A 64,890-nucleotide genomic window follows, 5' to 3' on the forward strand; every position below is an offset into this window, starting at 1 on the left:
TAGAGATTGAGATGGGTGGACTTACCAAGAGCAAAAACCATAATGGTCTCAGAGAGTAACTAAATTGAGGGTGGAAATTTCCCTTTTAGGATTTTAGACCACCTGAGACAAACAGCTTCTTGAGGAAAAAGATGGGCACACATGGAAACGCTCTTTGTTACATGCTGGTTTGCTGTGAGAGCGCAGACTTGGAAGTTGTGCAAAGGTGGCCCTTCTGGTGTCAGAAGAGCTTGTTAGAGCCTGTAAACTTCTCATAATCCTATTTGTACTCAGCACTTCCTACTTCTCATGTCCTTCCTTTTCTACAGGAACAAATTTAACTTGTCTTTTGAAATCTCATTACCACAAGATTTCTCCTTCCTGTATCAGCCAGGCCTTTCTGGTTGACAAAGAGAGAAAAGAAGTTGTAATGAAAAGCAGGATTATTAAACTGGAAGTTGTTTACACGCAGACTGGTATACCCAAGAGTATGCACTGCAAGTTCCCTGGCTGCTGCTGTACCATCAGGCTCCATATGTGCTGATTGCCCAGATTTTTGGGCTAGTAAGAGATCAGATACAGTCTGGCAGGCGATGAAATGCATTGAGAGCAAAAGGAAGTGGTGAGGTGGGCACAGATAAAACTGTAGCAATGCTAATGCAGTAAAAGAAGCAAAATAAGCTTAAAAACACATGCATCACAGTGTGTAGAAAGCTTAGCTTCAGTCCAGCAGAATGCTATTCTGGTTAATTCATGCAATCATTTTGCTCTTACTTTGTCATGCCAGCTACTAATAACAGAAAGGCTCGAAGTACTTTTTTATGCCTCTGACAAAAGATACTGAAAATAAGTGCAACAAGGGACCCTTCAAGAAGGGATCCTGCTAGCTGACACTCCAGAAATTCCCTCTTATCTTAAGCAAATATATCAGCTATACTGCAGATATTTATCTGACAGCGTTATGTGAGACATATGCGTGACATGGAAGGAAAACATGAGCTCAAGTGTTTTCTGCAGAAAGGACTGTCATGCATAACTGATGGTATTTTTCTGCAACTAGCTCGTGTGCCTTAGTTTGCTGTCCTTTCTGTACACTGAGAATGATATCTAAGGAGGCTGATAATGGGAACATGAAATCAAATAATATAAAACAATTTGATTCCTCAAAAGAATTATGCAGGAAATTTTGGTTCCTTCCAGCCTGACACAACTTATTATTTATAAGGCCAAAAGCTGCTTCCAGGAAGAACTGGAGAAGAGTACGCTTTCAATAACCTAAGAATTATTCTCAGACTGACTGAAACCCATAAGAGGTCAGAGATCATGATGTGAGCAAGGGCAGTCTGCTTTTCTAAGACGAAATGGGAGTTAACTGTGCTGGAAAGAACTCACCAAAAAAGAGGAGAAACATGCACATAGAAATTCTCAGATTTTTTTTCAAAGTAGATATATAAAGTAACTGTTTTCTACTAATTAGCACTGAAGTTAAGCCTGTTTGTTTACCAAAAACTGTAAAGCCAAAAACTGATAGAAAGAACACACTTTCTGTTATATGGATTCAAATTTATTATTATATATACTTTCAATTAAATCAACAAGTACTTGTTTCGAAAAGAAGTGAGACTATTATTCCTACAGTATACACAGATTGTAGACATTCTCTTTGCTAATTGGAAATCAATAGGTTCTTACTCGTGCATTTAGCCTCCGGTGGCTTTATGATTTCCACAGGATATTTGACAACCAACGAACAATTTATGATTTGGTATTATGCTGGTGTGTAATGTTTCCATATGGAAAAGATGGAAAGATCTGATCTGTGAAATTCTTCAGGGCTTGCCTTTTATAAAACCCTTGCATCAAGAAAAATAATGTTCAAAATATGATACTACTTAATTAAGTATGTGCCAGTGAAAATAAATTACATACACAAAGAGGTACTGAGGCAGAATGTCTATTAAGTGATAGCAAAAGCAAGTAACACTATCTTGGCTCATCTTGAAACCATTAAAACTGTAGTGAGCAATATTTTTCAGAAGAGGTCATGTAGATTACTCCAACTCTAAGAAAAAGATTAATCTCTTCAATAAATCATCCTGAAGTTAATTATTTCCAACTGACTTAAAAGATCTATGCTGAAGCAGCAGTTTTTAGTTGCATTTTAAGTGATTCATTCCTTTATACAGTCATTAAATGCATATACGATCAGTTTCTTAGGTGATCAAAATATCAACCAGTGAACGTTTTTGAGTTTATTAGAAGGTCTATACAGGGTGGGCACTTGTCAGTTTGCCCACCAAGGCTTCAGCAAGTATCAAATGAAGTCAACAGTTCATGATCTGTTATGCTAACTGCAGTTTGCAGCATTCTGAATAAATTTGGAGCAGAGCTAGCTTCAGATTTCAAGGTGGTTTTTTTCCCAGGAAATTAAGTTTCAGGGTGAATATAAAAATTTTATCCTTGAAATGAATAGTTGTGACTATTCATTGGGCTGGCTTGTCAGAACTTTTTATAATATCACACAATCTCTCTTAACAGGGAAATCTCTTCCCGTTTTTAAGTTTCACAACAGGATTTGCAATCAGTAGACTGAGACACCTTTTTAGTTTATTATGGGACAGTAAGTGTCAAAGCTGGGGCGGAAAAGGGTTAAAAACTGCCTTTTAGATGGGTATAAATTTGCACCATGTGAAAATAGCATGAAAAATGACTTGCAGTGCATGAACCCAAGGTTTAAAGTATAAATCCTTTTGAAGAACTGCCTAGTTAGATACCGGCTATATGGATATTCTGAGACAGGACAATAAATAGAATGGACTTCTGGTCTGATTCATTTCAGCTTCCCACTTTCACACCGTAAGCTGCAGGAATGTGTATGAAGGCATTGGTGGAACTACATCTGTGAGCACCACAAGTTACAAAGAGACCATGAGAAACCACACTGAAGATGAAAATAGCAGAAGACTGATCAGAGTTAGGGAGTGACAAGGCATGACCAACCAGAAGAGGACTCTTTATCCTAGGAAACTGATGACTTAGGGAGACAATATGACAGAGGGCTAAAAAAAATGTCATGTCAGGGAGAAGTGGATGAGGAATGATTATTCTTTTCCTACACAAGGAATAGTGGTTGTCAAATAAAATTATGTGGCAGACTGAAAACAAAAAGGGAAATGAAGCCCTTTAGCATAATATAGATAAGCCTTAGAATTCACTGCTGCTAGATGTTGAAGATAGCAAAAGTTCACAGGTGTTTGAAAAGTAACTACATAAAGTCATGGACTAGAAATCCACCAGGAATTATCAGATACAAGGATAAAGCTACTGGCTTAGAATCTGAGAATGGGAATAGGAAATACCATTACCTTATCGCTTTACATTTATGTGCCTCTACATTCTTCCTTTACTTCTCCCTTTCTTCCCTAAACTTCCTTATTGGTCATTTCCAGAAAGACAATACTGGGCTAGGTGAATCTTTTACCTGGCCTGACACACTTATTTCTGGAAGCCCTATGTTCAACTCACATTTCTCCTCATTTGCTTTTCTGCTGAAGTACACACACAATTGAACAGTTAAGAACTTGACATTTCAGAAGGTAAAAAGAACAGTATGCCCTTCCCTGTCACAACATATTTGGAACTTTCTCCAAACTGAGGGTTTCAGCTGTAAAAATCTGAACAATTGAAAAAGATGTGGACAGATGAAAAATTGAAATATGTCAATGGCTGCTTTAATCTTTCAATAACACAAATCCAGTCAAAAATCCTGGATGTCCTTAACCAAGGGCTAGGCATGGCCAGGTAAACTCTACAGTGCCTCTTAGTCCTATGGCTCCTAATTAGGTCATTGTCAGCCTTACCTACTTCTACCCTGGTCTATGTTCAGTCTCTGTTGGGATCATACTTCACTTTGCTAAGCCCTGGAATATCGGTGGGTAAACATTGCTCTGGGGTGCAGGGCTCTGGAATGCATTACATTTAGCAGCAGTTAAAGCCTGAGGGACACTGCTGGAAATGTTGGCTTCACTAATGCTGTCAAGAGTGAAGGGGAAGGCAATTAGGCTAAACCTAACACCACACAAAAGTCACAGGGTAGTGACATTACTGACAATTAAAGGAGAGAAAACAGGACTATGAGAGTAAAAATACCCCAGAAAGTCAAGCTCTTTGTCTACCTATACTACAGAATTGTTCTGCTGTGATAAAGTCAGAATAAATTCTGATTTTCACTGCTCCAGTAAGTGTTTATATATTTACAAAGAAATAACTGTGTTAGTTTTCTTCCTGGTTATGCACCCACATCTTATAATGAAAATAACAGATTATAATGTCTTTGTTGTACTATATTGTTCTATAACTGAGAATTAGATTGTGTTTCATTGTAAGTATTTTCAAAATATACAGATAATTACAGCTTTTACTAACACCACTGAGGCAAATGTGAATTCCCTGGTGGGGTTTTAAGTCTCATCTCAGCATATTTGATGTAGAACAAACATCAAAAACTACTCTAGTATTTTTTGTTGATGCTTTCCTGAATAAATTCTATTAAAAATATAGATTCTTTTGCTCTTTCATGCAGAAATTATAGTGAGAACTATTTTAATATTAAAATGACTCATTGAGATGTCAAGGATTAAATTAGAAATATCAACTACCTATCTTTTTCTCATTTCCTTGCAGTTGGTCATAACAATCTGCAGAGAATATATGTGAAGTAAGTAATCTCTACTTCCTCCATTCCTGGGTTATGATACAATTTGGCAGATTTTTAGCTTAGTTGCAAAAACCAATGCTGGGCCATACACATTCAGATTGATATGTGGTCCCCAGCAACCACAGGGCAACAATACAAAAAAAAATTGGTAATTTTCTTCAATAAGTGAAAGAAAACTGCATGCATTATGGAAATGAGAATTTAGTGCTTTATTTGACTGATGAAGGACAGGTCCAGTTCCTTTTCAGCTACTACACAAAGATATTCTACCATATCAAACAATATCTAAAGTAGACATTTTTGAGTTGAAAAGGCAAATGAAACAGAAAGGGGAGAACTAAAGTCTGCAGTAAAATATTGTCTCTAAGGGAAGACTATTTTTTTTCCTTCCACGCAAACACTTGAATAATTACTCATCAGTTCTCCAAACTGGAAATTTGCAAAAAGCTGTTGAGCATGGCTTTCAGTAGTATAAAGAGCAAAAGCCCTTCAGGGTTTCAATTACATCTTTGCAAGAGCTGGAAAAAATGTAAACATGCAGATTGTTCCAATATATGAAAACACCTTCTTTTACTACTTATTTTTCAAATGGAATAAAGTAGCAGTGACAACCACTGGAAAGTTTTAGATAAATAAAAGACGCTCTGAACTGGGAAAAATACTGTGTTATCAGGTAGCTGCAGCTTTGCTGGGTGAGCTAATTATTCATGTAGAGACATTTTCTAAATATGTCATTTCAGACAGTAATGGCTTCTAATTCTAGAAAGCCATTTGCCTAGAGCAGTAGCTGCTATGGCTCTAACTTAGCAACAAACCCAGTGCAACCTCCACTATTTTAGCTGAACAAAGGCACTTGGCTCTCACCAAGTATCTCTGTGTCACTAGCACATTTTTATATGCTTCACATGTAGAGCTCTTAACCATAGAATGGCTGGCTTAGAACACTATTAGGTTGATATCAACTTACCCTCCCTGCCCTGGTAGCAACATTTGCAACAGAAACAGGCCAGAACTAACAACTGCTATAAAAACATGCCTGGTTTACAGGTAAGTTCAGTCCATGCTCAGCTTTGCAGCTCCTGCATACCTGTGTGTTATTCATTCTTATACCATTGCATGCCTTAATACTTCAGCAGCATATGTTATTCAAGGAAGTCTTTGCAATCTACTGTTCACAAAAGCACCTTTCTTTAAGCTCAGGTTAACTTCCTCTGAACCTACAGTGGATTTTAAACCTAGGCTTCAGAATAAGCATGTCTGCACACATTTCCTACATGGAGGTGAATGCAACCCTAAGTTAAAGTGAAGCAAAAAGGATAAAGATGGCATTCTGTGGAAACTCCTTCTCTGAACTCTGTTACCAAAGTCCATCCTCTTTGCCCCTGTCCCATACCAAAAGAGAGCCTTTTGAAGACAGGGGTGACATCTGTTTTCTTTCAGTCCTCAGGCACCTCTCCTGACCACCATGAGCTTTCAAAGATGATTGTGAGCAGTCCTAGTCACGGTGTGCACCAGCTCTCTCAGCACTTGTGGATGCATCCCACAAGGGCCCATGGACTTGTGGATGTCAAGTTTGCTTAGGTGTTCTCTAACCCTATCCTCTTTGACCAAGGGAAAGCCTTCCAACACTCCTTTACCCTGGTCTCCTAGGTCAGAATTCCTGAGGGCTGGTCTTGCCAGTGAAGACTGATGCAAAGAAGGTATTCAGTAACTCTGCCTTCTCTGCATCCTCTGTTAACAGGGTTTCCCTTCCATCTAGTAATGGGCTCACATTATGCTTAGTTTTCTTTTTGTTATTATTGCATTTGAAAAAGCCCTTTTTGTTGTCCTTGACATCCTTGGCCAGATTTAATTCCAGGTGGACTTGGCCTTCCTTGTCTCATTTCTACTTACTCTGACAACGTCTCTATATTAATTCTAAGTGCCCTGACCCTGCTTCCATCTCTTGTGTATTTCCTATTTACACTTGAGTAATGACAGGAGCTCTTTGTTCATCCACACAGGTCTCTTGCCCCCTTTGACCAATTTCTTGCTCATTGGGATGCATTGTTCTTGAGCCTGGAGGAAGTGATCCTTGAATATTAACCAGCTCTCTTGGACACCCCTTCTCTGCAGGCCTGTTCTTATGGGATTCCTCCAAGATCCTTGAAGAGGCTAAAGTTAGCTCTCCTGGAGTCCATGGTTGCAATCTTACTCTCTGTCCTGCTTCCTCCTCTCCCAGTACTGAACTCCACAATCTCATGGTCATGGTCCACCTGTTATGACCCGCCCCAGGAAAAGGGGAGGGGGGGAGGGGTAAAAACCCAGGTTTTTATCAGTAATTCCCTTGGGGTGGATTGGAGTGAAAAGACACTGAATAATAGGTGTCTGAAAACATATATTGGTAAGGTTTATTTTAACAATTTTGTACCAACAGGTATGCTAGCATTTTGGGTGTTGTCATATAACAATGTGACATAGAGATAACCTTTGTGGGGGGAGAAAATGCATAGGGGAGAGAAAGACAGGATAAGAGTAAGGGAGAGTAAGGAAAAAGAAAAGATGAGAGTGGAAAAAAACATATATAGTCACCACCCACAGGGTCCAGCGATGACACTTGGTAGTTGCCACTTCCATGTCTGTCAATTGAAGTGGTGGCCTTGATCTGCTGGGGGTGAAGGAGGGAAGCCCCCACACTCCAAGAAGTTATGAGTTATTATGTCCATGGTCAGTGTCACGGGCCATGCCTCGAGCCTCCAACCTCTCCTGGGCCTGCGCAGAGTTTCTGTGTCTGGCCTGGTTCCTGCCTTTCGAGACTGGCAGAGGGGGGAGATGGGCTTTGATGGGCCATCAGAGGTCCTGCCTTTTCAGGGCTTGACACCTTCAGCACTGGAGGGAGGGATGGGCCCAACTGCCCATCAGAGGTACAATGCAAAGGTCAAAATCCTGCAAGAGTCTCCTAAAATGCATAAATCATCAACCATTTCAGTCTCTGACACCACCATAGCCAAGGCTGCCCCCAACTTCATATCTACAGCAAGGCCTTCCCTAAGTTTGCTAGTATGAGGTGAAGAGGCACACCATTCCTTGTGGGATCTTACACTGCCCGTGACAGGAAGTTGTCATCGATGCTTTCCAGAAACCTCCTGGACTGCTTGTGTTTCCCTGTGTAGCTTCTCCTTGCAGATGTCAGGGTGGTTGAACTCTCCCAGAAGAACCAGTGCCTGTGACTTTGAGACTGCTTCCAGATGCCTTTAGAAGGCCTCATCCACTTCCTCCTCCTGCTCAGGTGGCCCTTAGCAAACATCCACAACTGTGTCACCCTTACTAGTCTACTCTTTTATCCTAATCCATAAGCTCTTTCTTTTATATAAAAAACCCACCAGTATTGTGTAGGTTTTTCTACGTATGAAAACCAGAAGAACATTCAAAATGCATTTCTTCTAGCAACCTTCCCTGAAGGGAAATCAGGAAAGCATAATGCTTTTGCATAGACACTTCAAGTGTACTTATTAAAGTGCCTTATTAAACTCACAAGCATAATGCTTTGCCACATATTTAAAAATGGGTTTCTGACACAGTAGTCTGAGATGCTCCATGGGCTTTACTGAGATTCTTATGATTTTATAAATCTAAAATTATTGTCCTGTGTTTATGAAAAGTTTGTGGGATACATACTTCATGTTGGGGGAAAACATTCAGTATTAGGCAATTGCTATTCCAAAAGAGAGATGCTCTGACAGCAGGAAGATTTTCTTGCTTTACTGAAACCAAGTTATTCAGAACTTCCTCTTCTGTTATTCTATATAAAGTGAACGACTTGCTGATATCAGCCAGTAACTCTTTTATTCCCCTTTCTGCTATAGAAATTAAGATTTAAAGTAATTTCACATTGTCTAAGGATACTAATTTAAAGAAACATTTCTTCCTCTAATTTTCTGTAACTTAATTCTACAAATTAAAAAGTGGGCAGAACATTGAGATATTTAAGAGACTGTCAAGGGAAAAATGGAGAGGACAACTGTATGGGTTCTAGTGAGGGAATTATAGACAAAATCATATTTAAAGCTACAATGGGGCCTTCTCTTGAGGAGTAACCTGATGAACACAAAGTAAGAGAAAAGCTACTACAACATATTACTTTTAACATTAAAAGTTTGTTATTTATCCAGGCAGTATCAGCCTTCATACAGCATGGGTTGGGGTGGACAAGCAAAGTGTGCAGCCTCTAGGAGCTAAGAGATTGGCACCAATGACACTCTTACCTGGCCACATGCCTCTACCACAGCTGCGGTTCTGTGTTGTCCCTCTGATTTCCATAGCAGTTCATACATACTGGAAGCAGGGCCTCAAAAAAAACAAATACCAATTTCAGCGAGTGCAAGTCCAGGTAAGAACAAAGGAATGAGTTGTGTGCCACTCCAAAATGCATATCAGCAATGTTTTAGGTGACTCTGTAAATGGAGTTTAGGAATAACATAAATAACAGAATATAATGAAGAAGCAACTGTGTCAAAACAGTGCAAGGAAAGATCTGAGAAAATACTCTTCAGGTATATCCTCTAGATATTCTCTAGACTTGTACCACAGTAGATAGAATGAGATGAAACAGTGAAAACACAAAGTAACACAGTGGAATAAATTCCCACTAGCTGCATATCAGGACACTCGTAAAAATACTATACTTCTAAATCCTAGGTTACAGGTTCACCAAATAAATGTAAATGTAAAGTCCTGAATGTAAAAGAGAGAATACTGGGTTTTTTTCTAAATTGTCATTAGCATTTTGTAGTGACAGCACCTTTGTTGAGATCAGCAGGAGTTACAGTACATTCTGTACATACTGTAACAGGATCCAGATAGTTGCTATTAAAAAGTCATAGATATAAAGTCTAAAATGGAAAGAGAAGGCTATCATGATTTGTATAAATCAAAAGCTATAAATTCCAAGTACTGTACTAATTCCATTGTATAAATTTAATAAGTTAAAGAAAAAGAACACAAGGAAAGTAGTAGTCAGCATGATTAAAAATGAAATTATTTAATTTTATTTGGAACAATGTGAAAAATTGTGTGTATTTCTAAACTAGATGGAATTTGTAGGCTTGTTCAGGAAAAGTATAAATATTTTGCTCTTTTTGTCTGTTGAGAATACTGACCAATTTCTCTTCTGAGACTAATCCAAAAAATATGAGCAACAAGTATTTTTTTCAATTGGGTCTGGCCAATTTACATCTGGTATCTTTACAAGCCTGTGTTATTACTAAAGCAGCCTTCTCAGAAATTCTCAGATTCCTGGGAAGCTCCAAAGGACTGGAAAAAAATATAGACTGTTTGAAGACTGTGGTTAAAAAAAAAAGAAAAATTGAGTAATTTAGGAACTTTAGGCCTGCCAACCTGACAATCTATCCTTAGCCATCCATTTATCTAGTTGAAAACTACTTATCCAATGTAATAACTAGTGGAAATGATACTGAACATTTTTGCGTCACAGTAATGTCCATCAAGACTGATGTGTAGAAAATAGATCCACTTGTACTAGTTTTTGCTTTGCTCTTTAGTTGTTAGAAGTTAAAATGTGGCATAATGTTTAATAAGAAAACATCTTATGCGCTGACATGCATTTTGACTGATAACTGGGACAGCATTCAGGGAACAGAATGCAGGTGCTCACAGTCATGGTTTACTGAACATAAACTCCAGTGATGCTTAAATCCCTTGGTCTGCCAATGCAAACCTTGGACAAATGAACGGAAAGAAACAGAGGATAGGACAATTTTACTTTGCTTTGGTGCATTCCCTTACTAGAATGAACAGTATCTGAAATCAGAAGTTCTAAAGATGTTGATAAATTGATGAGCATTTAGAGAAGAGACAGAAAATTACTAAAGAACTGAAAAACATGCCTTACTGACAGACCACAGGAGCTCACTGTGTTTAGTTATCAGGCTATTTCTCCTAGCAGTAGTAAGTTATTATGCTGTCAGCCAGTTCAGGGAGCTGATCTGGCTGAAAGCTGACCTGCCTTTTCCTGTTTGCTTATTTAAGGTTTTCATCTGCACCAGGTCCCTGAACTGGTCCACCCCATGGCCACATAAGCAGTGCCAAAACAAAACTGGTTACAGGGACAAGTGGCAGGGAACTGAAGGACAAGACAGGACAGTTCATCCCAGATCTAGACCAACTGAACTGCATCTGTACATATCCTCCTACAGAAGGTTCTCTACAGCCTCATGTTGTAAGTGAAAAAGACATTACAGACTCTTCTGGGTGGAAGCCAAAGCTGGTGACATTCACATCAGAATAATTAATCAGGCATTGTGATGTCTTCTTTTGCACAAGCATTATCGTCCATGAGATTAGATGACAGTCTAGGAGATTTCACTGCCTGATATATAGACATTGCTGGGGCAAGCCCTATGCTGAACAGCAGACCACCTGATCTGGATGTTTCTTTCTGTCCTCAAACCCTAGGAGGCGATGTGTTGAAAAACATCCAATCTGGTAATCGTCAAGCTGAAATTCTTCTTCCAGAAACAGAAACGTTATGGCATTTGTATACATAGACTCTTCCTCTAACATTTTCTAAAGAAATTGGACTGTTTGGGCCAGTTACCCACAGCTGAGTGCTCTTCAGCCTCTAACATGACACAAACAAGTCCAAGTGGATAAATATGCTAATAAAAAGTAATAAAGCCATTGCTCTCACCTACAACAAAAATTTGCCTTTACCCAGTGTTTTTGTAGTTTATTCAGCACTTTTCATGGTTTATTTAGACGACAAAATTTTGAAGAAATGTAAAACTTTTTAACTGGAAATAAGCTATTAGACAGTCTACTGGAAACAGCTAAATCTTTCCCATATTCCAACCATACCTTGAGACAGCAGATAAAGTGCAGACTGTGAAAGCAAACCCTGGAAATAAGTGGGTCAGAAGTCTAGTGGAGAAGTGCCAGTTTGTGGTTGTTTGGCTACACAGAGCTTGCCAGAATACAAATGCTGCCCCTTTGTTCAGACAAGGCACCAGCAGCAAGACCATGCTGGCTCAGGGACTGCTGACCTACCTTGGTCATGGCCAGGAAGGAAACAAGGCAGAAGGGGCAGCTGTGGTCAGGGCCAGTGGGTCATCCTGGGGCCTGGGACCCAGCGGCCCACCCAGCTTGGTTCTGACTGCACCAGGGACCATGACAGGAAGGGATTGCCATGGAGCACTTGTGAGTTACTGCAAGACCTCCTAGTGCTTGCAGCTTTCTGAAATACTCATGCCTTGAGCTGTCAGCTATAGGAAGATGTGGAAGTGACTTTTATAACGTGGGGAAAATTAGGAGTGTTTGTACAAATATGGGAAAAAAATGCATAATCTGGATCCTTTACTAAAAAAGAAAAAAAAAAAGTAAAAAAAAAAAAAAAGTCACATTCCTGGAAGAGTCTCTGCCCTTTTAGAGGGAAAAAACTTTAACTTCAGGCTTCTAATAATCACAGACTTTGCTGTAATATCAGGAGAGAGATTGTCACTTAGCTATTTGGAAAATCTGAGTCAAAACCAAACTACATCCAAATCTACAGAAGTCTACATAGTTATGAATATATACTTTGCTAAAGGACCACTTAAAAATTGTGAGTGTGACCCTAAAGTTCTGCCATGACCAGAAAAACAGGTAAAACTGAAGTAGTAACATTTTAGGTTATTTCAGTTAACTATGAAACCAAAAAGAAAGGTTGTTCCCATCACACCAGCACTGCATTCCCTGTTGAAGATGGTGGGAGAGGACTGGAGGAAAGGGCTTTTTCTTCATTTTACTTTTTTTTTTTAATAACAGCCTGCTCCTTAATAAATTAACTAATGTTCTGACTTTACCCCAAAATTACAAATGAAAAACATAGATCACGTGCTCTTTATCAATGGAGCTTTTCTCTTAATTGCAGTCTTACCCTCTTTGGCTGAACTTCAGTGAATTAACACTTACTTAAATTTTAGTTTGAGAAAATTGTTTAGCTGCAAAAGCTAATTCAGAGGTGATATGGAGCTGGGCATTCTAACCTTAGTGACGCTATGATTCCTATAAGCTCCTATATGAACTTCCCCACCTTTCTCACTATGTTGAATTAAAAAGGATGATAAAATATTAACCCACATCTGTCCATCTCCCTAAGCAAGGTGTACTGCTAACATTGTCATTTCCCAGCAGCTAAACACTGAGCTTTTTTGAAGGAGGAAAAAAAAAACCCACAAACATTTCTTTCAGTCAGATGATATCAAATAAAACCTAGAACAAACAAATGTCATCAAGGACTATAGCTTTTTGGGGCAGGTTGGGTTTGCAAGCTAGGAGTAATGTGTGAGTGTATTACTTGAATTATAGAGAAAAATATCTTTGATTTCTTTTGATACCAAGAAATTCCCCCAAAATGCATGAGGCTGCTCCCATTTTGTGCAAGGATTTTTCCTAGCTCTTATTTCCTCACAAGGAAATAGACTTGCTTCAAATCCCTGACTCACTGTTGCCAACAACTTTGATGGAAGTATCAAATGCTCCAGTGTGTGCTAAAAAACTTGTAGAGCAAGGAATGTCTAACAGAATTTAATTTTATTCCAGTTTGAACACGGTGGAGACTGGAATGGGGAGGAAATGTGATAATTTGACCAACCATGGCTTTGACTGTCTCAGCAGTTGCGCTGTGTATTTCCAACAGACAACTTGCAATATTGGTATTACTACTTCAGCAGTCATACATAAAAGTTTTGTTTGGCAGCAGGGGAAAAACACATGCAGCTCACTTTAATGAAAAACAAAATTAGCATTCAGTTTCATAAAACTAAATGCTAGTACTTTCTAAATAAATAACACACTAGCACTAATATTTCAGTAAAACTATACTGAAGATTTCCTACAATAAAAAAAAAAAACAACCCTGAGGCAAATCTAGTCTTCAGAAAATATTTTCCTACACATTTTGATCCATTTCTGCCAGCCAAAAGTGCAGAAATCCCAAAAGCTCCATATTCATAACAAAAAACTTCTCCAGCAAAGTTACCAACAGGTTTAAGATAAGCAGTCAAGAAGGGCTGGTATAACAAGGCTCAAGGCTGCTCTAGCTACACTTAGAAATGCTGCAGAAATTTGGAGTCTGTAAGTCTTTTTAAGACATTCTAGTGCACCCATTTCCTTGACTTCAGTGGCCACTGTCACAAAAGTGTGTGACTGCTTGCCTCCTCAGTCTACAGGGATTTAGTACAATTGGACTATATAGACAGTGCCAGGCATTAATTACAGTATTCTGTTAGCCTTGTTTCCTAAGGAAATACGGCTCATACACCTGCACTGTCCATTTGAGTGGACATCTGTCCCCCTTAACAACCTCTGACTTGATGGGTAACTTCAAATACAATCAGAAGAACTGAAAAACCTCACAGCTGTTACATTCTTACAAATTTGATGAATACTGCTGGCTGGGTAAAGGAAAGAAAGGAAAAAACCTGTAGTTCACTGAAGGAGGAAACTAAAATTCAGCCATAACCTTCAGCCTAACAGAAGGTGGCTCTGTCAAGGAGTGTACCATCTTTTTCCATGTAAAAGTGAAATAAAATGGGTGGGGGTGAACAGAGTAGTTGAAGTGGTAGTACAAAGCAAATGAGACCTAAGTCTTCAGAAAGGCTGACTCAAAGTATTGTTCCTCACGGAACAATCTCCCTTCTTGTATTATTGCATGATAACAAAGCTCTCAAATACTATCAAGCTGTCAAATAAAAGAGTTAACTAAACTTCCTTCAGCTGGTTCCTCTGCATTATAACCATGCTAGCCAAGAAAAAATGCACTTCACACATGTGGATTATACTAACAATTCACTACTAATTTTCTATGAACCTGACCACAGGTTTGTAATAGTTTGCTAGAGATCACAGGGTAGCTAATAAGAATTTCTAGATGCATTTATCTCAAATCATGTATTACCTTAGCTATTAATGCTTCTTTCATTAAATGACCACTATATTCCATGTTATTATTCTCTGGCTTCATTAAAAAAATCAACATTTTACTTCAGCATGACTCAGTGCCATTCAAATTACACTGCTTAATCACTAAGTCTTCCTGAGGACTGACTGACCAGTACTACAAGAATTTTCTGTGATGCTTAAAAGGAAATTGTGCAGTCTGAGCATTATACATTTCTGGTTTTCTTGCCACCAGTGTTACTAGAGATCCCTATTCACATAATTTTCTTTGCTCTGTGTTTCTGCGTTACATATCAGTTTGGAGTCTTTGCTGAAATTATGAATATGATACTGTGGAACAACATCTTTACCGAGAATAAAAAGGACAGCATAAACCACGCAACTGAGTTAATATTTAAAGAACAAAATTTAATTTGGTATGCAACTTTTTCCTAGGAGGATCTTTATTTTCAATGCTATACATGGGAAAATAAGAATGAATAAGTGGCTCATTATCTACATGTATAAAAATATAAACATCCTAATCAAGCATAGGCAAAGTCACCCTTCATGATATGCATCACTGAAAAGACCTATGCTTTAACTTCTAATTAAAAGAAAGACTGCCTTTGTAGGGGGCTTAACAGCACTTATAAATGCTACTGCATTCCTCCATAAGTACATGAACTGTGAACAACCACTACAAAATATATATGGGACTCCAGTATTGTGCCTTTATAGATTTTTGTCCTTTTTCATGCCAACAAGTTAGCAGAGTCACCGTGTTTATCCGTTCTTTGAGCTTTCAATACAAGAGACCAGCAAAACTCAGTGACTTTGCCTTGGGCATTTTTCCTTTTAAAAAATTTACAGAGATTACTAAGTAATGTTTCAGAAAAATATCATTTTCTGTGGCAAACCACCAAATGACTATTACATTTATGGCACCATCATTTTTAGTCTACTGATGATACTGATAATGAGTTACAGTAAACAAAGGGCCCCATTTTTTAACACTAATAATAACACTTAAAGTTTTTAGCACAAACACAAAGATTAAAAAAAATCATCTGTTTATATTACATCCATTTTTACTTAAAATATGAGAATTTTTGGGTCATCTGCCAGCAAATGGATAGGCAATCATTAATCAAAATACAGGCAATCTTTGTTTTAGAGATGCATTCAGCCACCTGGAAGTTTAGTTACAATTCACATTCAAGCAAGTATGCCATCAATTTCAATTCTACAAGCTGATGATACTCATATTCAGTTTTTCCATAGAAACAGGTATAAGAAACCAGTAAAACATTACCATATTATGTACATTACATAATGTGTAAATGCTAAGCTAGATATATTATGAAATTCTGTAGCGCTAAAATGATTAAAAAACTAAATGATTCATGTAAAATGTTTATATACTGTATATATATGTACATTAAATCACAAGCTATTCATAGCTCCTATGATGGATTTAGTAAGATACCAGATTCTTAAAAAAAGAAAGATATCTAGAGCGAATTTGAACACTTTACTGAAAACTGATTTTATACAAAATCTTAAAAAACGTACTTCAGAGTTACTTAACAGAAACTAGAAAAAGACAGTCGTTATTCTTGAGAATGGCACTGTAAAGACCTAGTAGCTGTGATCAATGTCCTTTCACTTGTGGTATGAGTAAGTTAAGCACAAAGAAATCATCTCAGAGTAAGGCATAGGACAAATAGGCTTCACTCCCATCTTCAGGTGTATTGGCCTCTCACTATATCTTATTGCTCATCTAATTTGGCAGGTATACATTTCTTTGCTTTTAAAAATACTCCATAATACAACTATCTACAATTGGACAGTACCCAGTGCTTTCATACGCACATCTTCAATTTAATCATATCAATAAACAACCTTGCTAATATTAAAAAAAGCCATGGTGATGAAAATTTTTTCAGTTTTATGCAGTTGTGCACATGCTTAATGAAAGACCAAGGGGTGAATGCAGAGACTGAGTACTGAAACTTGATAGGAATGTAGCTATAGCTCTTTTCAAAGGAATTAAGGTTTTAAAAAAAAACCCCTACTATGAAATTCTTTGGTTAGAATATAAATGCTAGCAGTATTTCTAAATTTGGAGTTAGAACAATTTATTATTCAAGAGTTTTAAAAACACAACTTCAAGCCTTTAATATGTACCACTAAATTCTTCGACACTTCACATATATTTAGGCTATTTTTCCGTGATGGTCTGAACAGACAATACAGATTCTTAAATCAAGTTTAGGTTTTTAAAGGAAAGTGCTTTTGTACTCCAGATTTCAAGAATTTATTAAAAAGAGCTGGTCCATCTTCCCTACCGTAAAACCTGCTGCTCAGATGATCTGTTCCAAAGCAGACTGTGACTGCTTCCTCCGCGAGAGACTGCTAGACAGCAGTAACAAAATATAGCTCAAAGGGGGTAATTTCCCCTGAAGAAAGTTGGCACCATTCTTGTCTTTCTAAGGACAGGGCTCCATCCTGTCCTAAGAAGCACTAAGTTTCTCTAGGAAGAGGAACATAGCAGTGTCAGTGGTAGTACTGCCATGAAACTAAGAAACTGGTTCTTTAAGAAGTGATGTTGTCCTCAATTCTGTTGGCTTGAGAGTTTTACAGCACTAACATGACAAAAAATAATAAGCAAGGTGCTCTTGATTACATTTATAATGTACATCTGCATCAATTCAAGGTATGAGATTTCAGCTTCCCAGGAAGCAGGTCCTACTTTTACTCTGGCAAGCCTGGCTTCATCTCACTCCCATCATTTTGAGGGTATTTAAGGAAATATGCATTGAGACTTCTGTGCATATTATAGACAGCAACTGCAAAAGAATTATAAGGATTTCAGACCACCCATGAAAGTTACGATTCACAAGCACTATAATTTTGCAAAGTGTCGTTGTTTTACCTCTCAATGGAATAAACACGTCTCTGAGGACACTTTATAGTTTGAACGGTTGGTTATCCAGCAAACTTGTCCTTTCACATCAGCCTTACATACTTGCTGCACAGGCCCTGGTCCAGTTTAACAGCTTGGGGAGAGGAGTTCAGAGATACAGGGAGCAGAGAGGGGAGATGGAAGCAATCAGTTGTGAAGGGCCACATACATGCCTCCTCCAGAATTACTCATCTCTACAGATAAAGTATGAGCCAGTGCAAACCCCTCAGAGTCAGGCATCACTTCTGTGTGACAGTCCTTCACAGACAGACATGACTTTGGTGGGGGGGGGGGGTTAAAATGGACCATTTTGGGTCTGCCCAACGAGGGTCTTGGGATGAGAAGAGACAGCCATTTGTCATGCCATCTCCAACAGAAGTTGCTTTTCAGCAACTCAGATCAGTTTCTCAGCCCCTAACTGGATGGTTTTTAAAACACCCCACCCTGCCAGAGCTATACCTCAGCTCTGTGCGTGGTGAGGGGCAGGGACTAGGCACACCTGCACACTTTCGTGGGACGGGTACTTGTCTACTCCCACTATGTCTCTCCTTCCTCGCTACCAACACAGGTACTGGGGGATGTGGGAGGGAGGATGATGGTGCGAGCCGGGCTATGGTGACTGATTAGGGACGTGGTGGCCAAGCAGGGACATTGCAGCCGAGGCACAATACAGTGACCTCCCGCCCCTAGGGCCGTCAGGAGGTGCTGCAAGAGGGGCGAGGGCTGCGCTGGGGCTGACCCGCCTTGCGCGTGAAGGCAGACACCGGGGTGAGGAAAGCACAGAGGGACACGGGCCCCCTCCACATCCTCCTCCTTCCGGCATGGGAGGGGACCTTGGGTGCGAGGGTGTGCAGGGGCCGCTGCCTTGTCCCCACGCCACGGGCTGGGCGGATGCTCAGTCCCGGCAGAAGACATACTCGGTGTAGCTGGTCCAGATCTTGTCATCGGCAGGACCACCCTGCTCGGGGGCGAAGGCGCAGGTGCCAGTAGAGGAGCAGGCGGCCATGCGGAAGCCGGCCTCGGAGAGCCGGTCGAAGGCTTGCTCGAGGAAGTTGAACTTGAGGTAGTAGCGGGCAGTGTAGCGCTCGGGAGGGCGGTCAGGGTCGCGGCTCTCGTTCAGCGTCTCCCCGAAGACCTCCTTGGCCAGGGCCGTCTTGCCGCAGACAGTGATGCGGGCCACCCGCCGGAACTTGGCGTCGGCCTGTGCCTCTCGCCCGATGGTGTAGGAGCCCCGGTAGCCGATGGTGATGTAGCCCGAGCGCCGCCCGCCCGCCCCGTCCAGCGACTGCGAGGGCGTGAGCAGCGGCCCGCCCGAGGGGCTGCGACTGGCGGTAGGCGACGGGGCGGACGCCACGGCCCCGCCGCTTCCTTCCAGGGGCTCGGCCTCCAGGTAGCCGAGGAGCGGCGGCGGCGGCTCTTCGGCGCAGATGGAGCCGTCGCGGTGCAGGGCGGCGGGGCGGGCGGCGGCGGCCCGAGTCTGCGCCAGGCGGCGAGCCAGGTCGGGCAGCTGGAAGTATTCGGCCTCCCGCTGGAGGCGGCTGCGCTCAGGGAAGTGCTCGGGCAGCACCAGCTGCAGGTCCCGCAGGTAGTCCAGGATGTAGCGGAAGAGGAAGCCGTCGCGGTCGAGGAAGAAGCGGCCCTTGCTGTCCCGGGGCAGCTCGCTGGGCTGCTGCTGCGAGAACATGCGCCAGAGCAGCGAGTCGCGCACCGAGACCACGGTGCAGCGCCGCGTCACGTACACCTGCCCGCCCACGTTCAGCTCCACGATCTCCGGGAAGGACGACCAGCCGCCCGTGGCCGCTGCCACCGCCCCGCTCCCCGGCGCCCCGCTCCCCGCAGCCGGCGAAACGCCGCCGCCGTTGGGCAGCCCGCGGGCGCTGTCCGCCAGGGCCATACCGGAGGGAGCCCGCCGCCGGCGGGGAGCCCACGCCCTTCCTCCTCCTGCTTTTCCTCCGGCCGCCTGGGCTACGGCAGGGCTGTCGCCCTCGAAGGAGCGCGCAGCCCTCCGCTGCTGCCCGCCGGAGTCTCCCGCCCCGTCTGCCGCCGGAGCCGCTCTGCCGCTGCGTTCCCCGCTGCCGGACGAGCTCCTCTGTCGGGCTGCGAATGAAGAGCCCCGGCGGCGGCGGCGGAGCCGTGTTTATGTATCGCGGCCGCACCTCGCGGGAGGCGTGGGAGGCTGGCGGGAGGCAGAGCCGAGCGCACGGGGAGGGGAAGGGGACGGCCCTGCATTGACGCAGGGTCCCCCCTCGTCGTCGTCCACCCCCCCCGCTCACACCCCTGGCCCAGGGCTCTTTCCCCGTTTGCGGGGGGACCCTTTCCGCGCACGGTGCGCGGCCGCCGGGCTTCCCTGGCCGTGGAGGAGCACCGCGGTGCACGGCCAGCGGAGATAAAACCTTGGGTGGGCCGCCTCCCTCCCTGCCTCCCCTAACCCCCCCCCGAGCTCGCTCCTCGGCTTCTCCGAGGCGTCTTGTCTTTTCGCAGGCAAGAAAATCCCTCTGTTCGCCCCGGGTAGCTGGAGCGGGGAAGCGGCGGGACTGCTGCCCCGCTGAAGGAGCTGTGCTGTGCCCCTGCTAATCTTTCTAAGGCTTGTCCAAACCCTCGCCAAGTGAGACCCCCGACGAGGTAACCATGTACCCTCTGTCCTGTCGGCTTTGCAGGGGAAAACGCGAGCGTGCGTTGCTGCCCGCGCTCGCCTCACCCGGGTCCCCGGCCCGTTTCTGGCTTGCAGGACACCCGCGTCACTACGCAGATTTTTAATGCCCATAAGGGCTCCGTGAAAACCTCCCGCCGATCCGTATTCTCGGAGGGAGACTCGGCGGGTCGCACCGTCGGATGGCAGCAAGAGCGGCGTTCTAGGGGTGCCCCACCGCTGGGAACCGGCTCCCGCCGGCCAGAGGAATCCGGGGCGCGGGGCACCCCGGAGCGGATGGGGTCCCCTGCAGCTGCCTGACAAGCGGCACTTTACCATGAGAGCCAGGCTCCTCGTGTCTGTGTGGATATCTGTATAATTGGGTGCCCTTACAGCTCAGATTTAATTTCGATTAATTAGGATACATCAAGATCTGCGTGAAGCATAAGCACCTATTTAACATGCGTTGGTAGAAAGCATTCCAATTATGTTTCAGGCTTTTGCCTGAATTTAATCTACATTTCTGTGTCTCTTTGCAAGCAGTAGTAAAGAGCTGCTGTCTTGATGTACGCAGTTGCACTCCCCTGGGAGTTCCAGTGTGCTTTCTTCCTGGAGAGAACAGCTGAAAGGACAGGAAGGTCTGAGGAGTATGAAGACAATGGTCGATGCTTTCCTTTTGTGGGGGTGAACGAAGCCCTCTATGGGCTACCCCATTGCAATCGTCCATGAAGTAGAAATCAAAAGATGCAGAGGGAGGGGGTAGAAGTCCTTCAAAACTTGAGAAATCGGAAAGGAAGGAAAGGCAAGTTAGTTCTCAAGAAGCAAGCTAAGTTTGCGCAAGACAAGAAAAAGAGGAAGAAAAGGAATTGAGAAATATAAGTTTTGAAAAGGGAGTAGATAATAAAGAAGAACGATGTGTCGAGGGAGAACGGATGGGGATACTGTAGTCTAAGGATGGAGACGGGTGGTCTTGGAACACTGGACGCTGAGAAGTTACAGGAGTTTCGTCTCAACAAGACTAAGAATATGGTAACAAATGTATGGAACATTATGTTTTCCACGTGAGAAAGCCAGCTGCCATTACTTTGAACACCAAGTATTTTCATTTGTGGGAGCAAAATGGCAAAGTAGGTTAATCTGATGTTTTGCTGACATTTTGTTACAGGAGCTTGTTTCTCCTTTTTTTCTTTCTTTTTTTTTTTTTTTTGAGAGGAGTAGGAGAGAGGTTAAAACAGTTCTGAAAGATCAGGGAAAAATAAAATGAGCCTGAATGAAGTTGTTTTGCTACCTATTTAAACATCTGAGTTTATTGATGTAGGGAAAAAAAATTAAAATAGCGTGACTGATCTGCTGGCACACAGGGAATCTTTGTTTTCTTCCCATGTACTATTTTAGGGTCAATTCACCAGACTAAAAGCACATGAAATTTGCACATGGTGGTTTGCTGGTGACAGTTTTATGGAGTTACTTTTACTTCTTGGTCTCTTAACGTGGCATCTCCCTCCACATCACCCTGCTCCTGGCCATACTTAGCAAGAAACCACCTCAAGAGCCTCCCACAGATTAGTATTTTAAACTGCGCTTCCCTAGTGTGGGCTCTCTATCGAGAGCACTGTGATTAAACCGTGCACCCAGAAGATGAGATCATATAATGTGCAGGCGCTTATTCATTGCAGAATTTGCAGTGGAAGATTTTGTACCTAGCAGCAGGTGAGTCTTAACAAATGCTCCCATATAAAAAAATGGAATGTTTAATTCATCTGTTAATTACATTTAATTTTTCTGGCATTGGGTGAGTGTTAAAGTAGGTTAACCAAAAAAAAAAAGCGCCAACATATTTATTGGACTTCAACTTTCTGTTTGCCTTGAGCTTTGTTAGATTTGAGACAAGACTTCGTAAGACCTGAGCTTAATGGGTCTTCCAGCTCCTGTTTTCAGAAGCTTCAGAAGCATAACGAGTAAGTTATGCTCCTTCTTCAGACACTGGCTCTCCAGAGCTTTACTTCCACTGCCTATCATCTAGTGGCAGGCCAGGTGAGAAGGACCCACCATGCCCCTGTGCAGCACTACATGACGTCCAAAGCCATGCACATTATAGGGGTGGGGGGAGAGACCACTGTCACAAGCCCTTTGTTTGGCCCACTGCCCCGAATCTTTCTTTAGGGGTGCAAACCAGTCTATCTCACTGCACTGTTCTCTGTGTCAATATGTAGCTGACTCTGGACTCCCCTTCAGAAAGGGATCAAGGAGCCTTGTCATAGGAAGATACTCTTCATAGAGCCTGTTCAACACCCCTGGACAGAGACCCAGCTTGCAGTGTTTGTCTCTGAGATGTCATTTTTTAGGCTTAAAAACATGCCCAGCACTGAAATATCTGTTTTGAAGCCATGTCTCTTCAGAGGAATTATATTCCATGGGCATCTCGCTGCTGCTTTATGCTTTGTCTGGCTGGAAGGCTTTGGTTATTGTAACTTCTTTCATCAACAGATTTTTTCCTCTTTTCACAAAATGTTCATCTAGTTTCTTCTCCATTTCCTACCACTTTTCATTTGACTATGTTTGCCTCAGGAGAATTGGACTTCATCTGTGGATATTACAATGGGTAAATATATCAACAATTTTTTACTTATGTGTCAGTCACTGAGTTGCATAACACAGTCATAATCTCAGTGGTTTATTCTTACTTTGTGTGGGAGACAGTGAAATATTAGTATATGTAACATTGACGACTGCCACAGAATGCCTCCAGAGGCATACACCCCCTGTAAAGGGCATTAAATATTAAATATGGTCTATTGGACAGGCAAGGCTTTATGACAATGAATGTGTGGTTGAATTTCTTTGTGCAGTACTGTGACATTTCTGAGCAATAGCTCCTTCAGATAAGACAGTCACATTTCAATGTTTGTTAGCTACCTACCAGAACTAGATATGGGCACGCTATCAACAGCTTTTCTTTTAATATTTTGAGAAGTTTGGACTGGTTTTTGGGGGTATTGGTTTGGTTGGGGGGGGAGTTGATTGGTTGGTTGGGGGCTTTTGTTTGTTTGTTGGGGGGGACGGGGAGGCTTTTGTTGTTTCAGTGTTTACAAAGAGGTTTCCTTCGCGATGGGCTCCTATTTTGCATTTTGGGAAGTGCACTCACGGGTGGTCCAGGTTTATTCAGGGAGGACAGTTTCCTTCACAAACCATAGAGGAAGGGTACCACCTAGTGGGAGTAAATCCACATTGCAATTAAGGGCTCCTAAGTATTGCCGGAACGACCCAAGATACATGATAAAGAGAAAACTATACTTTTTTGGTTAAAAAAAAAAAAGGTGGATTTAAACTGTTATACTAGTATATTCAACTTCTTGAGAAACTTCACAGAGCAAGAACACATTTTACCCCGTTCTGAACTAAAGCGTTGGGGTTTTATTTCTTCTTGCCATCTGCATTGTGTGAAATGGTATAATATCGCTTAGAAAATGCCTAGTTATGTATTGACTGAGTTATCTGAATTGTAATATTGAATGCAGTGAAATATTTAACCTTCTGCATAAAATCATCAAAAGTTGTTAGTGATCTAAACTGAACTAGAGGTTCAAATATGCTAATTTAAACTTCACAATCTTGCTTAGAGGATGCAGGAAAAAGAGTCTGGTAGTCCCACAGCAGAGTTTATTGCCTAAGAGTTGGGAATCCTTCACATTTTTGGGACTTATGTTCTCTTCAAAATGTGTGAAGTTCCATAGGTTTGACTTTGATGGTCAATGGGTGGCTATTACGTGAAACCGTTCCCATTTTTGAGTCATTGTTCAGAGTGAAATTTATCAGCCTCAGTGTTATACTCAAGTCATAGCAAGGAATATTTCCAAAAAATTGAATTGTGCATTATTCAACCCAAAGACAGAAGAACTCAACTACTTCAAAAGCGAGTACTCTCCTTCTGCAAATTCAGTATCGCTGTATATAGCTGGACAACACAAATGCACACATTTGTAGATCTCCATATTTCATATGAGTTGTCATGAATGTTACCTGTGAAGTTATATCTGATAATATCTGCTCATAGAGCTTGTTTTGTCTGTGTGTTTGCCTATACAGTTGAATATGTTTGGCTGGAACTGCATGTTCTAGGAAATCCAGTTGCTATGAAAATCCACATGCTCAAGCCTGAAAGATACAACCTGTATTATTCTGATTTTTCAGTAAGGAACCTCAGAAGATCATCAAGTGCTCAAGCACTTTCCTCCTGCCAGAGGGCTACAGACATTGCTTTGGATAATTTTATGAGGGCAGTGCTCTGCAGAGTCTGGAGGAGTGGGAGGGAGGAAGTAAGGGAGGGAAGGAGAGACAGCCATTAGCTGTGTGTTCTATGTCCTTGGCCGATACAGAGCTACAGAGTGTGACTAAGAAACATAATCAAGTGAGCAATTAGTGAAGCTCGGAGCTGTGTTAATTTCCTTCAAGGACCTTTGCAAAAATTGGAAGACAAAAGGTACCCTCTCAATGTCATGGAGACATGCAGGTAGTTTCTGCCTCAATAAAGAGGAGCACTGAAGGGGGCACCTTCTACACACATCCCATGGGTCGTTGAATTTGGAGGACACAAGAAAAGAGGCTATGCACCTTATGTCAGATGGAGAAATAAGTCCCAGCTTCTTCTTTTCAGATGATATCTAGGCAAATGTGATGCACGATCTACTGTGTTTTGATTAATTATCAGGAAGTTACAGCTTTGTCCAATACCAAAGAAGCAGAGGACAGATATGTCATTTTATGCATGTTGTGGTGTGGTATTTTACATGCATGATGTGTGAAGTTTTTCTCCTATGCTCAATTACTCATAACCCCTATGGAGTGGCTTTAAATCAGAGTTATTTTTTGTGAACCTGGGCTCTCTGAAATTAATCTTCCATATGTCTGTGAAACATTTCATTCACGTCTTCAAATCTTCCCTCAGTGATTTTCCTATCTGTGAATAAATAGCATTCTGACCGAGCTTCTACCACAGCAACGACTAGAAAGACAATCAGACCTCTGCAAATGTGAGTGGAAACTACACTGATTTTTACATTAACCATTAGCATGGGTCAACAGCCTTAAGCTGTCTCCTGGAATTGACAGTAGGAGGATTCAGCAAAGGAGCTCTTCTAAGAGGGAAAATGTAACTCATTATCTAGCTAATTAGGATATAAAACCCAACCTCTACTCCCACTTCTTACCAGCCTGCCTTTCTGTAGGGTCAGTCAGGCTTCAGGATAGGTTTTAGTGAGATAAAACCACATTTTTGGGTGCCTTTTGGATACATTCAAAAGATGAGAGCGCAGGTCTGCAGAGGAGCAAGTTAAGGGTTCTCCCTAAGTCTGTTTTTCTGAGAGGCTAATCACAAGGGTGGCATCATTCATTGGGAGGAATTCTATCCAGGAGGAAATGCTTTTTAATAAAATTTTCAAAATTTACAGGTCTTACTTATACCCTTCTTTTACAAAAATGTGTTTAACAAAGGAATTCAAAATTACTGAAATAATTATTATTGAACAGAGTGATTCTTCAAAGGTAAAGTAGTTAATAATGACATTGGTGATTGTGTCCTTCAGATTTATGTATTCACTTTAGTTGTGATTATTGGAGGTATACTGTTTACTAATCTAGCATGTTTCAAAATCATAACTGTGGTCAGTGAACAGTAATTAATGCATTTACTTTTGCTTTCTGTCACTGTGTAACAATGCAAGCTGTGCTTAGCCAATGTTAACTCTTCAAGATAGATGAAAATAAACAAATGAAATGCAATTATTCATTTCAACAGACTCAGAAACTGAACGTACTGCCTTGTTCTCTTTGCATCTTTTTCTGTTGAAAACTATTTAAAATTTCTCTTTAATGAAAGAATTTTCTTTTTAATAAAAGAAATATCACAATCCTTACCAGGGTGCTTGCAGCATCTGCAAGAGTATTAAGAGAGTGCAAGCCCACAGCAGGCACTCTAGTACAGATAAGTTGGCAACTGATTTTTTTACTACCTTAGTCACCTTGCTTGAGTGCCTAAGAAAACTATGTTTGCACTAGTTTGGTTTTTTTCTCTACCGAGATCTAAGTTTGTATCCTCAATGGCAGAACTGATCTTGTCGCTGTCAAATCCTGCTTGTTTCACAGCTCATGTAAACCAGCAAGTGGTATTACACTATCAAGAAATGAATGGTGTCACAAGGCTTGTTTAGTGTTTCATAGGCCCCTGCTTGCTCATGTCCCCTCGCAGTATCAGTCCTGGAGGATGCTTAGAGTACAGTAGAGGTGGTTCCAGCCTTCTAGTGTGTTCTGCAGTTAAGTATCTGTCCACCAGACTTCATCATCTCTGGACATGGACTGAAATGAAATTATAAAGTCTCATTAGAGACTGGCTGTTCACCTTAACACCTAGAAGATTAAAACCAAGAGAACCCTTATCATTAGGTTACTCAAACTTATTTCTCCTTCTTTGGCCTCAGAGCACAGACTGTCCTACATGGTAAGTGCAGCTCGGCAAGCTCTGAGCTGCTCCAGATACCCTGGAAAATATCCATTCTGTCAAGACCTTGCCAAAGTACATGTTGCCAATGGCTATAACTAGAGTTCATGCCAGTGGGGACATCTGTGAGTGAAGGCTGTAATTAGATACTCTTAGTTCCTGCGGGCAGTGTGTCTCAGCGGTTCGACCTGTGCCAAAAGAGATGCTGGACCTCCTATTCACTGATACCCTTTCTGAACTGCTACGTAAACTAATGTCATGGAGAATACATTTCTTTTCAATTACTTGGCAGGGGAAGTGATTTGCTGCTAAACTGGCAAAAACATCTGCATAGGGAGTGAGATAGCAGACAGCCCTCTGCTAGGGCCAAAGCTGAGTTTGCCAGAACATTTTCTTCAGCCTTTATATTCACAGTGTTTCCAGAACTACTTCCACCCATTACCCACTGCATAGCCCAACCTGATTTTCACTTCAGACTGAGCCAAGCTTGAAGAAACTTGGAATCAACTTAATCAGGCATAGCTGATGTTTCCCAGCTTGCTGATGTGTTGTGCTAATGAGATGTTATTGCCCAAAGTAATGCAAAGCAGCTGTTTCTTACCTGTAAAGAGAAACAGAGTTGCCGCAGTTCATTTGGTGGTGAGTTTGGCTGGAAAGGATACTAAGCAAGTTTGCAGATGATACAAAACTTGAAGGAGCTGTTGACTTCTTGGAAGGCAGAGAGACCTCAACAAATTAGAGAACTGGACAATCACTAACCATGTGAAGTTCAATAAGGGTAAGTGCCAGAGAGGGAATGGCCTGAAGTTGTAGCAGGGGAGGTTTAGGTTGGATGTTAGAAAGAGGTTCTTCACCCAGAGGGTGGTTGGCAGTGGAACAGGCTCCCCAGGGAAGTGGTCACAGCACCAAGCCTAACAGAGTTCAAGAAACATTTGGACAATACTCTCAGGCACATGATGTGACTCTTGGGGATGGTCCTATGTAGGGCCAGGAGTTGCGCTCGATGATCCTTGTGGGTCCTTTCCAACTCAGCATATTCTGTGATTCTGTGAGAAGCCTGTCTTCCTGCTTAGAAAAGTTGACTTCATGTATTTTGCTCTTGGCCTCTTGGAGAGGCCCAAATAGGATTCAATTAATGTGTCTATAAAATTCTGAATGTGCTTTCCTGTTCCAAGTGTTTACAGAGAGGGATTACTACTCTGCTTTGTAGGGATTTCCTATAAAATATCATCTGTCTACAATAGCTGGGAGTTTCAGTCATGGATATAAATACAAATAATTATCACTAAAAGTGAACTTATCAGCAGAATAAACGTTCGAGAGACTTTTTGGAATATTTAAGAGATATATGGAATGAAGAGTGCTAATGTTTAGATTTAATGAAGTTTTAATGAAGCAAATGTCTGAATTTACAGAAAATCACACCCACTTATTCCATCAACCTACACATTCTCTAAACCTTTGAGAATATAGGAATTAGATTTTTTAAAAGCTCTCCTCTCTATGTATACTGCAAGCTGTTGAAAAAAAAATATTATTTGTTAATTGCTCATGAACTAAGTACAGGAATTATCTTTCCTGTGTCAGCAACAAGACAACAGAAGAAGTATATGCCATAAAGTTTTGCTAGTTTGGAAAGAGTTTTGCCCATGCAAAGGAAATTGTTTTTTCTTTTCACCTTTTAATTTTTCATGTGTATTGTGTATGTACAGTTCTTGCCAAAGTGCCCTTCTCAGAAAATGGAAAGCTTTCTTCATTATCATTTGTATTTTTTAACTGAATGCCATGAGTCTAGATTGTATCAGAACTGAGTCCCTTAAATAAAATCCTTTCAAATAAAACAAGGAGAAAAAAATCTGTTCAACTCAAGGAGGTTAAATCACATAGAAATAGGTTGAGATTATAGGATGGATCTTAGTGAAGGGGAAGCTTATCTGAGAAGCAGGAGATAAGCATAAAGCCTGCAGTCATAGTGACAAAAAAAGGCTTCTGGAATAAGAAAAGATTTCTTTGTAAGTCAAGACATTGTCTGTGACTGACAATCTGAAAGAGGAAAAAAATTAAAGCTGCCAAGTATAAGGATTTTTAAGAGGGAAGAGGAGAAAGGAAAAAATGAAATACATAGTTAAGGAAAAGCAAAATAACTACAGAATTATTATTTCTGTATTTTACCAGCCCTCAAGTCCATCTTTTCAGTGTTTTAGAGGAGTGCAATAGCTACATAGCCATGTACTTAATACTGTGTATAATACCAATATATCTATATATATAGTACTAACAATAAATGTGGTTATTCAAACCTCTTTGATAGTGGAGTGACTTAAAAATACTCATTGGTAGCCTACCCAGATGACCTTTCTTAATCTCTCAGCCTCTGTACCCAAGTCAAGGCTGATGTGGCTCTCCCCTTGATTTCTGGTGGACAAAGATGATGTTTGGATCACCACCAGCTGGCAACAGGAGGACATGTACTAGTAGGGAATGTTCTGATTACTTTCTTCCAGAAAAATCTACCTTCCTCCTCTTACTGTGCTGTTGCTTTTTTCCATCATCCAGGGTGAATATATTCAACACACTTCTTTGGGGTTTTTCGCTTTGTAGTAGAAAGAGAATGTCTGTGTGAAGCCAGAGAAGGTACTTATGTACAACCCTAAGAGTTGGCATCTCTGCAGGTACAAGAGGCCAGATTATCAACAGTGCCAAATTAACTACAAGTCATGGATCCAGAGCAGGGGTCAAGAGTAAGATGGACTAGAGGAGCAGATGAATTGAATGGTAGCTATATGACGAAAAATATTTGTAACTATGTTTGTATTGGTAATCATATTATCCACAGGAGCTATTCAGAAGTGAGCTGGGTACATTCCAGCAATATGTATTTGATATACAAGTTGGGAAACATCAAGATAATCTCATCTCTACGTATTATAGTGACTGACATGCTGTAAACTGACTGTGTAACAATTGCCCAAGTAGTTTTCTCCTGCTTCATGTAATTTATTCTTCTGCACAAACCTTTTTTAGGTTTTTGAGGAAAAATGGTTTTGCTGATATTGTGCTTTCCCTGTGAAGAATAAAATTTTGTTTCCAAATCTCAGCTGGGTATTGTCAGTAAGCTTATTGAGCATTTAAACCTTACAGATCACACCATCTTAAGCTAGCACCTGGTTTGTTCTGTTCACTGGTCCTGCATCTTATTTTGAGTGTCCTTGTAGGATTTAAACAATTCCTCTGCTATATAGTATTCAGCTTACTCAGAGCACAAATAAGAACATTTATGACACTATAAAGATTCTTGGTTGAAGACACAAAGCTAATTAGCCATCTTAGCCACACAACTTCCACTTACATCAGTTGGAGCTGTTTGGCTAAATCTTGGACTAAGTGATCATTGTAGGTCCCATCCAACTGAAATATTCTATTTTCCTCATCTTTGAGTGTCTCAAACCTTGTTATTATGCAAATCACAAATCCACCCACACTTCTTCTGGCAAATTGCTGCACAGGAAAGCATAACTAATTTAATTCATTAATCCCTGCCCCTGAAGCACAAACATCTATCACCTGAGCTAGTTAGACAGTAGGTAGTTTTGTGCTATTTCAAGCTGCTGTATCAGTGAGAAACAATATATTGGTAAATGCACAGGAAGCCTGAATGTGTTTTGTCTGCTAACACTGTGTGAATAAGCTAATGTGCACAACTTTACTCCATGTAACTTTTTTCTTCTACTTTCCATTCTTGCTAAGTTTGAACTTCATAGTGGCTTACTACTCCCAGTTGTATTCAGATGATTTCTTGATTTCTTTATTATTGTAGTTAGTAGTAGTATTTTCTGTGTCGTGTTTTAACTAGTCTGGGAGTGTCACGTTCAATGTTTGTGTTAAGATTCATAGTAATTTTCCTTAGAAAGGACTGAGTATGTCCGCAGTGCTTTGGCTGGGTAAACCTCCTAGCCTGATGCATCCAAATGAGGACCCAGTTAAATATGCCTCAGCTAGGAATGCCAGGCACCTGGCTGTCCAGGAGGTAATGCTGTGTTACTTCTTTTCTTACAGCTGAGAATCATATCTGGCTGGGGAAATATTCTGTTGCTCCACTCTTGTTCAAGCTGCAAGTGCTAGAAGCTAACCTGCTTGAATTTGCACTGCAGGAGGAAAGAATACATTGGAATGCATTTGTTTCAGTCAGCTCTTTTTTGACATCCCAAAGAGTTTCCTGGCATAAATAAAAATTTATAAAGGCAGCAGTACAGTAGGGTTCAGGTTGAGGGCTTTGAATGATTTATGAGCAAGGACTCTAATAGGGAAGAAGAATGGGCTTACAAAGCAGCGTTAATACACCTTAGGTAGTGAAGCAGTAGACAGCTTGACTTGATAAGCAAGGATGATCCTGATTCAAAGCATCCCAAAACAAAATATAAGCAGGTGTTAATGCCATACTGTGTGCCAAGTGCTGTTTTTAACATAAAAACCAGTTGGCTTTAGAATCTAGCACAAAGAAGTGATGATGTTCCAAAAGCCAGGAAGCAAATCTTTCCCAGTGAAATCCACATGCAAATGTAAATATAGAAGTTGAAATTTTGGCCTCTCTCAACTTGGTGGCAAAATTCCCTGCAGTTTTTCCCATGTAAGACTCAGGCTAATAATTTCAGCTGTATAGGACAGGTGATGCAGAAAAAGTGTAAATACATGTACTCTAACTTTTAGATCATGCATTTCATTTGAATGTAGTTTTCTTCCATATTATTCTTTCCATTATCACTCTTGTCCGTTGTCCATAATGCCTTTCTTTAAGGACAGTATTATTAATATAAAACCTTAGTCTAGTAAGAGGCTAATTACCTGTGATTTCAGTAAGTAAACTTTTTACACCGAACTATTATTAATTTATTATTTTTTTAAACATTTACTTTTACAATAATTGTATTTTCACAGCACATAGTAGCTCTTACCACCCACACTTCAAGAGCTGGACTCAATGATCCTTGAGGGTCCCTTTCCATTCATTCCATTCTGTGATTCTAAAACAAAGCTTTGATGCCCTTGGTGAAGCATGAGAGCCATGTTGGGAGCAGCAGGTGGCAGTGCTGTCTCTGCTCTCTGTTTTTAAAGCACTGCAGTACCACAGCTGGAAGAAGCCATTTCATGAAGAATGTTTAATAATTCAGGTTCCTGCAAACAGAGGCACTCCTGCTTATGGGCAGTAGGCCAACTAGCCTCATCAGGGTGGTGTGAACTTACCCTCCAGACTCTTTTTCCATGTGAAATTCCTCCAAGTCATATATATACCATTTGCTCCAGTGCATGTAGCCAGAAGTATAGTATAGGTATATAGCAAGCAGTACAAGTGACTTTTCAATGCTTTTATTTTTAACACAAATTTATTTACATGAAAGTGATTGAAGGGTATATCTTTACTGATTTTGTTGGCATATTCACTGGCAGGCACAGTTGCCACCTAGCTCTTCTAAAGGTTATCTGCAGTAAATAGAGTAGCAGTGTCAAAGACTGGAGCAAACACTACTATTGCAGTAAGGCTTCAGCACATAACTAGAAGTCCATCAGGAAGCCAGTAGATGGGACACCAGACCATGCCTACGTCTGCAAGCTCTGCTTGCAGTCCATGGATCTGAGGTCATGTGAGACTGGCTGGCTTGTGCCAATGTGCTAGAGGCTCAGGAGTAGGTTATCTTGCCGACAGAGCCAACTGAAGTGGTCCAAGACCCAAAACACATGATTAAAGTTTAGGCAATGTAGATAACCAGGGGTCCAAAACCAGTGCTCACTAAGTTATGCTCTGCTGTTTATCAGTACAGGTATGCCAAATAGGACATCTGCTGCCTGCAGGGAGTTAGAGCAGGACTGGAGGAGGAGCAGAGACATAGGGACAGACACTGCCTTAGCTTATTTGAGAGTGATGGGGAAAGGAATGATGTGTTGCAAACACATGATGAGAGTAAGACACAAGGCTAGGCTTTTGTGATGAGTGTGATTAAGTGCCATTATCCTTTCTTTTTTTTAATCCTCTTTTCTTCTCCCTGTATTTTGAACAACCAAGACAAAAGCAGAACCAATAAAAACAAGAAATGTCATCTGTGAGGTCCCTGTTATCCCAAGAGCACTCACATAAAGAATGAATTAGGCCTCTGGAGTTCACAGGAAATAATATAAAAGGCATAACTATAAACTGAGAAAATAAGTGAAGTTGTTTTTTTTTTTTTTTGAAAGAATGAGATGTGAATCACTGAGGTCAACAGCTTCAAGACATGTTTAACTAGATGTCTGCATAATCACCAAAGTATTTCTGTCAGCTTCATTATTACATAAATATGGATCTGGTTTTATCTTTAATTTGAACTCCTCAAACAGGACATCTGAGTTATCTGATGGGCAGTATATTTGATGTACTGTCACCAAAATAAAGAAAATCCTTGGCCTTTTTTTGTTACACCCTGAAAAGACATACCAGTCAAACTGGAAGTTCCCCTCTGAGATTAATTCTAAAATTTATTCCTGTTAGTAAGGATGTCTTATGAAATACTTTTTTCAGAAGGGATTTGGAGAAGAAGTGGTGTTTTGGTGAATCATCTGAGGAAGTCATTCCTTTGTGAGGACACATGGAAGTGGGAGAAGGAAATGAGCAGAAGATGTTGACCCAAGGATCACTGCCAGGACTGAGAAAGGGGAGGTTATTTGTGCATCATCCTGCTTTGGACTCAGATGTGCTGCATCTGGTAATGGGATAAACTGGCAGTATCAGCACAGATCAGCATTAAGTGAGGGAAATTAAATTAAGTGAACACATACACACAGAGGCCTGGAGAAATTGCAGAACAATCTTCAGATTTTTTTTTTAGTATTTTCAGAGAATAACAGAATACTTAAGGTTGGAAAAGACCTCTAAGATCATTGAGTCCAATTGTTAACAAGATTTTGTTCTTTCCTATTCTGTGTGTTAATTATTACTACCCTTATTATATTCCTTACTTGCAACCATGTACTACACTGCTGAATCAGGATCACAATGGCTTTAAAAATGTGTGACTAAAAAAAAAAATTCAGAAAAAAAAATATGTAAAGCTCAGCGGAGGGAAATACGGGAGAGTCCCGTCTGAAGTAGAGGAACTATTTATTTTATGATGTGCCTGCAAACTACCTCATTCTCACAGGCACGTGGAAAGAAGAAGCTAATGTTAAAGGGCAGACTGAGGAACAAGTGAAAAAATAAACTATGGTACATGTCACAAGAGGTTGTCAGTGCAGCCTTCTGACTAGTTAGCTCACAGAGGCAGCGCGGTCTTTTGATGCTTCCTCTCCCTCTTTAATCAGTCCCTTTAGAACAAGTAGATCTTAGCTTCAAAGGCAGCAGGGCTTGTCAAAGAAGAAAGCTGCCCACTCCTCAAACCATGGATGGCAGCTTTATGTCCCACAGTGGTGGTTCCCGTGGGAAACTGCACAGCACTGGCAGGGTGGGTGTGATTACACAGCACCTCCTGTGCTCAGATGTCTTTGAAGGGCTTATGGGATCTCCTTGTATTAATATCGATCCTCTCCATTTGACAGGATTTCCAAAGACAGGAAAAGATACTCTCTAAAGCATACTTCTTAGCTTGATCCCTCACTGTAAAGTCTAGATGAATCCACAGGCTTGCTGCATTTGAATTGGTTTTGTCTAGTTCTTTAGATAATAAGGTTTTCTTAATTAAAGTGATTGACATATTTTCCTAATAAATGCCTGTAATTTTTTTTTTTCTATTCTACCTACAAGACTTTTCCCAGAACTTACCTGCAGTAAAGTGAGTAGAGAGTTTTGTATAGGAAAGCTAAGAAAGCTGCAATGTTTAGTTTGTCCACAAAACACTTTGTTAGAGAACATCATTAATAATGACATTTGTTGACTGGGGAGAGAGAAGGTTAGGTGAATTTCAGTATGTTCCAAATCCAATTTATTGATTCTGCAGCCTGTCATTTCTGGAAAAGTTCCCCTCCTCCCCCCCAAAAAAAATCCTTAAAGCAGCACATCTTGTTTCTTTGTTTTAACTCCAATTTTCCAATTTCACACGACTGCAATTTAAATGTGAACATCACTGATATTTCAACAAAAAATTGTCGTTTGTTATACTTTTCTTCTGATATATTACAGAAATTGTATATCTCAGTGTACATACTTCCCAGTTGGTGACTCTCCTGGATTTCCATCGTGCTTCAGCAACTACTTGCAAGTGCTGCAATCCTATTTGCAGTCTGAACTATAAGCCTGTGAATCACCTCTGATGTATGACTTATAGGCTTATTTTCACAGTGTTTTAGAGACCAGCTATGCCAATCTAAGAAGTTTTCCAGAATGCAAAGCAGATCATGAGTGGTGTGTCTGATAACACGTCCATGAACAATGTGTTCACAGATGCTTCTCTGGTCTTCAACAAAATATGTGTCAAACAGCAGTATTAGAATCTGACACTATTCTTGTTAAAGCCATATTTCCATGAGCTTTGAGTTCAGTTAGAGCTGACTCAGGCAGGATAGGTGAACTTGGTAAATCATGAAGTCAGAAAAAAGGAGGGATGGAATTAATCCCAAGAGACCATCCTCCAATCCATGTCTGCACTGAGGCAGGATAAGAAATCTTGGACTAATCCTGGCAGACATCAGTGTAATACACTGATAATGATTCCAGTGAAGGAAATTCCACAATATGCTTATGTACAATATTTTAATATTTCAGTACCCTTCCTGTTACAAAGAGTTTTTATCACATAAACCAAGAATTTTGGATAAATACTTACCAGATTCCCTTTTTTTTTTCTTTCTAAACAGATACAGCAAAGTTGCTCAACACCCTCTACTTCAAAAATATATAGATTTTATATCTGTATCATGTATGGAAATACACTTCCACATTAAAGCTAAGCCAATCTGAATGTCAGCTGCTGCCAAAATGAACCACCCTATATTTTTCCCTATTTTTTCCCATCCCTTATGAGACTGTGATGAGCCAGATCAGAGGATAAAGTGAGAAGCATTCAAATAAATAATACAATTAGTTTTCTGCTGATTTAGTTCATTGGACCAAGCCCTAGGGAGAGCATCAGACAAGCACCAGTGGTTGGACTGGCTTAGCTGTGATTTAAAGTAACTTCTCTTTTCTAGGCTAAATAAACCTCCTTGCACCTCTTTCACTGGCCATGCTTTCTAAGCTTGTTGTTGTTCTTAGGATCCCCTGAATCCTCTCCAGTTTTTCTGTATCTTTTTCATATATGTTATATTTAATATGTTTCTGTATCCAAAGAATGTTAAAATGTATGATTCTGTTATGAGTGAACATTCCAACAGAAGAGTAAAAAAGATTAGTTGTTGCTCATATGCTCTTCTGCCTGTTTTTCCATGCCTAATTTGTGTGTGCCGTTTCTGTGACTTTGCCTACCTATGTAATAATTATGCTTACAAGGTGGATGGATAAACACAAGTGTGTCACTCTGTACTGAGCTTTTGCAGTTTAAGGAAGGTCATCCCAAGCTGCACCCTTCCCTGCCTGGTCACTGCTCATGTGGCCATCTCATCATGTTTAATTTTAACTTAAGACATCATCTAAATTTCAGAAGAACCTCAGACAAGAGTTTCTTTAGGTGGAGAAGATAACTTCTCTTAAGTTTCCTTCAGTTTTTCCCTGTGCATACACTGACCTACATTGAGAGTAGGCACATGACAGATTCTCAGTCAGTCTTTCATGTAATTGGAACTCTTTGGGGGTTAATGGCTTCATACAACTATAATTTCATGGCACTCTAAAGGAATAAGATGTTAAGATTTGCTGTATTCTGTCTTTTATATATTTATAAATAATTTATATTTCCCAGTATGGATTAATTCCTGATTTATATTCATATATTTCTCTCCACACATGATCTAGAGTCTTGAAGCATTTGTTTTTTGCTTTTAAAGCCATCACCACCTGAAACCCTGTAGTGAACTGAAAATTTAAGTTTTTACTATAGTAGTTTCTCACTCTTATCATTGTAAAAACGTGGAAAATGGGAAGCCCGAGGATACAGAAACAGCTAAGCTAAAGCAATAAAAGTCCCAAATATATGCAGTCTTTTAAATCCCATCAATTGTTAACAAGTGTGAGTTGGTGCTAGGGTGCCTGCTGTGGATGAAACCCATGCTGTAGAGAAGAGTGCACCAATGATGGCTCTATCATTGACTTGTATCCCACCACAGACTGCAGTAACCTGTGTATTGCTCTGTGTAAACAGATCCTGTCGGAGACAGCTTGTTCAAAAACATTCAGAAATGCCTGATCTGAAAGTAAGGATTGCTGGGCTTTCTGGTTCTTCCTGTGAAAGCTCTCATGGGGGTCTCAGAGTACAGGAACAAGAGAAGCCTATGGACAGGCTCTGGATACTCAGAGACAATGTGGATGATGGGGACCTTTGGGCCAGGTCTCTCCACTACTGGCTTCTTTGTGGTGTAATTACATGGAGGAAGGAACCCCACCCACCTTTGTATGCTGCCTACCCTCCTGTGAGAACCTAGTGAGATTTTGAAGCCCATCTTTCCATGTCTTTACAGGAATTTCTCAGGGACTGACTGCACTTTGACTCAGACCAGAAGCAGATTCTCCAATTCAGCTTCCTCCCTCAATATTGCACTTTTTTTCTGGAATGTGCATGCAGCTCCAGGTCCTCTGCCAGAAGCACCCACCCTAATGGAGATTATTCAGGCTGATGGCTACTGGGAGAGGAGAAAGCTCACTGCTTTCCAAGTGCCACTCCAACATCCAACACTAATGCCAGCCCCATCGTGTTCTCATTCCAGCAAGCACCACACACAGTGTGACCAAAGATCACCATTTTCCAGCATCAGTGTGGCATCCATGCTTAGGAAATAAACTGGAGTGGACTTTTTTTATAAAGTTCTGGAAAATTGGCACCCTGCACTCTTTTCAGGCGAGATGTTCTCCTAGCTGACCTGTGAGAATACAAGAGGAAGGAAGGGTGGCCATAGACCTACCAGTATTAGTCACTTGGAGTCGGTGAGCAAGCTCACCCCACGTCTGACTTTATCTGGAAGCAGCATCACATTAAATCATACTGCATTCCATACAATAGCTACGAATAGATACTTTCATCCCTTCCTTAGCCATGGTTTCTTTCCCACCTTTCCCATGAACACATGGAGAGTATGCAGAAGTTTGACCAGAAGCCCTTTCTTCTTCTTCCATGCCCTTGAATATTTCCCCTTTGCTGACGTACAGTCTCAGGGAAGGCTCTACAGCTCATGTCCTCCTGGGACACAGGAATGAAAACTCAGTTTGGATGCATGATGCAAAATTGCAAATTTTGGAGCAGCTGCTTTAACAGGTGCCAACTAGCAAAGGTGTGTGTACCTATAGGAAAAGACTGGGGGTACTGTCAATGTGTGAGAACAGTCTGATCCTAGGAAGGAATTATGTATTTGGGATTGTTGGTTTGATTTAGGGTTTTTCTTCTCAGCCACATCTTAAGAGCACCCATCAACCTGCTCCAGATGTGCCAAACATCTGGACACAGCACCCATGGGTATTTTGAGTTGCTCTCTGCTGTGCAGAGGAGCAGGAAGAAGCAAGCCAAAAGCTGCCAGCAAGGAAAATAAGGGCAGACAAAAAGCCATGTAATCCTGGCTCAGGGAGACATGCCGAGCAGCCTGTGTTGGTGCCTGCCAAGGGTCAGCATGCACCAAGTGATCAGAAAACACAAGAGGACTATGGCACAGGGTGTGGACCTTACTGCGAGCCAAACTTGGTACTGATTTAGGCTCCGTTGCAGAGGCTCTCTGGAATGGCTGGTTACTCCTCTGTCAAACAGCTCTGTGCACATTGCCTGCACTCCAGTATACCAGCTCCTTCTAAAACACTGAACAGCTGGAGCAGCTACCTTTCATTTTGTGGAGGTAAGTTAGGGAGAGGGGCCTCTCCTGTCCCAGCCTGCTGCTGCTGAGGGAGGCATGGAAGTTAGCACTAATTCTCCCTTCCCAGACAGAAGGGATTTCTTAGCTTCTCAGCAACACAGGAAAATTCAGTGTTGCTGGAAAGCATGTTTCTGGGACCTGGGAAAAGGAGACCTGGGAGGAATCAGGGGACCTTAGAAGATAGGAATATGTAAGGACTTGGAGTCTCTTTCTTCCCCTTCTTCTTTTCCTTTCTTTCTCTCCTTTCCCTGTCCCACAAAAATGTGCTTTTCCAGCATCCTTGTGAGACATGTCATTTTTCATACAGTCATATATCTTCTCTTTTCTCTCCTCCTTCACTGTTGCCATATACCTTCACTAATTGATTTTGACTGGAGATGCTTCCCAAATTTGCATGGAGTAGAAAAGCATGAGGAAATATGCCTGGCCCTTGTTATCACAGGAAGGAATGGGGCAACGCAGGGCTGGCCTGGTCTGGGAAGTGTGGGGGGGTGTCCTGTTGCCAAGGGTAGTAAGGCGAGATAGCAGGAAGCTGTGCGGAAAATCTCCTCAGCATCAGCCACCCTGTTCCTCCTTAGGAGCCCTTCCTCTGGGAGCAGCAGCTGTAGGAGAATGCAGAAGCACAAAGCAGAGATGGGTGGATCAATCTAAAAACCACACAGCTTTATTTTTTCTTTCATAGGCAGCACAGGCAGCAAACAGCCTCCTAAAAGCTGCCGCCCAAGGCAGCTGCCCATTTTTTCTTACGCAGTGAAACAACATTGCATTGGCCCTACTCTGTGGATTGCTGGTTGCGTGGTAGTTTCACCCCACTGCAATTGTGCTGGCATTTTAGGATGTGCCATAACATTTCAGTATTCTTTCATGTGAGATTCATTTAATCAGTTGGGGGAAAAAAAGTGTACCTCCTCTGTCTTTGGACTCCCCCACTCCCGCTTGAGTTAAACAAGATACCAGACCCAATCAAGGAAAGAATGAAGGAAAATAAATCTCTAAAGAAAACACAGGCTTCAAAACAAACTTCAAAACTGCCCAATTTGATAAAAAATGGAAATAGTCAGATGGCAGAAGTGGAAAAATTCTTCTAATTGTGGAAAGGAGAAATAAGAATGGTTTATTTCCTTGTTATATAAACCCCAAAGTCATAGTGCTGGCATTGTACCATGCAAATCAGCTACCAAAGTCAGGAAGATCAGCTGCATGAGTTGGTAGTACCACTAACACCATCTATTCTCACTGAATATGACCTTTTTAAAAAAATAATGCAAGACTCAAACATCATATTATTTTAATTACAGTTAACTCTATTGTTCCTGCAACATCCAAGGCCACACAAGGAGGGACATCTTCCAACTACTGCAGGGAGAGAAAAGGTAAATAAAATACTGTCTACTACATCTGGAAGTAGGTTTCATTTTTAGGTGAATTGTTTTAAAGCCTGCCAATACTGAAGAGTCAACATGGGTGATCATTACTATCATTTTGTGAAAGTAGTTATTTTTCTTGATTTGTAATTCTTCCTGCATCTGGTTGAATCTTCTATGCTGAAGATGAGTAATCATAGGGAAAAATAGTGTCATTATAAATTCTAAACCACAAAATTCTTCAAATGCTACTTATGTAAAAAGGACCAATTTAAATCAAATCATTAGCTTCTGCTTAGATGTTCAATTAGAAGTGTAATAATATAAATGTTTTATGTATTCACAGCTCTTGTCTTCAAATTTAACCTTTCTTCCATTTTTGCTGTTATTTCTCCCTTTCATAAATGTTGGTGTAATTAAGCCCATTTTCTCTTTAGAGGTGAATATACAATCACAGTTAAAAATTCCTCAGTATGTTTTACAGCCTGAAACTTGTAATACTCAATCTCACAGCTAATAACTACCTTGACATGTTTTATAATTGCTCTGTAAATCAGAGACTGCTGCATTTAAAGTGTAATTTTAGGCTGTTTTGCAATATTCTTTGGCACTTTTGAAATATATCAGGATGGAAAACACATGATCTAGCTAGGTACAACCACAGATGAAGGAAAATAGTCTTCTCCAGTTGCTGGAGTGCTCCAAAAGAGATGCTCAAGAGCAGCAACGTGTGTCCCTGATGGGATACCTAGGCTGCCTCAGTGACCTCAATGAGGCTCGTTGTCTTGAGCATGTGTTGCTACCCAGCAATCAAGAAGAGGGGGAAAAATCAACCCATGGCACAAGCTTGCAGAATAAGCAATCCATTACTCTGTCGCTTTTGTAATGGGATTTATTGTTGAAATCATTCCAGGGTGATTATGGCTGGGAGGGACTAAGCCCAGAGCAGGTGAGCAAACGTCTGCAGTGAAAGTGGGAGGAATGATTCTCACACAGCGTCTCCAAGTACCTTTCTCGAGTCTTCTGCAGTTGCTGACAGGTAAATTATGGAAACCAACAAAATTAGGTGATTTTTTTTCTCCCAACACCTTCTTTTCTTTCAAGAATGTTGCTTTATTATTCATTCTGGTTTTACTGTATATGCTTTAGGTGTTACTTTAGCTCTTCCTGTGCATACAAAAGTTTGAAATGGAGTCTTTGAAAATTTCCTAGGGGTTCCAAATCCTGGAGTAATAGTTTAGATGCAGAGAGGCTCTTTTATCCCTTAGTTAATGGTTAAGCTTGTTGTCTACTATGTTTTAGTACCATATCTCCACACTGGACCACCTCTGCAGCCTTGCTGGGACTGAATATGGCCTCATATCTGGGCTTGCTCTGAAATGATCAGGAGGATGATTTTTCTGGGTACCTTTCCATGAACAGTGCAGCAGCCCAGCACAGTGACTAATGCCTCATTTGCACCACTGGAGTTCCACTGGTAATTAATTAAAATTTCCACATCCCTCACATGTGCTCTCACTAATTTGTTTTCCACTAATCAAACTCTGAATTTATGCTAATCAAGTTTTATCATCTCCCCAAATAGTGCAAGTCTTATGATGACATCTGGCTACATTTTGGCCATGTAATATAGACATCGTGGCTGCTCCTTGATTAAGAGAGCAATGTGTGCTACAGGCTGCCACAATCTGCCAAAAACATCACCAAGGAGAAGTTATGGCAAAGTCTATGCACATAAAGAAAACCTGTGTGATCTCCCACACCCACTGCTATTATTCATACTGGAAGTCATGCCAAATAGGAACCTTACAGCCACCTGCTACTAGTCCAGGTAACCTTATTTCTTCAGAAAATAGAGTAGGAAGCTACAGTGAGATGAAGAAAATCTTTGGGAACATGTCTGTGAGGCATCCCAGGGAGGAGTGGTGGTACCCTGGGGTGTAGAGATGGTTTACAGGTTACTGAGGCTGGCTGTGTCACCTTCCTCTACATCTCCTCCTCCTGAACTGTGAACCTGAGGCAGCCTAGTATGGTGTAGCCCCTTCCACTGCCAGTATCTGAGTGCTGACACCAGTAAAACAGGTAAAGGCTATAGTGTTGGTGAGAGCTAAAATTTGCACTGGGTCAACAGGAATTTCATGGAACTGTGGTGTCTTCCCACTTTGTTATAGATCAGGCCTCTTCACACTGCTCCATAAATGATGTTGAAACTGCAATAATCATTCAGCAACATGACTTTTGACTTCAAACATGCTTTTGCTACTAATGGAGCAGCTTGAACCATGTTCATAGTATGTTTCTATGGAAATGATTAATCTTTCTTGAATGCAATCCTACGGGAATATCCCAGTTATACCTGGTATCTCTGTCTTACAGATCATTTAAGCAAACAGGCATCTACATTATAAGTTTAAATGAACACTGAGGTCTTGCCTTTGGGAATAGCACTGCTAATTTAGTAAAGCAAGAAGGACAGTGTAATGTTGACCTGGTGCATTGACTTGTAGCAACCTTTACCAGAATATGGCTGGGCACATTCAAGATTTGCTGTGGGGAAATTGAAAAAAGGAAACAAGAGCGATGTTAGCTTCTCAGAGATTGCACTGCCATTGTCACTAGTTGTGTAAGTAAGTGAATAAGAGAACTTCTATAGGCTAGAAATTTCTAGAATGATACATTTCATAGTGCAATCATTGATTATTACATTTGCTGTGTGTTATTGCTGTCTGGTTCAATAACTGTTGTTGGGATGAATGTGGGAAGGTAGGCTTGAGGAAATAGTGGTCCAGAATTACAGGATCCCAAGATTTATGGCTGTAGGGCTGGTAACCAACTATTAGAGACCATTTGCTAAGATTCTCACATTTTTACTGTACTTAAAATATCCCAATAGAGGGAAAAGGAGCAGGTCCTGCACTTAAAAGTTGTTTCCAGATCCCCAGCAACATCAGAATCTCTGTAAACAGAGCATATTGGCACCTGCCTCCTGTTTTCTCATCTTAGCACAAGCCATGAACAAAGTTACTTAAAAGCTGTCACAGAGAAAAGGAAGCCTGGACTCTGTATTTTGTCTTAACTTTTTGTATGTCTTTAGAGCAAAAGGAGCATAAGGCTAGGGCCAAAATTGCTTTCAATTGCAAACATACAGCTTGCAGGTGTGGGCAGAATTTAGCCTAAATTAACTGGAGGAAAAAGAAGGAAAAAAGCAGTTTGAAAATGTGATGTCAGCAGGCGAAAATAGACTCTGTGGGGCACTGGTTTTCTGAAGTCTTGTTCTGTAATCAACACAGCTCATTACTGTAGATGCACATGATGTTGCAAATGGCATTTGGATGAACATATTTTGTCTTTCCACCATGCTCACTAGTTATCAAATTGTCTGCCCAAATTGCTGGACCATGCATATTGTGTCAAAGAAGAGGAAAGCAGCAGGTTCCCTTTGTCAGGGTGGACAGCCTGTACCAAAATCTCAGTCACTGATTTTCAACCTTCTTCTGTTTAGACCCCTAGGAATTCTCCTGTGGAGGTACAGGACTTTGTATAGATGCCTCTTCCCCCTGCAGTGATAATCATATTGCTTTCTTTCCCCCCACAGTCTACAGTGCACACCTGACTCCGAAATCTGCGGACCACAGTTTGGAAATTGGTCTCCCAAGGAATTATGCGCATTTACAGTTTCACTTCATTCTTTTTTTAACCAAAAGTCACTTTTTCTAATATCTCAGTTCAGTCCTTAAATAGCATTATTATTGTAATGCATGGACAATCCATCCTGCAATCAAGGAGGAAGTGACCACATATCTGAGATCAGCACAGATCACACATCACATTGCAAGGCATATCACAAGTTCTGACTCCCATCTGAATTCACTTTGGAGTCTCATCATGGGATTAAAGGCAGCTGGATCTCTGTCTCACTTGAGGAGGAGGAAGAAATGAGAAATGGAATGGGATTATGATATCCCAAAGGTAAAGGAAAAAGATGACTGAAAAAGGACTGACTTTAGAGTCTTAATATCTTTTAGTGGTCAAACACTGGCACAGATTTCTCAGAGAGGCTGTGGGCTCTCTGTCCTCAGAGATATTCAAAACCCAAGTGGACACAGAGCTAGACAGTCTGCTCTGGGTGGCCTTGTTAGAGCAGTCAAGTTGGACAAGATGATCTCTGAGGCTCCCTTCCAATTGCAGCTGGTCTGTGATTCTGTGGTTCTGGAATTTAAATATTTTCTTCCGTTTCTCTGGAGGGAAGAATGAGCTGAAAGAACAAAAGTAAAAGTTAGCAAAATCTTTCCCTTTTTCAGTCCAATAGCATTGACTTCTATTAACCTTTGAACCATTGCCAACCTTATCAATGTAAGCACTCCCGTTATGTGGGCTGGATATTATCAGCACCAAAGGTAACTTTTCAGCACATCCAGACTACCTCTGAGATTTCCCTCAGTGTGGAAATACGTGGGGCAAGGAAGAAGAACTGATTTGCATTCTGGTTCTCCCTCCCCATGGGGTCAGGATTTGGCCAAAGCACACATTTCACCCAGGAACTAAGAAAAGTGCTGGGATGTTTTACGTAGATGCAAGTTATGCATGCATGAGTGAGGAAACTGTGGCATATTCATAGAGAAATGTGTGCGGGAATAGGTTTAGTAGCCACGCTGAACAGCTGCTCATATTTAAAAGAAAGACAGGACAAGAGTTTAAATGGAAACCTGCACATAATGCAGGTTATCCTGTACAAAATTCTATATGTGTTTGTAGGGCTGAGTTTTAGGCATCTGGGCCTCAGGCTCTTTGTCTATATTCATAATCTAACTCATCACTGCTTCTATAATTTAAGGCACTCTATTACCCAGTGCAATTTTCATCATCAAGTTAAGCACCCGAAGATAACAACCAAAAGCAAAACTGGCTAAAAGCACAGGCAAAATAGGCAAATGTCTGGATTAGTGCTTGCTGGAGAATAATTGACCCCCTCTCCTCTCTTTTTACCTATCTGTGCCCTCCTAAAATTTCACAGCATACTGCTAGCCCTATTCCTCTTTCCCTCTGCTTGTGCTGCTAGATTTAATTTTGCATTTCCAAGGGAACGAAATTCAGTCATGCCTGACAGCTGACAATCAGTGAGCTAGATCTGGAGACAGGCTGGACCAGCTCAGAAAGGAATGTACTCAGCATCCGTGCTGGTGTCATGGAGGAACTCTGTTTCCAGGGAGAGGTGAGGGGAACGGACACAGCCTGAACAAGGACCTTGCAGTAGAGGTTAGAACCACTCAAATCAATGCTTAACTTCACATGTAGACCCATGCTGTTCTCTACCTGGAAGAACTCAGGAGTTATGTAAGTCTTTACAAAATTATTTGAAGCTATTCTGAGTAAAGGGCCGAGGTTCCTAGCGTAAATTTTAGGCAGCACTTAAGCATGGGAGTGCAAGGTTGCAAGCCCAAGAAGACTTGATACTTTGTTGTGTAATCCAGGTTGTTCCCACACTTCAGACAGACATTACTTAGTTACTTCAGAATTATTCTACGGCCCCTAGTTATACTCCTCTGGGGGTCTGCTCCATTCCTGATAGGATGGGCAGAGATTTCTCACTCACAACCCATCGCTAACACATTCATGCTGTTAAAACACTACTTAAGTGCCAAGAGCTGCCTTAATCCAAATTATGGTCTGAAATTCTTAAGGCCTACATTTCCCATGTCTGAATTGTATGTATTGTAGAGACATACAGCAAAAGAAGAAAAAAATAAAACAAACTAACAACAGGTTTTTTTAAGCTAAAACAGCCTCTGCCATCCTGTAGTCTAGTATTGGGATGATTTCTTTCCCAATCAGTAGAGTTATCCATGGATTATTGTGGTTCCACACACCTCTCCATGCTACCAAACATAAGACATTTGAATTAATATATTAGTTTCTACCTGGTAATGAAGTATTGCATATATCAATTACACAACATGAGAACATGACTGCCTAAGTCCTATCTCACAAGTCCCCATGGTTTATGGTACAATTAGTCAGAGGAAAGTTGAAAGTGAAGAAAAAAAAAATTCCAGGCAGAGAAGGAAATGGACAAGACAAGTTGAGCAAGAAAAAAGGCCTAATATTTCTTCCCCCACCCTAGACAGACACACATAAATAATGAGAAAGTGAGTTCCCCTGCTCACTGATCACAACTTATTTGCTGGGTCTCTCTGGGACTTGCACCATCCCTACAAGATGTGGGCAAAGGTACTGTCTTATTTCTTTGCACTGTAAGATGCACTTCACTGTTTAAGCTTTTGTATCCTCACTCTGTGTATTTCAGTAGGTGTATACCACAGTACGGGATATGTGGTTCACATGCTTTAAACTGCTTGTAGCTACTTCCTCAAGATAATCTTAATGCTTTAGTACAAGGCTGAGTGAGAACTTGCCTGTATTAACAGGTACAATTCTGGTCACCATTGCTAGAAAAAGAGGAATCCAATGTGAATAACGCAATGAAAAAATATGAGCACGGTAGGGTTGAATTTGTATTACAAAGGAGAGAACAGCTATTTGGTTTGTTTAACTTAGCAAAATGAAAATCAAAAGGAAATACCATAACTCTTTGTGGATATGTGCAGGGGAGTAAAGAAAGGGGAAGGATGAGGGGAAATGGAGGGGGACAATTTCCAAAGAGAGAGAAGATATATATTCAGTAATGCCAGTATAAAAAAGAAATTGTGTGTATAGACTGGTTGTAAATAATGTATACCTCTACAAGGGGACATTTCTAATAGTCCAAGAAGGGAAGTTCTAGATTATTTTCTAATGTAGATACTAACAGCAGCTCACAGCTCCAGCCAAGAAGCAGGTTGAATTTGCCTAATAGGTCAATGCTTAATAGGAGAGGGAAATAAATATATATAATTCCCAGATCAGCATGATCCAGGAACAAGGAGCCACTGCTCTTCAAAGAGGCAAGATCTTGCCTTGGAGAAAAGCTTGGACTCCAGCTGAGAGTGAATTCAATGCGAGCTGGAAGCTATGAGCAACATGTGCAAGGTAGGGCTGCCAAGTCCTGCCTCCCACTGAGCTCCAAGCTCGGCAAGATTTGGGATAGTAATGCTGCTAATCAGGGAGATGAAATCTTGCCTTCTTATGTGGTAGTGGTTGCACTGGCTTGAAATGCCATTTTCCCACTGATTTCAGTAGCAATAAGAAGGTGCTATGGAACAATAGATGTTTTTTACTTCTATTTGTTTTATATGTGTGTGCATGAATAGTAATTAGAGATAGAGATAGAGATAGACAGAGATAGATAGAGATAATCTTGCAAAGTTATAGCACCTGCAGTACATACTCTCAAGGATTCAAGTCAGTGAGAAAGCAGACGAAATACAGAACAGAAAGGGATGATGATGAAAGGATAAATAAAGTATAAAGAACACAGTGTCATTTCTGGGAATAAAAAGAGGAAGAATTCAAACCTTAGTTATGCTGATGCAATTCATGTAAGCAGAAGCAGGGCAACAAAAATGACCAGCATACTAATCAGTAGCCCAAAACTGAAAGCAAAAAAAGAGGAAAGAAAAAAAAGTAGAGTTTACTTTAAATATAGATAAATATCTACTTCTTCTTTTTCTTTATTTTTTCCCTTCCTAGACAATTACGGGAAATTTTGCCAATGTGATTCATGGTTTGAATGCAAATCATTTGACAGACCAAGTAATTGAGAGAAGCAAGCGAATGATTTTGGATACTCTTGGAGTGGGGCTTCTGGGTACCAGCACTGAGGTCTGCCACAAGGTGACACAGTACAGTAAGGTAAAGTGTCTGGCATTTATAGCACACTCTAAGGTTTAGCTTTAAGAAAAGCAAGCGGAAATTTGGGCTATAAAAGGGAAACTTTGCCATGGCGAAATTCTTTTGTGGATGGAAAAAGAGAGACGGTGTTCTTTCCACTGGAGACAGGGAAACTTCAGTGCTCAAGTTACTTTTCACTTTGGACGGGCAACAGTTTGTGTATCAGTCTGTATCTTAAGATCCCCCTCTGCAAACACAGTGAATTAAGAATCCTTTCCTTTCTTTCACCCATGAGACTTTATTAAAAACATCTGCAAAGTAAACATTACTTATCGCCAGCCTTTCAAATTAAGGGACAGTTAAAGGGATGGAGAATTAGTAGTGGGTTACTTACAGTCCATAAAACATAACTGTTGTCTAAGGTACATTAGCCATGTTTCTCCTCTAGTCTTGCTCTCCTTAAACTAGAGGATTACTTGACCCTGAGGAAAAGCCCTTCCAACACAGGAGTGCATCAATGAGGAGGAATTTAGCCCACTATTTTATTGTTCAGACCTGCCTAGTTGGCCTCATGCTCCAGAGCTCTATGTGCTGATAGGTCTCTTTCCACAGAGAACACTCCTTTCCAAACCATGGTAGTTTATGTCCTTTGATTCATTTTGCAGCACCAGGAGGCCATCTATTGTTTACTCAGGCTCTCACTAAAACACAGAAAACCAAAACCTTTAACTGGACATCTTGCCCGACAAGATGATGACAGTCCTGTCATTTAGGTTGGACTCGATGATCTCAGAGGTCTTTTCCAACCTAATTGATTCTGTGATTCCGAGGGAACTGTTGATGGGTGGTGAGAAGAGATATGAATGGCCAGAGGTTTTGTGAAGTGGCCAAGTGGATGGTGTTAGTCTGCCCCCTGATCTCTGTTTGAGTGGAATAGGACACAAGACAACAGGAAACTGAGTTTATTGTCATACCTTCTGAAAGAACATAATTTTTCACATAAAAAGGAACAGTTAGGTCCCAAGAGGGTATGGTCTGATCTCTGTTATATCAGAGATACAGCACACATTTGTCCCTAGGTTCAGGACTTTGAATTAACTGATGTCAATTTGTTTCAGATCTACAGCTCAGATTTATCCAGTACCATCTGGGGCCGCTTGGATTTCCGACTGCCTCCTCTGTATGCAGCTTTTGTGAATGGAGTGGCTGTAAGGGATGCTCTTTTATTTGCTCTTAAATCACACTAATTGATGCCATTCTTGCTCTAGAGAGAACAGAATGTTCCAAAAAGCTTATTCTGAAGCCTGCTACAAAACTTTCCTACACAGTTCTCCTAATGTGCTTCAACTTCCTTCCAATGAGACTGAGCTTAAGCTGTAATATATATCTGATCCAACTCAACAGCATACCGTACCTTTAATGTGAGACCTGGGACTGTTTTCAAAGGTCAGAACTCTACAGCTTGTTACAGCCTTGCTACAGGTGCTTAGAAAGAGACACTCTAGATGTCACTGATTTCACTGGGATCCAAATTTCATGCCAACTGGCAAAGCGTATCTGCAGAAAAACACAGACAGATGCACATGTAGATACACACACATATACCATCACAAGGCAATTTAATCTTCAGTTACCCATTTTGCAAAAGCCAGTTATATATTTTGGACACATACTTTGTCATTAAAGCAATAACTGACTCCCCAGACATTTGTCTAAATTCAGATTGAGGCTGAAACCATTTGAAATTGAAAGATGCATAAGAGGTGAGGTAGACAAATTTGGCAATTATGCAAAACTAGAAAAGGTGACCAACCAAGGAAATGGTACTATTAAGCCTATTTAAATTAGTGTGACAACAAAATCAGAGGTCCAATTTAAAAGCTCATTTCCAATGTAGAGAAAATTATGTTGGAAATGAGAGCTGGTACCTCTCAGCTCATAGCAGCCCTTGTAATATTCAAATCTGGCCGTTAGCAGGTATATGATCATTTCAGTTTACATCTCGGTCACAGGTCAATTATAAGCACTTACTGAAGACATCAGAAACACAGCTTACTGAGTATTGGACACAACTTTCCTTATCCTGCACCGCAGGGCATCTTCCCAGATGGCATCAAAGTTTTTTGAGGCAGACTGGGTTTTCTTCTATCTGTTCAGAAACACAGTCCTCATAAGTGCATATTCCCAGTACTACAGGGCAAAACCTGAGCACTGGGGAGCCTGAGCACCTTCCCAGTTTGCTCTGAAGTAACACATGGGTGAACAGATGCGAAGGTCAACTTTTCAAGTATTATTGTGCTATTAAAAATGTTGTCTCTGAGAATCCTCTCAGGTCCTTGAGGATTCTCAAAACTTTGCGGGGGAGGGAACATGTCTGATAAGCAGTACATTACAAACACTGCATTGCTGCCTGGAGCTGTCTGCTACCAGAACAGAAGCCATATGCCATGCTGGGAATGCCCAACATCTTCATGAGCAGCTGGGCTCTGGGCAGAGTTAAGAGAAGCACCACTTTGGATACTTTCTCAGGCTAAGCAGCTCATCCCAGTATTAAGTCTGTAGCTTTCTCCTACTCCTAGCAATTCAAGGGAGTCTGGTTCCTTATGTGACAAGTCTTGTTTCAATGTGCTGAAAATTCAGGCTAAAGCCTCCTGCATATTTGCAGGCTTGGAGATAGTTGCACTGGAGAAGTAGTCCTGATAATAAAACTTTCATTGAGCAGTGTGGATTTGACTGCTATAGCTGTATGATGTGAGTCCTAACAGCAGCATCAGAATGGAGCACTGGGGAAGTAATTTCATTTGTTTATATTTCGTTATGTTTTGGGTGAAGTGCAAATTCACCATTCACATAGTGAATGCTAGAACTACTACTTTAATTATACAGGTCTAATTAAAGCAGCAAAAACCAACTGCAGGAGAAAAGAATCACTGTCATACCGGTTTTAGGCTGGTGCAACTTGAATTAGAATTATACTCCTTGCAGGCAAGATTTTTATTGCATTATCACTTCTCAGGAAGCCATGTTGGGAGTAAAGGTCTTAAAGACTTTTGAAGGTTTGCTTTCTAAGGAAAATCGTGTTCTTTTTTATACCAATTACTTTTATACCAATTACAGTCTGACTTGCCAAGTCAGACTTTATTCCTAATGACAAAACAATGCTTCTCTTTCCATTAGGTGCACTCAATGGATTTTGATGACACCTGGCATCCAGCCACACACCCATCCGGGGCTGTGCTCCCTGCTGTGATTGCACTCTCAGAGGCCTTTCCTCAGAAGAAAAAAGTCTCAGGTCTTGATCTGCTCTTAGCTTTCAATGTGGGAATTGAAGTGCAAGGTCGGCTGCTGCGCTTCTCCAGCGAAGCCAGGAATATTCCAAAAAGGTACATAGAAATGTTTCAAGTAGAAAGTTGAGTGGAAGTTTTTTTTTCTCAATGTTAATATACTTCATTACATGTCAGTTAAAATACAGATGGCACAGTTATTCATATTTTCTATGCTGTTTGTCTGGAAATTTAGGAAGGGGTCATCTTAAATGTAAATACACTTACTTGACTCCTTATGGTTTAGTTAATTTCTTTTTGAAAGCATTGACCAATTCATAAGAAGGAGGTGATGGTCTTCCTACTTAAAAAAAAGAGCGGCAAAAGGGCAACATTTAACATTAGAAATCTCAGGCGTTCATGAATACATACAATCACGCCTCACTTCCAAACAGCAGCTTGCTCTCAGCAGAAAGGAGTCATCAGTGTTGGGCTCAGAGCAGAGCCCAAGAAGATGGGGTAAAAGCCTTGAAGTGTGGGATGGCCTAGTTGTCTTCTTGCTATTTTCTGGGCATTCTTTCTATCAATTTTGCAAAACTAGTTCAGAATAACAAAACTTACCTCCCCCGATATGTGTAATTTAGAGATGACTATAAATTATTATAGATTTATAATAATACATAAATTTAAATTATTATTATAAATATTATATTAAATACAAATTTATATGTGAGTTTAAATTTATTTAGAATAATTTATACATGACTATAAACTGTGATGCTTTTGCCGTTATTCTGTTCAGTATGCTTTGAACCATGAACAGTTCTAACATTTCAATTGTTTTCTGGGAAGGACCTATTGCAAGTGGTACTATTCCAGTTTAACTTATTCCTGGGGGAAAGTGACAACTTCCTGCACATGAATTAGGTCCGCACATGAATTCTGAATGTATGTTTCGTTATGGTCCAATCTGTCTTCCACAGCCATGAATAGAAAGCTTGTGTATACAGTGAATTCAGGTTAATTTTTGAAATACAGTCATGAAGATATTTTTGTTTTCACAGGTTTCACCCACCGACTGTGGTTGGTACAATGGGGAGTGCAGCAGCTTGTGCTAAACTGCTAGCTCTTGACCAGCTGGGATGTAAAAATACCTTGGCCATTGCTGCCTCCTATGCAGGTGCCCCACTGGCTAATGCAGCAACCCAAACAAAGCCCCTTCATGTTGGCAATGCTGCCAAGCATGGACTGGAAGCAGCTTGCTTAGCTTCACAGGGCCTTCAAGGAAACAAACAGATCTTGGACATGAAGTCGGGGATAGGTGCCTTTTATACAGATTATAACCCACAGACTCTGCCAACCTTGCAGTCCTATCCCTGGCTGTTGGACCAGCAAGATGTGGCCATCAAACGCTTTCCTGCTCATCTTGGAACACACTGGGTGGCTGATGCAGCATCTTCTGTTAGGCGGAAGCTTGTGGAGAGCAGTGGCAACTTGCTCCCTCTTGATAAAATTGAGAAAGTAATTCTCAAAGTCCCCGAGGTCAAATATGTGAACAGACCCAGCCCAGCCTCAGAACATGAAGCACGACACTCCTTCCAGTTTGTTGCATGCTCTGCTTTGCTGGATGGCAGCGTGTCAGTCCAGTCCTTCACCAACGAGAATATTCACCGGCCATCCCTTCAGGAGCTCCTCCACAAAACAGAGCTGGAGCACCCTCCTGATAACACACCCAGCTTTGAGAGTCTTTACTGCGAAGTGAGTGTCACACTTCGGGATGGCAACATGATCAGTGACCGCTGCGATACGTTCTACGGACACTGGAGGAAACCTCTGAAAAAGCAGGACTTGGAGAAAAAGTTTCAATCCAATGCCCTCAGCGTCCTGCCCGCAGAAGCCACAGAAGGCATTATAGAGACCGTGTACAACCTGGAAAAAGTAGAGGACTGTTCTGTGTTAGCTACCTTTCTATCAGGACAGTCAGCTAGAGAGCTTTCACAGAAGCTGCGCTTTTGAATGTTCCAGCTGACAGCTAGATGCTGTTCACAAAGCAAACACAAAATTCAGGGCAAACTCTTGTTTAGTGACTCAAGCACTTTTAAATAAGACTCCTCTAACACAAGAACCATGTTCAGTCCAGTATCATAGCTTTTCACTAAGTAAATAATTTACTGCGTATGTGCAGAGCTCAGTCAGGCTGAACAGAAGATCCTCTGCTGGCACAGCTGACTTCAGCTATCTTTGTTCCTCTAGAGGCAGAGCACTCACTGCTTGTGCACGACACAAAAATTTCCCTGCTCTTCTGCCAAAAATCTGTGTTCTGCTTCTCCTAAATAACTACATACAGGAAATCCAAATTCTGGAGGAGTATGGAAATGCTGTGTCTGTGAAAATCATCACTGTTAGAAGGACAGGGAATAATAAAGCCTTTATATATATAATTTATTTCTGTAGATTTATCTCTACAGCCTCCTTGAAGAGGCCACCTGTTACAGCTGAGCTTTGACATTTGTGCTAAAATAAGCACAGCACAGAATAGTAGCACTTGATACTCTGCAACACGTCAGGCTCTGCTGTAATGACTGGCCTTGCACTGATGGGCTAAAGGCCAGTGCTCGTCCTGATCACACCAGCTGCCGAGCTACAGGGACAACTCAACACTCCTCGTCATAAAAGCGTTATTTCCCAGTTCCATCTTTTGGCTGCTCTGTGGTACAGACCTGTTCCTGTTTTATTCCCACTCCAGTTACAAGGTACTTGCTCAACATGACACGATTAGCACATGGTGACAGTTTAGATTCCTTCAGGCATGGCAAAGCTTAGGCTACAGTACACTTGGTATGAGTGACAGAGACCTGTGAGCTTCAGAACACTTCTTTTGCGAGGCAATTAAGTGTCCACAGCAAAAATCAATACCCCTTGATAATGAGTTCTGGGAATTTTTTTTTCCTTCAGGAGTATAAAGCCTTGACAGATTGTGCCTCTAAGAGAAGCTGACAACCTTTGTTCACATTTGTAAGATCAAAGCATGTGTTCTAACATATATAAAATCTTCCTCAGGGTACTAAACTATGTATGCAAAAAAATCATGAAATAAAGCTAATTCATTTTACTAATTAAATCTCAAATGGCTCCATTTATTAGAGCAAAACTTGTCTATTTTCCACATACAATGCTTTCATTTGTGCTGGATCTTGGTTTATAAAGTTGGTTTACCTAGGGGCTCTGCAAAAATTTCAGAAGTACATTTCTTATACTTGCTTAGACTTACCAGGGAAGAAAAATACCCAAATAACCACATACTTTCCCCCTTCTGATTATAAAGTAGACTTGATTTACTCATCTATACTGCAAGTAAACAGACTCATTTGCAGCTATTTCACCTGTAATTACAGCTGGGTAAAGGCAAATGTGAACTACTGACGATCATTAGTGACGTGATAAAACCCCACTGCACTATCTTTTCAAGACTGAACACATTTGGATTTATGAGAAAAAAAATCACCTTCAACACATGGCTTCTTCTACTTTAGAAGAGAAATAGATAAACTTAGAAATAACCATTTGATGTATTAAAGAGTAAAAAAAAAAAAAAAGCAACCACACCAAACAAACCAAGAATTGTGAAGTTCAGCAGTTACATTGTTTTATTAATACAATCAAAAGAAGCTAAATGCTTATGCTTAGCTACACTGATTTCCTTGCAGAAGTCTGTATGCTTCCAGTCAGGCGAGTTTCAGGACTTCTTGTACCATTGTTCCAATTCCATCAAAGATTTCATGCAGAGGAGCCTTGCACATGAAAGCACAGGTAGTAACTATTTTATTGGCTTTATCCACATGAGATTCATTTACATTTTTGCAAATGTGCTTACATCCAAGCTCTGCTATAGCAGAGGCCGTTTCAGCATCAGGAAATCTGTAAATAAAAAGACTTTAATTAACATAAAGAGATGATACAACCATAAAGTTCTGCCAACGTAACTAGAATGAGAGAACTACAGTAATATCTAAGTGACTTTTTATGTGATGATGACATGGGACTTAAAGGGGCTGCTACTGTCAAGTTCTCCCACCCCTTCTGGATGCACTAAGTGATCTGATACCTTTGAAAACAAGGTCTGAAATGCAGAGCCATGGTATGTCAGAAGGTACAATTCTGTTTTTAACAATCTTTCAGTAAGTTTATAAAATTATACCAAGTGCAACCATAACTGATCCTCAAACGTTTGAGAGAAGCCAGGTGAACCTGCAGACATATTACATCTTTTCCAACACCTCCATGCAAAGTTATCCTCTGGGATTATGCAGAGGAATTTTGATTTTTTGTTTTCTGAGGATAAGGGAGGAACAGATACAACCACTCACTGCTGCTGCTGGCAAACTTAGCGCAGAAGTTTTATCAGGAGTTGACAGTCCTTTAAGCAGCACTGACTTCTGCCAGGCCCTGTTCTCATCTGCCTCCCCTAAACTGGCCCCAAACCACTATGACCGGAAAAACTTTTATTAAAAATCCATGAGCAGAGAAAAGCCCACAGAAGGAATTTAAACAGCCACTCAAATTACCACAGGGTACCAAGTTTCTGAATGCCAGCTGGCCAAATGCCTGTTCTTCATTTGCACATTTGCAAGATAAATCACGGCCTTCAAAGGCATCGGGTATGCCTTTGAAGCAAATTCTGTATTTCGCCTAAGATGAGCTAAAATCTATCCCTCAATTGCCATGAATGGAACGAGAAAAAATAACTTGATATCCCTGGTCACCTGCATGTTTGCACAGCTATGATCCTGTAAAAGCCACTTGTTCTCTCACTTTTAAGACTGGCAGATGCTACACCCAGTGACTCATTCATTAGCCATCACACTGCACAATAAATAAAGAGACTTTTGCACAGAAGACTGCCAATATCCTAATTCCCATGTAAATCATCTCCATCCATTTCCTTCTTACCTTCCATCTACATTTTTATCTTGGCCGACTGTAACCTCACAACCAGGAAAGACTTTAGCTGCCAGAACTGGTGATATACAGCACAAACCAATGGGCTTTTTAGCACTGTGGAAAGCTTGGAGTGTGGAGTTCACGTGCTCGTTGACAGTACAGTCCTTGCCATCTACAGCCCAGGAACACAGGTTCTTTGCTACACCAAAACCACCTAAAAAAACCCAGACAAAAAGCTCAAATGTAAGGCACTGCTAAAAGCCATTAAATTCAATACCAGACAGAAGCTCTATTTTACAACATAATATTTTACAACATAACCTAGGACTGTTAAGTTACTGTGCCAAAAGCCTAACGATGTAACTGTAACCTGTAAATGATGGGTTTACAATGTTAAAAGTTTAACTGCACACTTTTTTATACCATGTAGGTTATATATATATATATATATATATGCCAGAAAGCTTAATCTTGTTTCAATAAGTGGCAGATAGACAAACAGGAAATGGTCCCATTCATCTGCTAGTCACTAGAACAGCTGCACCATCTGTTATGCACCCCTCAATAAGAGAGGGATCAGAAGAAAGACCAATACTAGTTAAAAGCAGAAGTGTGCAATTCAGAGGAGTAATGCAAACAGTGATTTGACCCTGTAATCAACACTCAAGGTTTAGTTTGATACTTAAGCAATTATAGGAGAGCATTTCTCCTTCCCTAGAATTACTTTTGGACTTAAAACCAAAGAGATTAACACTATAAAAATGAAGAAGATTTTGCATAAAGAGGAAATTATAACATGATATTCTGAGACAAAAAACTTGTGAATGATGCCAACATTTCTTATTAAAAATAGTGCTGTTTTGTCTTTCTAGAAACTAGTTATAACAAACCTTTACTTGCACTTAATCTTCATTTAATTGTACAAACAGATTGTATTTTATATCCCCTTTGTGTGCTAGATTTATAACCATCAGAATAATCCAAGTAAGGTTACTAGTAAGTTTTTACACTTGATTCTTTATGGAATGTTCATGACATCAACTTTTCAACAATAAACATACAGAGGTTTTCACAAGTATTTTAATGGACAACATAAAGAAGCTTTGCATTTTTAATATTTTTCCTTTCCCGGTTTGCTCACTTTCAAGTGTGATCTGAAATCTCTGAGGTAAGATTTTAATTTTCAAGCTTAATAGAGTTTATTTCCCTCTAACAGTTATTACAGCAACCCCCAGAGCCTGGGTTATAAGAGCATGAAATTAACGTGGAAAACATCTGTGAGCCTCTCCTCCTGCCCTGATCAGTCCTGGTATCAGACACACAGTTTTAGTGCTGGCAGAATGTTTCTCTGCGTTATACACACGCTCCCTCTGCTGGCCTTACTTTAGCATTTAGGGCCAATCACAAAGGCAGTACTTAACAGTACTATGAATATTCTCAAAAGTGATCTTCAGCAACTCATAATTTCCTCATGACGCTCTGGTTTCTTCATTTCTAAAAGTGATTACAATTACCTCTGTCTGGAAGGCAATTTTGTGGTCTCTAAATAAAAAATTATCCATAGACATGCTTAGTATAACTTGATCAGCTGCAGAGAAGATACATGATTAAAACAGAATCTACTCACATCTGAGAGGGAATATAATTTATCTGGCGACCTGCTATTCTGTCAACCATTTCAGAAGCCCTAAAATTAAGGCACTGCCATGTAACACCAAGTTCTGACCCTATTTTTGTACTCTGGTCAGTACTCTGTTGGCAAGCAGGTAACTGAAGTTTTCACAATCTTAAGAAAGAAGGAATGGTGTGATGCTTAACTTAATACCAAAAGAACACTCTGGCTTACACTAACTTTTAAGTTAGTGAACTTAATGACTTAATAATTAAGAAATATATTGAGTACCTACCAGGGAAAATGACCGCATCAAATTCAGCAGCTTTCAGTTCAGCCAAATCCTGAATGTTTCCTCTTGCCAACCTGGCACTTTCAACTAACACATTTCTCTTCTCTTCTGTTGGACTTCCTTTTAGGTGATTGACTACATCTCTTTGCTCAGTATTGGGGGCAAATATCTTCACCTAGTAAAGAGATAAAACAATTTTGTGAATGTAAACAGAACCCATACATATTGGTCGCAATAAAGATCATTTAATGAAAACAGTTTTTGTCCCTGAAGTCTCTTATCCAAGTTAAGTGGATTCCACGGTATGGATCTATCACACATTAAGTATCTGAAGTGACATATGATATATTAGGCTGGGTAAACACAGCCATTCTCCTCATCCTATTCCTGCAGCATTTTGACAGGAGTGCATTCTTACACCAACGTTAAGCTTACTGATTTTGCCATAGCCTGCCTCTCCTCTGCAGATAACCCCAAGGACAAACAGAACACTACGATTTATACCAGCAGCCTGACTGGATGCACAGCTGACTCTGAAGAAAGGTTGCTCTTAACTGTCATGGGATGAGAGTGCTAAAAAAGTTTGACATAAAAAAGTTAAAGATCCAAACTTTTCAAGCATTTGTAGTGCAGACATTAGAGTTATCAGCTGCCCTAAAACACTGGTAGCAGAAAAGAAAAACAAAACATGGAAGAACCTATTTTGATTAGACACAAAAGGGGAATGCTGCATCAAAATATAAAGCTCCGTGAAAGGTGTAGGGCAGGGCCTGTCTTCTCGTGTCTGTTTTGAAGCTTCCTTTGTACACTGCTCAGAGATGACAAATTTGTGCTAAATATGAGTGTGCTGTTGTTAACATCAGACACCTGAGTGCAGCTACATGCAGACAAACAGTGACACCTTCTGGCACCTGAAGCCATGGACGGGACCAAAGCACACCATGTCATGGCCCAGACTTCTCTGACAACTTCCAGTTTACCAAAAAGAGCCCAGAAACAGTGAGAAGAAAACAAGCAAGTGAATCCCAGCGAGTGCTGCAAAAGCAACTGGAATGAAGATCAAAGATTTTAACCCATCCTCAGCTCCCTGCAGTCAGAAGAGCAGGAACAGACCTCCAGCCACTCCTCCCACCCAGGTTTAGAGAATCAGAGAATTGTTAGGGTTGGAAAGGACCTCTGGAGATCATCTGCCAAGGAAGGGTCACCTGAAGCAGGTTACATAGGAACACGTGGGTTTTGAATGTCTCCAGAAAGAGAGACTTCACGACCTCCCAGGGCACCCTATTCCATGCTCTGTCATCCTCAACATAAAGAAGTTCCTCCTCCTAAGGTGGAACTTCTTGTGTTTTAGTTTTTGACCACTGCTCCTTGTCCTGTAGCTGGGCACCACCAAAAAGAGTCTGGCACTGTTGCCACAAAATTGGATTTGTTACCTGGTGTGTAACAAGCCAATAATTACACACTCAAGAGAAGCAGTGATTATTTGTTTCAGAGCTATGCAAGCCTGGGTGCTTGGTGCTATTCCACAAATCAAGCACACCCACTGGACTTTTCAGACTGTTATTTATGCATGGAAATTCAGAGTTAGTAACTTTTCAAGTACAGCCCCTCTATTATGATCGGTTAGTAATTGCCATACAAGTTACATAACCCCAGCTAACTTCTACATGTGCTATGGGGAAGGGTCTTCACCCGGGCAGGGGTCTTTTTGACCTGTAGGCATTAATTTTTAGTATTATAATGAACATATTAAGCTATAGGATACATGGACCTTGAGTATTTTGCCAAGTAAGTAATCTATACACAGACATACATCAAGGTCTTGATTTAATACATCCTTAAGACTTGTTAGTTCCAGGATGCCCTTGAGTAAGGGATGCTAACTGCTATCCATCCTACTGATATACAATACCATCTTGATCCTTAAAGCTTGTTAGTTCCCGGATGTCCTTGACTAAGGGATTCCGGCTGCTGCCTGTTTCACTGATTAGGTCTCCTTTCTTGCTGACTAGGCATGAAAGTATACAAAGATCTTACATCAAGGAACATTCTGACTTAATATAATCATGATATAGTCCGCATTTTGCAACAGCACCATCCTCTTGGTACCCAGCTTTCAGATATTTATATGCATACATGAGATCCCCTCTCGGTCTTGGTCATCCGCCTGCGTGTGACCTCAGCTCCTGTCAGGGAACAGGCACGTCTTTGGGCGGGGGGACGAATAAAAAAGGCGAGGAGACGACATAAGGAGGGAGGTTATGGCTGAGCAGGAGTGGTAGTGCGCAGTGGTGGCGTAAAGAGCATCGCAAACCGGGAGGGGCTCCGATCCCACAAACAGCGGGAGCCACCGGGCTCGGGGTACGGGCTTGGGGGTACGGCCAAGGCGGGGGGCTCTCGGCTGCTGAGGGAAGCAAAGACACGAGTCGAACACACACCCGGGAGGAGCCCGGCACACCGGGCTGTGCACACACTCACACACACATCCTCACACACACCCTCCGCCACGCACACACTCACGCCCGCCCCCCTCCTACCTCGGCGCCCGCTCGGCTCAGGTGCACCAGCGCCGCCGACGCCTCGTGGATCTCACTGCCATCGAAGACGCCGCAGCCGGCGAGCACCAGAGCCACCCGCTTGCCCATGGCAGCCGCCCCCCCACTCCCCAGGCCCGGGAAGGGGCTGCTCCAGGCCGCGACTCCAGGCCCGCCGGCTCCGTCCCTCCTCCTCCTCCTGCCGCGCCTGCGCTGCTGGGCTGCGCCGCGGCCTCCGTGTTCTGCGGCCACACGGGCGAGCGGGGTGGAAAACGAATGAGGAAACCTGGAAAACAAGTGAGATCTGCCTTTAAACAAAACAGGTTCAGGCGTATGTTCGTCTTCATCTCTCTCCTGGCCTGCTCCCCGCAGCGGGGCAGTGCCGTGAAGGTGCTGCAGTGACCCTTACAGTGCTGTAAGACATCTGCATTCCTGTCGCTAGTCCCAAAGTTGCTCTGCTTCCAGCGGGACCTCGCAGAGGCTCACAGGTGTACGTGTGAGGTGTTTTTGCTTGTTTGTTTGTTCGTTTTTCATTGTTTTGTTTTGTTTCGTTTTGTTTTACGCATAGGGCTATAATGGAGTAGTGAAAATTGGCATCCAAATTGCTTTGGAAGCCGAAAAAAGTGTAGTTTGGGTAGAGGCCAGCAGTACTGCTGGGTCCTGATGCTGTTTGTTTCAGTGATACTCTAGGTTATCAGACCCACGTACTTTTTGGCACCCTTAACCTCATACTGTCTTCTAAAGAGCTGCTCCATTTTAGAGCAGCTTTCTTCTTTCACCCACTCCCAGCTTAGTTGCTAAGGCATTGCTCAAGGCAACCAAAGGGAATGCATCCCTAGTCTCCTTGTTAGGACTGTGCACACAAATGCCACACCAGAGATGAGCTGTATTGACTTTTAGCAAGATCTCCCAGCTCTTGGTCCTTCTTTTTTCATGAGGTGTCTTTCTTATAATAGGAAGAAGCTTGGGCTTCATAATGAAAATTTACACTTTTACTGGACCAGAAGGCTGAAATGCTGGATCTTGTAGAAAAAAATGGGAGTGTCTTCCAAAAACTTGGAGTATGGTTTTTTTGCAGAGGACATAGGCTTGGAAGAAAAAAAAATGACATATGAAGGCAAAGTCTTTTTCTGTAGCAAAACACATTCAGTTGAATACTGATTGGCTGGGAGTCTGTGTGGGATGATAGATAGGGAGATTCTGGAACAGGAAAGGGCCAAGATAGGGAAATTCCCTGCTGAAGGGCAGACCCCTGGGCAGTGTTTGCTCCAAATGAATGTAGGGCTTCAGCTCAGTGTCCACCACAGCCCACACTCTGCCTCTTAGGATTGAGCAGGACTGCAGTAACTCCACTGAGAGTCTCCAGACTTGCAATCCCCCTGGAGTCTTCTTTATGCTTGAGAGGTAGGAGGAAGCTGCTGCCTGGAAGGAGTTTAAACTCATTGCATGTTTGGAGATATGAGTGTAGTTCCAAACTCTGCTGTGTGTTAGGGCCAGGATTAATGTTAGAGCTAGGAAACTGAGCACCTTCAGAACTGGAATACCCTGCTTCTTTCTGTCCTGACTTACTGGCTAGTCTTTCTGGATGGACCTTGGACCTGAACTGTCAGTAACGTCATCTCCATTCTTGTTTCTGGCCCTGTCTCTTAGATGGACCTCAGATTGACATTATAGGTGGCCCTTTTTCCTGTATGGGTCCTAGACTTGTTTGGGATGTGATATTCCCATCCTACTTCACATCCTCCATGTCATGTCTCTGTGCCAGCTCCATAACTGCCCTGGCTCTGTTCTTTGATCTAACTCCAACTTGCTCGTGCCATGTCCCTGCCCTAACTTTGTGACCTTGTCATGGCCCTCTCTGTCTGTCTTAGGTCCGTGTTTTCATCCCAGCTCATGATATGTCTTTGCCCTGGCTCTGCATCATCCTGAAGTAGTCCTGTCATGACTCTTCTCTGTCCTGGGCCAACAAAAGCAAGTAGCAACAAGAGCATTTCACAAGGAGTGCACCTCTGAAACCAGATCTTTGCAAGGTGAGAGGACACACCTTGATGGAAGAAGAAGCTGTTGTCAAGGCCCCTCAGTGCACTAGTAGCCCCATAATTACCCTGGCTAACCTCAGCTGTGGCCCCCACCCACACACCCTCCGACCACCAACCTGTGGGCTCTATGTGAACTTAGGCCTGGACATCCAGACATCACCTGGGCTATGCTGTAGCTGTGCATGTCCAGTACCGTCTCTTGTTGTCCTGACATATGGGCTGGTCTTCCTGCACAGCCAGTGAACCGATGCTATGGGTAGCCTCATCTTCAGTCCTGTCTCCTTGGATACAAGTAGTGTAATCTTGGGCTTGGCTCTACCCTGCTGTGTCTGGGACTGTTGCTGGATCCAGCCACTACAACATGGGTGTTCCCATTCAGAAACTGAATAGCAGTGGGGTTCCATGAAGAGTCCAATCACTAGAAAAGTCCTTACTGATGAGGCAGATCCAAGGTTAAGCTGGGGTGACAGATCCATGGGTTGGGGCTGCATCAGTGGAGTACACAGCTGGGTGCAGGCATGGCTGCAGTGTAGCTCAGGTGGGAGGCAAGAGCCTTGGGAGGGAGGGAGCCCTGCTGAGGTGTCTCAGCAGAGCAAAAGCAGTTTCTGACTTTCCTCACAACAGTTTTTATCAGACCTTGAGCAGCCAGCGACACACCCTGAAGGGGAGAGAGCAGGTACTGTCCCCTTCAGGCTTCAAGGGGTTAATTACTGCTTCATCCTGGATCCTGACCCTTTTCTTACTGCTCAGGTTTTGAGAAAGATGTTTTCTCTAGTGGAAATCCTGCTGTAATATGCATTAGTTGCCTAAGAACAGATTTTCCTGTTAGCTTAAATTTGACTTGGAAAGCTCTTTGTATTTCACAGACTGCATCCAGTTGACTCAACAGTTCACTTATCCCTACCTTGCAGCAGATTCCAATGAGTTCCTCTCAGCTTAAAACTCGTGATGAACTTCATCTGCATCCTTACCTGAACCCTCATCCTATCTCTAAGGCTTCAGCAGAGCACCCCTAGAAATGCAGCTTGGAAAGAAATAATTTCCCTCACATGTCCCCTAAGATGGCAGACAAAGCAGGGGCTGCTCCACAATCCCAAATGCTCACTGAATTCCACATCTGTCCTGAGCACAGCCCTCATCCTAACTGTCAGGATCTTGGAGGACCTGAAGGGAACCCTTAGCACTACCTTATACAGTCCCAATGCCCAGCCATTCTCCCTTCCTGCAGGAAACAACATAGCTTTCTCCTGCCCCAACTGACAGTTCAGGTGGCATCCAAGGCTACATAGCAGAGAGCAGGTGCATAGGAGCCCTGTTTCTGGCTCCTTTTCTAAAGATTCCTTTCATACCCCTCAAAGGCAGAGTGTGGACCTCAGATTGATGAACTCCTGTCTTTCAGAGTAGCTTCAGTATGACTTCAGGTAATGTTTGTATTTCTCAGTATGCATCCAGCTGACTCAATAGCTAACATATGCCAGTGGGAGTATAAAAACCCCTCTGTAAGCAGTACAGCTGCCAGATGTGTAGTTTTGTCTGCTGTGATCCATATATATAACCATGACTTTCCTACTGAATGGCATATTGCCAGTGCACAGTCTGGCAGATGTGTAGCTGTGGTGTAAGCACCATCCAGAGTGGCCCATTTTTGTGAGAGGCTGTTACTTCAGGTTCAACAACCTCTTTGCTGTGACTGTTACAGTGTGATGACTCATGTACCTGTTCAAAACTAAACTATCTCTTCAAACCCACAACTTTTGGCTGTAGCAGCTGGGTTTATTTTCCCCTTTCTCTCAGTCCCGTCCATGCTGTTGCTGCCAAGAGCAGAGACAGAGAAGTACCAGTTTATAATGGGAAATCACTGAGAGTCTTCTTTGTTGTTTCAGGAAAATGTTCAGTTTTCACTAATCAAAAAAAAAATCTAGGAAATGAGAAAAATTTAGGAATCTTGTCAACTCCAGAAGATGAGACTGTAGGCAGTCTTCAATCTTTCCTCAAAGCCTGCTATTGGACAAAGATGCAGATCAGCTCTGTGGGTTTATAATGGGGACTTTGACATGTTTCTTCATAATAAACAAGACAGCTGCTGACTCAAATTGCTGATGTGAGCTTTTTAGCTCAAGCATATTTATTCATAAATGTATTAGTCATTTATTTTCTATGTTAATACAGTTTATGACATAAGTTAGGTTGTATGAGAAGAAAAAAACTGAATACCTTGCTGCAAAAGTTTCCTGCGGGATGAAATGAAGTGAGATACAAAAATGCAATTAAAATAAAAAAAGAGAAAAAACCCTAACACCTTCAGCATCCACATCAGCAGAGACTTAATAGTCCACACTGCAAATTTACGTTGAGCCAGAACTAAGAACCTGTTCATACTGCATTTCTAGTTTGGCTAATGAGCAGTTACGGCAAATTCATTATGTCA

General features: G+C 41.5%; 3 protein-coding genes across 4 annotated transcripts; 1 reads left to right on the forward strand and 2 right to left on the reverse strand.

Moving 5' to 3' along the window:
• Window positions 1-15,019: 15,019 nt before the first annotated feature.
• Window positions 15,020-19,588, reverse strand: KCTD12 (potassium channel tetramerization domain containing 12). Its single transcript, XM_064645965.1, has one exon. The coding sequence runs from the start codon at window positions 19,471-19,473 to the stop codon at window positions 18,475-18,477; it is 999 nt and encodes a 332-aa protein (XP_064502035.1). The 5' UTR covers window positions 19,474-19,588; the 3' UTR covers window positions 15,020-18,474.
• Window positions 19,589-32,339: 12,751 nt separating this feature from the next.
• On the forward strand, window positions 32,340-54,165 carry ACOD1 (aconitate decarboxylase 1). Of its 2 annotated transcripts, XM_064645953.1 has the most exons (6): window positions 40,743-41,053; window positions 43,610-43,983; window positions 47,641-47,802; window positions 48,900-48,989; window positions 50,959-51,164; window positions 52,109-54,165. In XM_064645953.1, the coding sequence occupies exons 2-6, from the start codon at window positions 43,957-43,959 to the stop codon at window positions 53,058-53,060; spliced, it is 1,437 nt and encodes a 478-aa protein (XP_064502023.1). In that variant the 5' UTR covers window positions 40,743-41,053; window positions 43,610-43,956; the 3' UTR covers window positions 53,061-54,165. The 2 variants fall into 2 exon arrangements, with proteins under 2 accessions (XP_064502024.1, XP_064502023.1); XM_064645954.1 differs by lacking the exons at window positions 40,743-41,053; window positions 43,610-43,983 and adding an exon at window positions 32,340-40,023.
• Window positions 54,166-54,665: 500 nt separating this feature from the next.
• Window positions 54,666-60,633, reverse strand: LOC135409851 (glutamine amidotransferase-like class 1 domain-containing protein 3, mitochondrial). Its single transcript, XM_064645966.1, has 4 exons — window positions 60,427-60,633; window positions 57,893-58,064; window positions 55,995-56,199; window positions 54,666-54,962 (listed from the first exon to the last, which is right to left on the reverse strand). The coding sequence occupies exons 1-4, from the start codon at window positions 60,532-60,534 to the stop codon at window positions 54,770-54,772; spliced, it is 678 nt and encodes a 225-aa protein (XP_064502036.1). The 5' UTR covers window positions 60,535-60,633; the 3' UTR covers window positions 54,666-54,769.
• Between the last annotated feature and the right edge of the window lie 4,257 nt (window positions 60,634-64,890).

Source organism: Pseudopipra pipra, chromosome 2 (assembly GCF_036250125.1).
Source record: "Pseudopipra pipra isolate bDixPip1 chromosome 2, bDixPip1.hap1, whole genome shotgun sequence".
Lineage (NCBI taxonomy): Eukaryota > Metazoa > Chordata > Aves > Passeriformes > Pipridae > Pseudopipra > Pseudopipra pipra.

Bases quoted from the DNA above. Each gene is read 5' to 3' on its own strand.
- ACOD1 (XM_064645953.1), top strand. From the start codon at position 43,957: ATGGAATGGGATTATGATATCCCAAAG. The intron at 47,803-48,899 runs GTAAAGTGTCTG...AATTTGTTTCAG, and splicing joins AGGTGACACAGTACAGTAAG to ATCTACAGCTCAGATTTATC. The intron at 51,165-52,108 runs GTACATAGAAAT...TTGTTTTCACAG, and splicing joins GCCAGGAATATTCCAAAAAG to GTTTCACCCACCGACTGTGG.
- KCTD12 (XM_064645965.1), bottom strand. From the start codon at position 19,473: ATGGCCCTGGCGGACAGCGCCCGCGGGCTGCCCAACGGCGGCGGCGTT.
- LOC135409851 (XM_064645966.1), bottom strand. From the start codon at position 60,534: ATGGGCAAGCGGGTGGCTCTGGTGCTCGCCGGCTGCGGCGTCTTCGAT. The intron at 56,200-57,892 runs GTAGGTACTCAA...GGGTTTTTTTAG, and splicing joins TGATGCGGTCATTTTCCCTG to GTGGTTTTGGTGTAGCAAAG. The intron at 54,963-55,994 runs GTAAGAAGGAAA...TTTTATTTACAG, and splicing joins GATAAAAATGTAGATGGAAG to ATTTCCTGATGCTGAAACGG.